This window comes from Bacillus rossius, chromosome 2 (assembly GCF_032445375.1).
Source record: "Bacillus rossius redtenbacheri isolate Brsri chromosome 2, Brsri_v3, whole genome shotgun sequence".
Lineage (NCBI taxonomy): Eukaryota > Metazoa > Arthropoda > Insecta > Phasmatodea > Bacillidae > Bacillus > Bacillus rossius.
The window spans coordinates 35,744,707-35,810,951 of NC_086331.1; the positions used below are offsets into that span (position 1 = coordinate 35,744,707).

The 66,245-nt window shown below is 34.9% G+C and overlaps 1 protein-coding gene across 3 annotated transcripts; it reads left to right on the forward strand.

The window, feature by feature from the left end:
* The first annotated feature begins 45,647 nt into the window (after positions 1-45,647).
* Positions 45,648-60,233, forward strand: LOC134529238 (uncharacterized). 3 transcript variants are annotated; one of them, XM_063363124.1, is made up of 7 exons: positions 45,648-46,311; positions 47,711-47,908; positions 48,735-49,074; positions 49,156-49,493; positions 51,775-51,909; positions 55,388-55,463; positions 58,493-60,233. In XM_063363124.1, exons 1-7 carry the CDS (start codon positions 45,925-45,927, stop codon positions 58,702-58,704), a joined length of 1,686 nt encoding a protein of 561 aa, XP_063219194.1. In that variant the 5' UTR covers positions 45,648-45,924; the 3' UTR covers positions 58,705-60,233. The 3 variants fall into 3 exon arrangements, with proteins under 3 accessions (XP_063219194.1, XP_063219195.1, XP_063219196.1); XM_063363125.1 differs by lacking the exon at positions 45,648-46,311 and having other exon boundaries at positions 47,532-47,908; XM_063363126.1 differs by lacking the exons at positions 45,648-46,311; positions 47,711-47,908 and having other exon boundaries at positions 48,525-49,074.
* The last annotated feature ends 6,012 nt before the right edge of the window (positions 60,234-66,245 follow it).

Below are 66,245 nucleotides of genomic sequence, written 5' to 3' on the forward strand. Positions count from 1 at the left end.
TAAATTTGTGGTTTTCTTGATTAGAGTGCACATGCCGCTATTAAAGAGGACACTGTGTTGAATATTTGTGTTCTCTGTTAAAATAAGCCTTAGAGTGGCACTGGTAAAGTTACTGCTGCCCAACAGAAATCATGGTGTGGTTTATTAAGAGCCACAGAGAGTTTGCAGCCAATTTTTCTTCAAATAATGAATGTGAAGCTTGCATGTATCTGTGGATTTAACTGGCAAAGAGGCTTAACAAACGTTTAGGGACATTAAAAACCATTGATCATTGGCAAAATATTAGTTTTCTAATTTTTTTTCTTTAGTGAATATAGCGTGACGTCGTCTGGCCGACGACCACCCCAGAGCCCGACCTGCACCCGCCAGTATACGCTCCCGCTAACGGAACACACCCCTGGCCATGGCCCACCCGAGTCAGGCGACCCGAACAGCAATCAAAGACAAAGCCGCGGAAACCTGAGTAGACAAGAGAAGAACCGTACCCATTCCTCCTAAAACATTAAATTAGGATTTTAGCGACAATAAAATCTCTTCCAGACACACCCGTTTGGAGTCTAGCGTAATGAGGTCACGCCTGGCGCGAGAGAGGCCGAGCCTCCCTCAGACGCCATGCCAGTTCGGCAGTTCAGCGCAGCTCATGGACCGGGGCGGACCTACGTCCCACGGAGAGGCAACATCCTTTGTCTACATTGAAAGTAACGTCCGGTAACTATAGCCACTAATTAACCAAACCCCTTTTATTACTTAACCTCTCCGTGAGTACCCGGTCCCTTTTTTCGGTCCCGGACCTAATCCGGCCGCATCAACTTAAGGACACCCCGCACCACACTTGGTCAACGGGGCTGCTCTTCAGCATACGGCACGGGCCGTCTCCCGCAACGTACAGAACTTTGTTTAAGGTCACGCGCACGGCGCTGACCACAAACCCGCAAGGGAACTTGGACAAACTTAATTGCGGTGCGTGTTTCACCACAGTGGGCACACCACCCGCGCCGAGACATTTGCATACGGGATTGGCCGTCTCCAATCGCCCGCCCCTTAATTCAGTGTATTTTTGTATCCCGTATTTTGTACTGCTAACTTACGTTACCCGAGTAACGAGTGCCACGTAACTTGTGCGCGCCCCCTTAATCCAGTGTATTTTTGTATCCCGTGTTTTGTATTGCTAACGTACGTTACCCGAATAACGAGTGCCACGTAACTTGTGCGCACCACCTTAATTCAGTGTATTTTTGTATCCCGTATTTTGTATTGCTAACTTACGTTACCCGAGTAACGAGTGCCACGTAACCTGTACGCGCCCCCTTAATTCAGTGTATTTTGTGTCCCGCCTTTGTGTTACGAAATTACGTTACCTACGTACCCAGTGAGACGTCTGAGACATAACAGCATCCGAGGCCACGTAACGCGGAACACAAACAATAAGGCGCCACGGAATAACAAGTAAAAACCCCCCGGGGACCTCTGTAGAGTGTTGTATCGTGTACGACTCGCTCCTCTGAATAAAAGGTACGACACCACCACCTCAACTCCACGTCTCTTATTTAAAATCATCTCACGCAACACCGCCGCCGGCCCTAGTGGGCCACGCAGGGGCACATACATCCACGACCCCAAATTCACGACTAGAAACGAGCTAGTCTGGCGCCCACCCGGACAACACAGATCAAGAACCGCCTTTTCCCACTAGGAGCCACACCGGGACTCGAGCCCGAGACCCCGGACGACGGCAAGCGTTACAATTTTTATGTAAGCAGCAGCCTTCAATTACAATGGAGAAGACATGGGCTACTTTTTGTATTTTCATTTTTTGAAGTCTGTTTTAAACTCTTCAGTGTGTTGGATTGCATATTGTAAGGATAAAATTAGGCCCATAATTTTCAATTTAAAAAGATTGACATTTTAAACAGTTATTATGGAACAGTTATTGAAAATTTTCAGTGTAAGAACAGTTTTTTTTTTTTATAATCTGAGGATATGAAAGTTCATTGCTATGTTTTTTTTAATTGCTGTTTAATTTAATCTCACCAATGACTTAAACAAGTAAAACTTAGTACTGAGTAATTAGAGTAAGTACTGAGTAAACAACTTTGTTTTCAAGATGGCATTCAAGTTGGTTAATGATCCAACATGTATGTAAATTATTAATATGATGCAATTATTTTAAAAACTGTCTTTAAATATTTAATAATTTTAATTCTCCCCCCCCCCCCCTTTTTTCCATTAAGATAAATTAATAGATTACTTTTTCTCAGCAAGTTTAGAAATTGATGGTTTAATATGTAAAATAATATTCAGTTTGAACAATTTCTCATGTACATGCATACCAATTATTTAATCCATTTTTTTAATTTCAGTAATGGATCAACATGATATATGCTGCAATAAAAAGAGCAGCTTAAGCAATAGCTGCTAAGATAACAGCTGGCAATATTATCCAAGTTATATTTCTGAGCAGCCTTGACCAGAGAATTATCCAAATCTTCGGTACAGCATCATCATTGGGAATGATGTAGATTCTAGAAAGTGGTTTTGTCCCTCAACCTCTGGTAGACATTATATTGTGGTAGTCATGCATTTTGTTTATCCTATACTTTTCCAAATATTTATTTGAAAATTAAATATATATATTTTTCAATACTGGTATGCTTCCAATTTTGTTCTTTGAGATTGGTGTAGTGGGTTTAAAATAAGAGTGGTGAAAATTAAGTAGTTAAGATACCTGAAAGTTGACAGAGAGAAATTGGAGGTGTGCTACATTTAAAATGAAACACAAAAAAATGACTTGCATGAACATGGAAGTGTTAATAGTTCATATTAAAAAAAATTAAATTTGTTCTACTCAGAAGTGTATGCAGAATTTTGTTATGAGGGAGGAAGGGGGATGGGGAGGAGGAAAGTGGTATAGAAGAACTTAGCCTGCTTTTGGCTTTTTTTTGGGGGGGGGGGGGGGGATATAGATTTTTCTTTTAGGATTTTGGGGGAGGAATATATTCCTCTTGCCCCTGCATATACCCCTGGTAGGTTCATTATTAAAACAAGACCTTACAATCCTTGTGTTTTCATAAGATATCCAAGAAACCTAAGAGTTTTTTATGCATATTTGTTATAATGGCCATCAGTCACAATCAGTTACATATTAATTTACTGTATTGAGTCTTTTTTTTTAAGTTAAATTTTACTTAATATAGTTAAATAAGCTGTTCAAAGGCTTCATCACATATTTTCAGAAACATTTGATTTGATCTCTAAATACTAGCTCAAAAATTGCTTCTGGTTAAACTTTTATAAAAATTGCTTATTTTAATATTCACACACATCTAAGCACAGATTTAATGGTTATTGGTTATTCTGATGATAAATAGAAAGATAAGAACAGTGAGTGATGATAATTCATAAGATGCAGAGTGTTGACTGGGGAGGTGCAAGGAATGGAGCTGTACCAAACTTTATCGCAAGATGAATCATACTAAGTCAATATTTGTTCCTGAATTATCTAGCTAAATGCAATGTGTGTCATTTAATTTGTTTGTAAATGTCTCAGTCTCAATAAACATACCTACATTGATTCTAAATTTACAATAATAAAAATTAGTTCAAAATATTTTTTTTTTATATTCGTCCACATGAAACAATGTCTATACTGTATACAAATGGGCTCACTGGCAACAACAAGCAGTTGTACCTGCTGGAACTTGCATTGATAGTCAGCTAGTCTAATGAAATTCTTCCATGTTATATCTTGTTTACACAAAAAAAGTAAAGAATGGTTATATACAAGCATTGTGAAATCTTTGACTGGAAAAACCTTGATAATACTTTTATTCAGCATACTTTATAGAATGTGTATTTTGTTATTAGCACCTCCTTTATTATAACTCTGCCTCTATGATACCTACTGTAACCTATACAATTCATACTGGTAATGATCAATAGTACAATTTAAAAATAAAAAAAAAATATTTGTTCAGTTGAACAACATTCAAGAAAGACAGCTGGCAGCTGATGAGAAGCATTGGGAATATGTGCTTCTGAAATGGTAACAAGCAATTTTATTAAAAATGCATCAAAGAACTTAAAGAAAAGTTAAAAGGCATGCTGGAGGCACGTGCTAAAATTGCCAATTATGAGAAAATATTGTGTTAAGAAATAATTTTTTTGTATACAAAATTCCTTACAGACATGTGCATTGATATTTTTTATTGGACAGGCTATTAATAGTTAATATTAATAATTGTTTAATTATAACCATCTATGGAAATAATTGAGATATTAAATAATACACTCTTTGTAAATATTTTTCGTTTAAAACCAAAACAAAGTCTGAAATTGCAAAATTTTAAAATAATAAACTTGTAAACATGAAGCAGCACACAAGCAATTTTCCATGTATGAGATTTACTTTAAATAACAACCTATCATTAAATGATTCATAGTATCTATTTTTTACACACAAAAAAAACAATGGTTCAAATAAGCCACTGCCAACTCTCTCAGGACAATGAGATCATCTGCTGAAACCAGAAAACAAAAAGTTAACATGTGTTTAATATAATATCCAAGTTATACTCAAAAGTAACATGGAAATGAGTGAACACTATTTTCATTTCACAATTTCTTTAATAAATGCAACAAACTTGATAACAAAGTATTTATTAAATTGCATAGCTTGTTTCTTCATATTTCTTCATTTTCTAAGGTTTTCCAACTGCTATGAGGGTGCAATCTGGCAGTTCGAAGGGATTTTGATGGTTTCTTAACAATCTTCTCTGCCTTCTCCTCCAGTTCGATATTGAGCAGAAAGGCAGCAAAGGCCATTGTGTAGAACCTGAAATATTTTCAAACATTAACTAAATTATTGTAATATAGTTTGGTAGGCTACTAATTGTTAACAAGAGGGCCTGATTAATAAAAATAATTTTTAAGATGGTATTATTGAGCTAATATTCCTCGATGTAACGCATAACTGCATTCATTTTTCTTTAATTTCTAAAAACAATTTTAACTTTTCGACTTCTTTTCCAACAATTCTCTATGAGTGTGTTGTAATTCTTCAAGCAGTTAAAATAGAAATATGCCATTTTAATAGCTTGTTAGGTTAGGTAAATCAAAAAATTTAATACATGAGAATGATTGGTTGGCTTAAGTAAGCTACATTAAAAATACTGTGTGATTTTGTGAACTGTTTCTTAAGTTATGTTACCAACAAAAATAATAGGTATAAACTGTAGTGTGGTTGGTTAGGTTAGAGTTAGCTGTGTTACAATATATAATTCTTAAAAACTGTTAAAATGAGTTCACAGTATATTTAATATAACTACCATAACCTAATAAACTGTCTACACTACTTTCAAGTATTTGTAGTTAACCTAATCAAACCAGCCATTCCCACCATTAAGTTTGCTAGATGAATTAAAAATAACAAAAAATAGTGTGGATCTGTGTGAATGGTTAGTTAAGTTAGGTTAGTTACATTAATTGTACTACAAAATATGTGTGGATGGTTGGTTAGGTGAGGTAAGCTTAATTTTCTATTAGTAAAACAATGTTACAGTATTGATAGCCTATGTTAATTATTGGAATTAATGTCTGAAAACTAATAAATAATTATGGACAAGTAGCTTTTCACCAGATTTACCTCATTATACAATATTTAAAATGTAGCTAACCTAACCAACTGTAGACATGAATAGGTTTGCAGTATTTGAAGTGTAGCTAACCACACATAACCAACAATTTAAACAGTAAACAACTTGAAATATCTCAACAGAAATAAGTATCAAGGTTAATAATAGGAACTCAAAATTACCGTTTTCATAAACTTATTTTTATAATAAAGCCTCGCCTCCCCTACATAAAAGCTCGAAATGTTATTTAATAGAATCATCCTGTTTAAGGAGGGGAATTACTAAATAAATTATTCATCAAGTTATTTGTTTTATGATCAGCCCCACTTGTTAACAATTACCAATGTTAACACACTTAGGTAATAGAGCCAATATGTAAATGAATCAGCACAAATTAAAAATGTCTTGCACAATTGAACACACGAGGCCGGAAATAGCTTTCTGAAACTAAATAGAGAAATATACAATTTACTGTCTGAAGTCTACATGCGCACAGATTAAACAAAAATGCATGTTGAGCAAATACCCAAACACAAAATATACATAAGCAGCCTATTTGAACTATTTATAGCTATGTTAAGTTCATAATGTGCGTGTAAATAATATCGCTCTTTAGGTTAGGATTAATTTGATAAGCTATGACACGGCATTTATTAATATTCTTCTTACCTACTTTGATCGTATTTAAACCACTTCATAATTATTCCACACAAACTATGAATTGAAAACAATGATTTCATGGTACAATTAATAAACAGAAATAGCATGTTAAAAATAATGTTCGCGTGTTAAATATACACACGCTAACCTAAAACAATTGTTTTCGTTTAACTTCATCGCTTTACATCGTACTCGACTATATTTAAAACAATAATGTGCGATTATAATGCCGTTTTTAGGACGGGAGGACATTATTTTTAAGAGTAAATATATCACTTACCTCACATTCGCTTCGTATCACCACTTGAAATGCTCGTGATATATAACGTAGCTCCGGTGCGATAAATATCACTTGAAAAGTGTGCTCGTAATCAAAGTTTGCGATATATACCGCCACAACGTCATCAATATTCGAAGTTTAACGAAAAAGGATGTGTTCGTAATCACGTTGCTGGTTCCAGCGATATTCTTCGCAAACCTTCGTTATTTATCGCAACTTATAACGCAAAGTATGTGCTCGTAATCAACCCGCGTGGAGTTCCCCCCCACCCGCCCCGCTCAAGCACAGCCGCGCGCCCAGGCGGTCAACAAGCCACAAACAACAACAACCACCACCGAGCTGACACGACCGGAGCGCAAATACTCGCAGGCCGTGAAAGAACAACGCACCACACACACTCCAGCGCAGAAAAGAATGAAGGGTAACACCGTCGGTGATCTGTTTGAGCTGGCAGAGATTCTGAAACTCTGCAATTTCTCACAGCTCATTGCTACATTCTCTCCACACTACGCCGCCATCCGAGCTGAAACAGACGTATCGAAGCGACAGATGATTTTACTATCCACAATCCTGAATCTCGCTACACCTTAAAATGGCACAGAACCCGGGGAAGTCTATACAGGTTCTAATATTTAATGCACATGGCCTCCAAAATAAAATCTATGAACTGGAACAGTTACTTTTTGTATACGGAATCGATGTCGCTTTCATCTCTGAAACTTTTCTAAAACCACACATGCGAGAGTACATATGCGGTTACACAATATACAGAACAGACCGCCCCGCACTCCGCGGCGGCACAGCCATACTAATTAAACACGGAATTCATCACCACCTGGTAACTATAAATGGACCGGAGCATATTGAGGCTACCAGCATAAACGTCAGTAATAATAATTCACATTTTTGCATGTCTGCGGTATACAAGACACCACAAGACCCTCTCACACCACAGGACCTCAATAAATTAATGGAAGTTGAGGATCAATTTTTTATTGCAGGAGACTTAAACAGCAAACACACTGACTGGGGCTGCACACAAACAAACGCAAACGGGAACATTTTACACGGCCACGCGGTAGCAGGAAACTACGCCATTCTTGCGCCTGACTCCCCGACAATTTATCCAACGAAAGGCGGCACTCCAGAAATTTTAGACATAGCCCTAACAAACATTCCAAACGCTCAGATACATTTAGAAACTCTGGATGAACTAAACTCCGATCACTTACCGGTGCTAGCACAAATAACATTCAATGCTACTTCCAACATACAGCTTTTTAATAATAACCTAAAAATCACAGATTGGGACGGGTTTAAGGAAGAACTTATATACACCCTAAATCAGCCCCCCGAAATAAATTCACCTGAGGAAATAAATCCACACGTAAAACTATTCACAGACACAGTAAAAAATTGCCATAAAAACACTCCCGATTTGAAACAAAAAGGCAGTTCACTAGAACACACTACCCCGATCTGGATTATCACATTTCTCTTAGGCGGCGAAACACTTAAAAAACTCCCTTTAGAGACACTTGAATATTTACTGGCGATATTCAACGCTATACTAACACATAAAACTTACCCCGACTCCTGGAAACTAGCAAAAATAATCACAATACCTAAAACAGGGAAAAACCCAGCCATTCCATAAAACAGGCGACCCATAAGCCGTTTAAACAGCATGAGTAAAATTTTCGAAAAAGCATTACTCTCGCGCCTTCAAGCACACGCAGAGGAACACAACGTGATTCCAGACATTCAGTTTGGTTTCAGGAAAGGACACTCAACGATCCACCCCTTAATTAAAATCGTAGAAGATGCTACCGACGGATTCAATAACCCACCTAAAGCCTACACAGTACATAATGATAATGGTCGACGCAGAAAAAGCTTACGACAAAGTCTGGATTTCAGGCCTTATACAAAAATTAATAAACTTCAATTTCCCAGACACATATATATACCTGGTGGCCCACTATTTATGGCGTCGTAATTTTTATGTTGCTCTGGACGGGGCTAAATCGACTACTCGCGAACTTACAGCTGGAGTGCCACAGGGCTCCCCACTCTCTCCTTTCTTCTATAATATTTACACAGCCGACATACCGCACGCAAACGCCTTCGTACAGATGTATGCGGACGATACAGCCATAATTAAACAATCTGGAAACTTAAAATATGCCATTATATGCGTCCAACGACAGCTGACAGCACTGGAGCAATTTTACACTCGGTGGCGAATAAAAATAAATGCAGCAAAATCAACCACGCTTGTAATTTCAAAACGTAGAGGCAGACCAGACAGGGAACTAGAAATTTGTCATCAACCTATTCCTAATGTTACAAAGGCAAAATATCTAGGACTCACGCTAGACAGAACACTTCTATGGGGAAAACACATCGCTCGAGCAACAAACATTGCAACAGGATCCTTAATAAGCCTGTACCCAATGTTAAAAGCGCCTAATTGACCACGCAGGAAAAAACTCCAACTTTACTCTCAAATCGTACGCCTGCAGTTGCTATATGAATGCGAGGTCTGGGGCTATGCTGCAAATCACCATATAAATCGGCTACAAGTTAAACAGAATAATTTCCTAAGGGCGATATTAGATTGCAATATATTTACGAACAACGAAACTATTTATAACGCACTTAAAGTTCTGTACATCCGCGAAATAATAACAAAAAATAACAATAAAATGTACCTAGATTTACCACAGCACGAAAACGCACTGATAAATTCAATAGCGATTTACGACCCGTCCGAGAAACGTAAACATAAAAAAACCTCGTTTATATTAAAACAATAAATATTAAAAACGAAAGCGACATAGATTCAGTTTTTAAAAAGTCTTTAATAGCTTTAAAATTACATAAAATAGCATCCCGAACACCTCGTGCGGCGGCCTGCGGGGGACCGACCAATCACGGGCCTTTGAGCGCGCTGATTGGTCGGGCCGCCGAGGGTCGCCAAACAAAACTATTTTTCCATCTGTCCCCAGTACGGCCCCCTCGGGTTCACTGCCTGTGTTGTTAGGGCTGACTCCCTATGTCTGAAGGGCGCGATCCGCCTGGCAGGCTTCACCTCCAGTGCCGGCCGCGTTTCGGAAGGGCATTGGATATTTAATCATAATAATAAAATTCACTCCTGCCTCACGGGGTGCTGTCACAACGTAGAAACACACAACTTAGAAACATGTAACCTAGAAACACACAAGATAGAATTTCTATGTTATGACAGTTCTAAGTTGTGTGTTTCTATGTTATGATGTTTCTAAGTTGCGTGGTTCGGCGTTGTGTGTTTCTACGTTACGTGTTTCTAAGTTATGACAGTTCTAAGTTGTGTGTTTCTAAGTTGTGATAGTTATAAGTTATGACTTTCTACGTTACGACATTTCTAAGTTATGTGGTTCGGCGTTACGTGTTTCTAAGTTACGTGTTTCTAAGTTATGACAGTTCTAAGTTGTGTGTTTCTAAGTTGTGATAGTTCTAGGTTATGACTTTCTACGTTATGACGTTTCTAAGCTGTGTGTTTCGGCGTTACGAGTTTCTAAGTTACGTGTTTCTAAGTTATGACAGTTCTAAGTTGTGTGGTTCGGTGTTGTGTGTTTCTACGTTACGTGTTTCTAAGTTATGACAGTTCTAAGTTGTGTGGTTCGGCGTTGCGTGTTTCTACGTTATGTGTTTCTAAGTTATGACAGTTCTAAGTTGTGTGTTTCTAAGTTGTGATAGTTCTAAGTTATGACTTTCTACGTTACGACGTTTCTAAGTTGTGTGGTTCGGCGTTGTGTGTTTCTAAGTTACGCGTTTCTAAGTTATGACAGTTCTAAGTTGTGTGTTTCTAAGTTGTGATCGTTCTAAGTTATGACTTTCTACGTTATGACGTTTCTAAGCTGTGTGGATTTAGAATGGTAACATGCGGTTTTGTATTGTGGCGAATGTTTTCATACGGTCTTTCATTCTGTCCCTACATAGTTCACGTCTTGACAGCTAGGAAGAGATGAGTAACTCTCTTCACCACTAGTGCTATCTATTGGTAACTTAAAATACTACATTTTAAAACCTTGATATTTTTTCAACTATGGCATTCCTGCACAGTATGTGCATTTTACGATGAACCTTTTTATGAAAAATACATTTTATCTTGTACATCAATTACACACATGAAAAAATTGAGCTTGTATCCAACCAAAAAAAAAGAACCTAAACGTTAACTAGTAAGCCTATTATTTGAAGGGAAATCCAATAAAAATAATATGCTCTGAATTAAAAAATGAATTTTTACATCTAAATATAAATGTGGAGGAAATACCGCTCATTTTACTAGCAAGTGACTTATTAAAATAGAATTGGTGAACTTTGAACAAAGAACATAAATATTTCAGCAACTCAAGCTTACTGATTATTTTCATTGCATGGTTTTTTAAACTGGAAAACATACTTATGAACCATCTTATGAACTGAATGATACTTTAACTATTAAAACTGCGTTATTCAAAGAAATATTTTAATGCTGTTTTTATTTCTTTTATTTGAGAATGTTTCGCTAATTTGGTCATTTTCGAAGGGAAATTATTGTACATAATTCATTGTTCAATAATATTTTTGTGCGCTGAAATAATACTCGCAATGAAATGAATTCATGACTATGGTTAGTTGCTACGTTATAGTAAATGCATAATTATTCCATAAAACATTGAAAGTTAGCCATTTATGTATGAATATGTTACGAGTTTATATTCTGACGAAAGTTTGAAAGCAACATGATTAATATGCCTTTAAATAAAAAATTATGTAACATTATCTACTGCAGGATTATATAATCATGCAAATTGAAATTTTTATATTTAATAGATTTTTAGTTTAACTATACAACACAACAAGACATTTCTTCAACAAATTGTTATTTGTAGGTATATTAATAAAAAATAGCATAATATTTTTGTTAAATTCGTAAGTGTTTTCGGATGGTATGTGATCGTGGCTTGGAATATTCAATAAAACATGCATATTTTATGATTAGAGTTTCGAAATTATATTTGACACTGTTGTAGCGACCAGGCATTGTCTTTATGACATTTTTACATAAGAGATTGTATTGTTTAAGAGGGTCAATAATTTAGAACTAATATTCCTAAGCTGACTTATACTATCCACAATTCATTAATGCTTCAGAATTTTATTTTAATAGTTAACCCTAGACTCGTTATTCTGTACTCACACATGAGACATTTGGTTTTCATTTTATATGAAAACTAGAATGTAATTAATTGTAAGAAGTTTTTGTTTACGCAACCATAGAAAATAATGATTTTTTTTTTAGTATTATATTACATTCAACGACTTAAATTGCATTAAACTAACTGTAGAATAATTTTGAGTATGTCTTGCAACCGTTGAACAATATACACGTGCAATATTATATACGGTTGAGGCCATTGTTAAAGGGTGTCAACCACTAAACATTCAATATAGAAAATTTATTTTCAAGGGCGTATTTATAAATAAAAATTTATTTTAAAATATTTGTTTTTTAATGACATTATGGCGCTTGGAACAATCGGTTTTAGAAAGTGCAGAATGAATTTTTTCCAAGGCCAAAATCAATTAGGCCAGATTATATTAACTGAATACATTTCTGTATAGACTGATTCATACGTGCTGCACTAAACAAAAATGTGCGTTTTTGTAGTAGGTTTTATGTGCCCTTATTATTAGTGTAACTTCTCTAGACACAAAAATTTTGTACCGGTTAATGTAACATAATTAATAAAAATAATGTAAAAATTCTAAGCCAAAAAAAGGCCTACGCATTTTAGGTAGAATTCGCAGAGCGAAGGTACCTATTGAGGAATCCCGCGAGTCACGACATACAGAAAATTTCACTATATTTTCTCCGATCTAGGTCCCCAAACCCCAAAAATACCCTCCGTTCAAATCTTGTCCGCAAACTTTCAGGCGTATTTATCAACGGATCAAAATGAAATTTGGCATATACACTCTTTGGGTCGAAGATGGGCCGGATAAGTTTTGTAGTTTAAAATTGGCGGAGTAGTGAATTTTTGGAAAAGTCGTAATTATCAACTATTCAAAATGAAATATGGTATACACACACTTTGGGTACATATCTCAGTCGTTTTCTAAAATGGGCCGGATCGAGTTTGGTGTTTAAAAAGAATACCGGTGGTGAATATTTCGAAAATATTTAACAATTTCTAATTGAGGTAAATATGAATGTCTAATGTATTGTTGGATTGGATTTATATCCCATACATATTGTTGAAGCCACAATTAATTAGCAATATAATGTTAGGTACATTGGATTTTCTAGAAATATTCATAAGAGTTTACATTGTTATAATTCTGGAATTTTTCAGAAAGTTTTTTTTTTTATATTGGTAGGCCATACTGCAAAATTTACCTTTCCGACTGGCTGCCATCGGGAATTTTTTTTATTCATACAAATGAATATTTTCAAAGTGACTTTTCTGCATGTATATTTGGATTCGTTAACAATAAACAAAAGTGAATACAATTAATTAGATTTAAAGGCGTAAATGCGCATCCCGTCCATTTCACACTTATCTTATTCGTCACATGGGCGCGCGAAAACTAAAGTTTACGCTTTTGTTTTACAAATACAGTAGTCTTGATTCTTTTTTTACCACCTGAAATTAAACCTGATTCATATGCAAAAATAATTTTCATTACGTCAGAAATAATTTTAACTGTCTTGTTCCCAGCCTCCGACTTTAAATAACTTCGCGGATGCATTTCGCTAAATATACCTAATGAGTCACTCTCTGCTTTTGTTTTCGTTTGGCGAATAGAATGATTTTAAATAACTACTTGCGGTAAAATTTTGTTCAGAAAAAATTTGTATATTTTTATTTACCTTGAAACGTATTGATTTTTAGTAACAAGCTACTACAATAATAGTTGATGAAATGGACTTCACGCTAGTAGCTTGCTATAAAGCTAGGCCCTTCTTAATAATTTATGTATTTTTAAGCTCCAATAAGTAATCAGTTTTTCACATTGTTATGTACACGCGTTTCTTTACATTTGCGAACACGTTATGCGTCACCCTCTAATGTACATATTGTTACGAACATGAGACACGGCCAGCCGGCCAGCCTTGGTAGACTTGAGAATTCGTCCCGGCCCTGGCTGCACCCCCCACCCCTCTTCCTCACCAACAGCCGCGTGCCAAGGGATGATGTGTGTCGTACGCGAGGATACCTGCGCTCCCCCTCCCTATTGTGCCGTGCCACTCCCCTCCCCCTGTTCCCAGCCATTGTGTGAGCTGGCGTTGCGCGAAGGTTCCCTGACCTCCGTGAAGCACCCCCAGGTGACAAAGGCACCGACGAGAAGCTTCACGCTACCGACAGCGCCGGAATTTTCGAGTTCGCAGCCGTGGGAGTATGCTCGGCGCGGCTGCCCCCCAGCAGTCTTTCGGAGGGCGACGGCCCCAACTGGCGATAAAGGCGATAACCGCGCGAGGTCGGCGCGGAGTCCAGGCGAAGGTGTGAGTGTTTCGGCAGTGAGTCGGGAATCTTGGCGGGCAGAGCCCCAACTGGCGATAAAGGCGATAGTCGCGTGGAGTCGGTGCGGAGTCCCGGCGAAGGAGTGAGTGTTCGGGTGACGGGTGACAGTGCGGAGTTCCGGCGTGAAGGCGGCGAGAGTGGACGGCGCCGGCGATAGTCCTGGCGGCAGTGCGGCGCGAGAGTCTGCGAGGGATCGGCGCGACACCGGAGCGGCGGCGCCTGGAGCCCCTGTGTTGCAGCGGCCGAAGCTTCGGTAAGGACAGCAACGTGCGGAAGGGCGAGCCACTGGGGAGTCAGACCCCAGTGTGCAGGAAGAAGTGACTCGGCAGAGACGTTCGGTTATTTTTAGTGGAATGCTATCAAGAGTTATTGTGTCGTGTTTTCATGTAAATAAGAGTGTAGATAGTAGTTCTAAATAAAGACAGTTGAAAATTAATTGGGCTATCCTTACGAACCCCTTCCCACAACAGGTGGTCGTAAGAATATTTATATATGTGTAGACGTTCTTTGATAACCAATTTTTACCATACGTCAATAAGTACATATGTACTGCAATGGTGGCTATACTAAGCTTGGAGGCTGTGATGTGATACATAAACCTATTATCACCAAATATATGGTTTATTGTGTTTAACTGAATTTTAATATACCTCGGAAACATTTATAGTGTGTAGAACCAAGAATGTGTTTTAATACAGAAATATAAGTATTCCAAATCTTCTCTATCACTGTGTTGTATTGTGTTGTAAATGAGAAATGGTATTTTATATAATCACGGGAAAATTCCTAACTAGGGAGTGGTTTTCAGTATCAATTATTCAAATTTAAAAAATTCACATTAATCACTAATAAAACCGTAAGGGCACCACTTCGTTAACATAAACGAAGGTATTATTCTGGAATAAGAAAATTATTTACCAAACTGGTTTCACCACGAGACCGTGAACAACACGTAATCTAACAATATTTCTCACAGGGTTACACAACAGAACATGTGCAATGAGATATTTTTAAATACGGCTAATTATCACAAGTGCCATTTGGAGTAGGACACAACTGAAGTAAGGAAAGGTACTCACGCATTATTTTAGGTAACAATAGAATATTTCTTGTTTTAGATCAACATTACTTTAAATCATTTTATTTAATTTCGGCTAGTTTATCAGGTTTTATTTACCATGGAAGACAATTCCCAGACCAATAGTTTCATACGAATGGAACTAATGTTACTCAACACTTAACGATCTAAAATATAACATGAAATATCGGTTTTGATTTTTAAAGTAATAGATGATTGTTCACTCATTCTTAATTGCAATAATTCATGTTCGTTGCGACATGTATTTGCCTGTAAGCCTTATGAGATTTGCCGGCTTACATTAGGAGCTGTACTTCACTTACAACTTAACACACCTCTGCTCAAATTGTCTTTAGATATCTCCCTATGTAACTATTTATAGGGCTTCCAGACCAACACTTTTCCATATTACGATGGTTGATGTGTAGCTAAATATATCACTATAGCTGGATAAAACTTAAGCGACACTATTTCCATTCAATATGGACGCTGCCTCAAAGGAAATTTTTTTTCATTCAATTCGAACATAGTTCAACTTTATTGACGCCAGTGATGTCATACCGTAGGTTAATTAAGATCTAACAATTTAAAAAAGTAGTAATTAACGACATTATTTTTGTACAATCGCAAAATTAAAGCAAGAGTTTCTGACACTGTTTCAATTCTTATAGAAAATTTATATTTAAATCAATGTAAACCGTCAACAGACTTGCTTATAAGTAAGTGACCATGCTCTGGGTTGCATGTACACAAAACAACCGTAACCCTTTCCAACGTTTTGTTTGACTCAAATACATAGGAATAAGTTTAATATATTTTGATAACAATACGAATGTAGCAGTTACGTCTTATTTTCATTTCGAACGCCTATTTACGGGCTACACCGTACAAAATAAGTTTTAATAGAAATATTTTATTCAATAAACGTTCACCTACTGAAATAAATTCAAATCTATATTCGCTAAACCGCACGAGTCATTCAGTGGTTTATGCTTTTTTTGCAACAAAAAGACGTCGAACGTGCCCTTGTGCGTAAAATCAGTTTGTTTGTCGGATATGCAAATAATGTAATAACTTAATATCCTAGCAGTAAAGTAAATAATTTTTTGCAAACAACATCGATATTGGACGTTGCGCTGGCCGCTTAATGACTCAATCTATATTAGCTTTTTTTGACAACGAAAGGTCCTTAATTATAAAGTATCTATATGTTCCGTGGGTGTCACCTATTTAATTTAATAACATTTCTTACTAACGAATCCTAAAACGTCGTATGAAACTGCAAAATAACCGTTATGAAAGTGGATAAAACTCTATTTTAAACTACACGCTATTTCGATTTATCCGCAGCATTGTCTCGCGAATATGATTTTTCTCTCCAATTTAAAAATTTTTACTAAACATTTTAAGAGAACTGATTTCTTAGTTTTAAGTGACGTAGTATCTGAAGAAAAGATATTTACATAATGGTGAATTTTAAGTCAAGAAAGTCGCTGTAGAGTTCAGAAAGGGTTAAAATTGATTTAAAATAGGATATTATGCATTTCATTTCGGTTCCTAAACCAGCATATAATTTCATGTTACAAAATATAAAATTAACTGTTTCTAAATCTACCAATATATACTTACGAAAAATACCTACGATAAGATCTTACGTGATTTTAAGCAGTACCTAGTGGTTTTCATGCTATTTATGCTAAATATGTAAAAACATATTGCTACGTGCAACGTGAAAAACTCAAGGACACCTCGCTCAAGGTCACGGCCCGGGCAGGGCGCCTGGACATGAGCCGACCTGACCTCCTCCTGGGTCCCTTACACTCATCGGCAGCTACTGTGGTCAGCATAGTTCGTGCTTCCCCCCTTCCCTCCTTCCTGCACTCTTCATCCTAGCCGGCTGTCCCCTTGTCGAAACACATTGTTTACACTCTAAGTTACTAGCATCCTCCATAACCGCTGAGTGTAACCGTGTTATTCACCGCCAGGTGACAGACGACGCCCATCGAGAAGGTTCAAGGTGCCGACACGCGGGGAACGTTCGAGTTCGCGGGCGCGAGACCTATTTAAGCTTGGCGCGGCCGCCTCCGAGTAGTCTTGGTGGGCGAGAGCCCTAGCTGGTGATAAAGGCGATAACCGCGCGGGGTCGGCGCGGAGTCCCGGCGAGCGAGTGGAGTGACGGGCGACAGTTCGGAGTTCTGGTGTGGAGGCGCCGACAGTGGGCGATACCGGCGATAATCCTGGCGGTAGTGCGGCGCGAGAGTCTGCGAGGGATCGGCGCAACACCGGAGCGGCGGCGCCTGGAGCCCCTGTGTTACAGCAGCCGAGGTTTCGGTAAGGACAGCGACGACTGGAAGGGCGAGCCACTGTGGAGCCAGATCCCAGTGTGCAGGAGGAAGTGACTTGGCAGAGAGAACTGGTTATTTTTCTTGGACTGTGATCAAAATCTAGTGTGTCGTGTTTTCATGTAAATGGGTGTGTAAATAGCAGGTTAAATAAAGACAGTGAAAATTAATTGGGCTATCCTTACGAACCCCTTCCCACAATAGGTGGTCGTACAATATAGTATGATACACAGATAGTGTTTTCCAGGTTTTTGCAATAATATATTTGCTTGATGAATATAAGCATTACCCAAAACGTCATAATTTATTCAAAGGAAGCGGGCTTATCTTACCTAAATTCATAATAAAAATAGCCTATATACTTTCTGATATTTTTGCCACTGATAGATCTAGTGAAAACCATAACCATTAAAACATTAAATCCGAACTCGGATTTTTGCAATTGGGAAAAGTGGCGGCCGTTTAACTCTGGTTTTCCCGCTTCGCTCCATTCCGCACCTCATACCACCTCATTCATGTGGAAGTGGTGACCCCACCATAATAATAGCCTATAAAATGCACCATCTCATCTATGCAGTACCCTGCCTCGGCGGTCGGCGTGATAGGTTACGTGTCCATTTTCATTATTCTCACCACAAGTTTCGTTTCGTTTACTCCATTTTACCAAATATAATGTACAATAACTTTTTGTGGGTTTATTATTTGAAACATATTATTATTAGCAGAGTCCCCCTCCCCCTTCCTACACAGCCATTCTGTTTGTTCATGTAGGTAATGAAATAATGCATCTACCTTCAACCAAAGTCTGGAAAAGCATTTTTGTAACACTTAGCATGTTTACTTCACGTCTTACCTACTGCATGAATCTGTTTGAGAAGACGTAATACTAGTGTAAATGTTATGCCACTTTTTTCCCTTTTTAACACGCTTTCATTAGCTTGGTATGTATCTATGTAACGGAATAATTGAACGTGATTTTCACCCACTTCAAAGCGTCTGATTAAATTGAAACTTCGCACACTTATCGAGGGCTGATGACAATACACTAATTTAAAACATTTGTCCGATTATTCTGATCAGGATCGTCAGGATTAACGATTTACCACGGAATCTTTTAACTTAATTTCCACCCACATCAAAATGTCAGATTAAGTTGAAATTTGCACATTTATCAAGGACCGATTACAATACCAGAATTTAATAAGTTTGAACAGGATCACCAGGATTATATTAAATTTATAATTAGGTAATTTTTTTTGTACTGCACACAAGGTAAATTGTTTATGTATTCTTTTTGCTTAATATGTACCTAAGACACATGTAGAACTTAGTCGCGTAAGGTCTCTGGATGGTATTCGTATTGAAGAACTTGATTGTTTAAAGTTGACAGGAAGACTCCAATGTAGGCCTAATGGTGATGCACTGTATTAAATGTTGAGATTACGAAATGAATCATAGAACTACATGATGACCTGTTTTCACATATGATGTATTAAAAGCCGCTTCTTCCTTACTATGAAATTATCGTGTTTAAAGATACATAAATACCAGTTTAAAACCACTCTTTTGTATCTAGCTGAACTAAAAGCTATAAACTAAATAATAATTTAAAAAACTCGAAAAGACGGCGGACCCACATTATAGCCTACATCATATATAGTTACTGCTTTCGTGAGCATCCAACGAGCAAAATATTAAAACTTTAAAAATATTCCAACTATCCGTTAATATTTTATGATATAATTAAAAGTAATGAAATAAAATATGACAACTTAATAAATATTATAAAATCCTGGTATTACAATTTTTAGTTCGCATTGAAATTTAGTGATAACGCAGTGAGAATCATACTGTAAATTCGCCAATAATTGTTAGCTTGTATATATTCGACGCCATGTTGAATGAAAGAATTTTGTGTTGAAATATTTACTGTTAAATCTCTAATATTTAATCAAATCAATAAGGTTAAGGGTTTTTTGTAGGAAGTATTACCCACCAGACAGGCTTCTGTCCTTTAGGCAAAAAAATGTATTTAAATCATTGATTTAGGGTTATAATGTGTTTGTTTTAAATGTTTTGGGCTAATATTTAATTTTTAAAAACTCTACATTAAATTCAGTGTCCAATATTTGTATTTTCAACATGAGAACACATGAATATGGTCGTTACCGAGGTAAGTTTTTTACACATTGCTGAAAGACTCACTCACATTTTATTTTTAAATATTACATGGTAATATTCTGTGTACATTTTAATGCTATCTATACCATCATAAACTTTATCTTTGTTATGTTAAAGTGTTTAGTTTCTAATTGATTATGCAATATTAGTTAATTTATATATGTTACAAAGTAAAAGAATACGTAACACCTAACTTTGACACCTATAAAGGCGTTAAACTAAACAGGCATTTTCTACAAGCTAACGTTAGACGATGTTTTGGACAGCAGTGAGGTAGGTGCCAGTCAGACCGGATTATCGCATGCTCGATGTCTTGTGTAAGAGGTTGAGCCGGATGCAGCATTTCACAGAAGACAGAAACCCCAGCAGATGCGACACACCTCGTTATTGCTACTACACTGCTGTGACAAGTCGACGCCTCACCTCCCAGCCCTCTCCCTTCCGGTCCTTCAACCTTTCTACTCATTCTCGCTATGTTTTTGACCTGCTTCGTTAGGGAGGGGGATCCCAAAATTCCTAAGAATGCAAAGCTCCTTGCGCCCAAAACTCCCCGCTGAAAGCTATTCGTCGAGTTTCTGAGAATGAAAAGATCAAGGTGGGTCGTAAAACCACCCAAAAATAAAAGATGTTTTTGGTTGGAAAGAGGGCGGAAACCCCCACCCCACCCCACCCCACCCCTTCCAAATTATGAATGTGGATTTCCCAGGGGGTTACCACCAGATATATAGTAGGATGCATTATGATTAAATAATGTGTTACGTCTCAAATGTGAAGTAAGCGGGCGATCCTCGGCAAACGTTTGTGTTCAAACAGAAGGGTTTATATAGATGCCCATGTGTTTGAATGTAACAGTTAATTCTTAAAAGATTTTATTTGTTAAAAAATTGTACATACATTTTTGGGGTTTTTATATCTACCACTCAAAAAAGCCATAGCATGTGTATTGTAAGAGCTGGGAAATTATGCATATGTTTATCTTGACTTTATGACGCAAAATTAGCCTGATGTAGTCCAAGATTATCGACGAACAAAAACTTTAGTAATTATCTAATAACATCGTTTAATAATACTTAAATTTTTTTAAAGGTTTTTTTAGGTCATGAAAGTACGAATAACACAATATTTTATCAAAACCTATAAATTTAATAAAGTACCCAGATCCTGAGGCCAAGGAAATCAATAAGTAATCTTGATTCTAATATTGCTCGGTAAAAAACTAAATGTCTTTGATTTTATACTGTGGGATTGGTAGTGTCAGAATCGTCTGTGCCCGTTTGCAGAGAAACTAATAAGGCATTATGATTAACCTGGCCGTGACATTTCTGTTAACTTTAATTCCTACGTATGACACGTTCCTTATGGTTTATAACATATGGAACGTTTGCCGCCGTATATCTTTGGCGTCATGCCAGTAACGTTGCGGATTGTTAAGTAAAAAGTCAAGTTTATCCCTGGCTAAGGTTCCACAACATTTTTTTTGGCTACCCAGTATGTTGTAATGATAATCACAATAATTCATTTTAACCCTCATGGTGTTTACTCATTTACCTAAATAAAACATCAACATAAGCTATGAAACAAATATAAACTCAATTTTGCAACTAAACTACGAAGTTGACGAACAGAGAGCCAACCAGGCAGCACAACCGATTGCTTCCAAAGGGACTTGAACCCGTGTTACTGAATCTCATTCTTTTGTTATCTACCGCATTGTCCTCGACATAATGTGGGTTCGGGTCCCCGCTGCAAAAATACCTAATCATTCGACTCAAACTCTCTTTAAAGTCATTTGACTCCCTTTAATTTATACCACAACCAAAAACTTATTTTTCATTATCTTAACGCAGGAAGTGAGGCGGCATTCTGCAGCCTGGAACTCTCATCCGGCCGGCGGCTCCATGCTCGATTCTACCATTTGGTTATGAGGCTTGCAACTGCTATAATTAACTACATTACAGTTGCAGATTACTCTGTAGCGATATAGCCTGATCAATCAACAAGTCTGAGCTAAGTCCTAGAAAACTGTTTTTTATTGTTTCATTAAAACAATCCTTAATGCATTTACACATATAGACTGTCGGAAAACGTACCTATTCGATACTACCATTTTAAAAATTACTTAAAAGAAAACACTGAAGATAAAATGTAAATTGAAATAATCAGGAAATACTTAGTTTATTTCATCTCAGGCACTTTTAATAATAGTTGTTTATGGAGAAAGCTGTTCTATTTCACTAATTTATAAAGCACAAATATACAATTACTTAACGGCCAACATAACTGGCATTAGGGTGTGATTCTAAATAATCTGTTAAATTGTATTAAACTTCAGATCTAAGACTTGTTTGATATTGTTGAATGAAATATAACCTTCTACCTTCTATTCTCACATACATATAAACTATCCACTACATTATATTGTCACTGCATGTTTGATTAAACTCTTTGCGTTATCTATATTTAATAGAAGTGTCAGCGGACCTGACATGTGATAAAAAAAAATGTTTTTCGAAATGTTAACCTCAATTCTTAACTGTTTCCTGAGCTACTGCAGAAAATGATGAATTGTGTTTACAAATGTTTTCAAAATATTTTTTTCTGCCCATTTATAGAGGTTTTATTTCAATTAAGTCTATCATACAATGATTTAAATATTTATTTCGAGTCAAGAGAGGTAAAAGTTTTGTTCCCTTATGTCAACATGAAATAAATCCACAATCAGAAGCATAAAAAAATTTTGAAAGACATTCAGTGTGCATTTAAATGTACCTCTCGAAATAATTTCATCATTTGCATTATAAGGTAGCATTTGACCTATTAAGCGAATATATATCCCTTCTTATTTATGATTCGCTCCGACCCATCAATGTTATATGCCGAGGTATAGTGGTTGTAGGGGCGAATACCTTTAAGGAAAAAACTGTAATTGAATGAGTGAACCCAATATTAAACAGGGTTTAATATACTAAATGTTCAATGTCCTATTTCGAGTCATAATGGAATTAGGTTCGAATAACTGAATTAATAAGAAAATGTATGTATAAAGGTCATTAAAATTATTGAAACCACTTAATATAATGTACTTCCTAAATTTCTCAACTTAAATAGGCTGGACTCAATACGCATTGTTGTTGCGCAAAAGAGATAGATTATAGTGAGCAAGCTGTATTTAATATTTAATGAAATAATGAATAGGCGAGAATCAATTTACTTTGATGCTACACATTATTGTTTTTTTACAAAAGATGAATATTAAAAATATCTGTATTTCAAAAATATATAAGGCAAACTGTTACAAAGTAAACAACAGCGCGAATGACAAGCAATATAAACAATGAAAATATTTTTTTATATTCCACAGATAAACTGGGTTATTTCTACTACGTGAAAAAAAATCCGTTTTCCATTCATATGAATAAAGCAGTCACAATGCGAATACATGTATTTGTGTTATTTAATCAAATACATTTATAATGCATATTATAAATGAATGTTATCTGTCTTTACTCCTTCTTGTGAACTTTAACTATGCGAAATTTCTCAATTCTCAGTGCTCACATACTGTTTAAAAAGGTGTAAAAAATTTTTCCTTCACGTATATTAATATAGTAAGATCAATTTAATTTGTTTGTTTGAAACTACTGATCCGATTCTGACAATTCTTTCAATATTAGGAATCTACATTATCCCTCAGTGCTATGGGCTATTTTTTATTCCGATAAAGACTTGTTTTTTAGTAATAAATCACAAAAACTGTAATTGAAGTAAGAAAAATTCATCTGGTAGAGTGATATTTCTTTATGACCAACAAGCCAATTCCTCTTTTTCATATCTATTGTCTCCATGGCAACAGGCTTTTGCATTGTATCCATTACTATTGTCAAGGCAGTGGCGCACCCATGAGGAGGGGCATGTATAATGAGAAGTGCAAGAGTGTTCTGCCTGTAAACATCAGCAGCGAAGCACGGATACTCCAGATGGCGCTGCGACCTATCAACTTATATACTGGTCAACCTATCACCATGAGGCGATGAGCGGGGTACTGCTTATTTAACAGAAATGTGATATTTTTAATGTATCTTCCTCTAAACTCAAGCTTATATCCAACGAAGCGAGCGGGTGAAGAGTTAGTATACAGATATATCACACTGTTATGGACACGATAACTGCCATAATTTTGCACAATATCACAAACATCATACATACTGATACATAAAATATAATAATGGAAATTCTTGGTTGAGTTCTGTAATGGGCAATGTACGACAATTTGTCTTAAAATGGGGAAGTATCTTTGAAAAACAGAAAAATTGCAATAATTTACATTACACGATTAATATCGCGGCCGTTTTAACCAATAGGACTTGCAGGAGGAATCCCTAAAAATGTTGTCTAAATAAATTTTTGATTAAACCAAACATTACTGTATAGGGGTAAAAAAACAAGGGTTGAGGAATAAAAAAATTCATAACTGTCTCGGTAGGCACGCTATAAAACCCGTTCAAAATTTATATAAATCTTATAACTGTTATAGAAAACTTTTGCCAGAAACAGTTTTTAATAAGACGAACTATTGCTGCAATAGGTTGAAAAACAAGAGTGTTACTTTAAACCAATTCTTGATCTACTGACTATGTACACTATTGAATCCTTTCGTACTTGTTTCAACCTGAAATCTTTTTACAAATTTTTTAAATTCAATTTTTTATATCACCTACCATTACTCCAATGGTAAAAAGTAAGGCTGAAGAACAAAAAAAAATTCATAACTGTCGATGTAGACACCCTAACAAATCCAAACAAATTGTTTTAAACCTCTTTGAAGGATACATAAAATCACATTTCCTTTATTATTTTCCAGAACGTTTTCGGAAGAAATAATTATTTCTAACCTTACCTTCACCTGTAGGCTGTGCCAAACAGTTTTTTTTAGCTTAACTTATGATTGATTTTAAAGTATTTAGTTTATTTATAAAGAAAGATATAATGGGGATACAAGAACGTACTAGCTTTACTTACTTCCTGACATGTTTGCAGACATTTCCTAAAGTGTGTTATGGTATTCCAATGGCTGATCAGTTATTTACTTTTTTAGCTAGTTGTTAGGTTAGCTGCTGTGTCATACGTATATAGAAAACATTAAATCTTAGAGAAAACCTGGAGATCCGACAAATATAAGATGAATACTCAAACACACACAAAGAAAATCAAGCCTGGCAGTATTTTGTTCCAATTCCTTGCATATAATTCGTTGTGCTGTCAGTGCATTCAACATTTGCTGATTTTGGCTTGGTTTTCTGTGTGATTGTTTGTTTAAGTATTCATCTTTAGTTTGTCGATTCATCAGACTTTCCCTGCAAACCACTTCCCCCCCCCCCCCCTCCTTGGCGACGCCATTGGGAGTGTGCAAGGGTTTCTTTCGTTATTTCTTAGTAGGATGCATTTAGAAATATGGGTACTGTCGATAATCACCAATGGTACGTCTGCTACAGTTTCCAGATTTCGCCAAAAAAATTATTAGGTATCCCACCAAATTTGTGTGGTGTTGCCAGTGGTTTTAGTCATGCGTGAAAAATACAACAGCTCTTTCTGGAGCCTCCATGACTGTTCTCCGTTGTGCCTGATGCCCGAGTTCTCACAGATTGCGGCACAAAGAGATTAAGTTTCACGGCCATCGTGGCTCTGTTTTGTATAAATACTTAAATTAAAATACAAATGTAAAAGTCTCAAAGTTTCTCATGAACTAAGCCCTAGCCTCACTTGTTACCAACTCCTACACATGCAATTTTTGGCTGTACCAACATTTGACACCTTTATATAATTCGGATTAAAAACTATGTAACTTTCAAGCAAGACCTAGATGATTTAAGAAATAATAAAAATGAAGGTAGCGAAAATAATTGAAACTTAAATCAAATTAATTTTTCATTTTCGGATCAACGCCCACTGTTCGCAGGCGGCCACAGATATCGCTACTGAAAAAAAGTGCCAAAGCTCAAGAACATTTTGAGGTAGTATAATCGATATAAGGTAAAAGTTGCTTGTGCAACCTTACTATTGGTGGCTGGCCAAATGTCGCGGAAAAAACGATGAATAAGGTTCACAAACGTCGTTTGTAGCTGGAACTTGCGAGCTAGGAATTTCTGAGAAAACTGTATGGTAGATAAATTTGACTCGTGTCACTTATAATTACTGAATGTTGTAACACCGAAAAGAAAAAAAAAAGTCTATTTGAATTTTGCGATAGCACGCAAGACGAATTGAAATGTTATGATTTCGCAAATAAACTGATATTCTCCGATGAAACAACTTTTTATTCATAAGGACGAGAATACTATATACTATGTAGGGTAATATAGTTCGCTATAAAACTGTGAAGTAAGAAAGATATTCAGGGATCATGAGTTTATTTGCATTGCCACTAAGAAAATAGTATGTACCAATATTTTTCCCAGCTAAAAAAACAACAAAACGTCGCAATTAGGTGAAAATGATGCAATTGTGGTTAGGTATTTCCAACTGAGTGAGGGTCGTATCAATACTGTGATTCAAAATGATGAGGACCCACCCATTGGGCTTTGGATTCGACATTGTGAACTGAAGTATGCCATTGCCTCTGTGAGGCACACGACATTCTCCGGCTGCCATATTATTATTATATTTTTCTTGACATCTACTGTTCTAAAAATCACTTCTTGTTATTCATTGTAATTTTGTTTAGTTGTATCAAGCTCTAGTTCATGAATCACATTGCTGAGAAACCACAATGAACTTAAAGAACGCATTAATGCAACATTACGAACAGTTACCAGTGGAACATTACAAAATAGGTGGAGCAAACTCGATCACAGATTACATAATTGTTTCGTTATGAAAGGTTCACAAATCGAACATCTGTAACTTTTAATAATCAATGGGGAATGGTTTTTTAACAGTCACTAAAAAAAACATGACCGGTTTTCCTTATTTTCCATATTTACTTATTATAGTATGTGTAATGGTAGTTACTGTTACTTATATTATATGTAATGGTTTTGAAAACATATTTTTTTTTTTAAATCTGGTCTTTCGGTTATGCTAACCATGCGTTGAGGCTTTATAAAAAAAATTTTTTTACTGATCAGGACCGACATTAAGTTATTTGTACGATACAAGTAGCCAATGCCGAAAAAATATAAAATATGACTACCGACTGCGGTAGAGTGCTTCGTAGGCGGCACTAGCATGTTACAGCTCACCAAAAAACGCAGTATGTGGATGTACTGATTATATAAATACTTAGTTAAGCCGAACCTAATGCAAAAACACTCGAGAGATAAATAATTTTGAAGTTATTTTGATTAACTTCTCTTTAACCATTTTACGATCGACTAATTTAAAAATAATCCCAGCTAAGTAGCAACTTATCTTAGAAAGTGAGGCCTTATAAATAGTTTTATTAATTTATAGACTTCATAACCGCGAGATTAGTTTATTTTCACTTCTTGGATATTATCAAATATATTTTTTCTCAATTTCAATGCTTATTTTTTTCATAGTGTAAAAAGCAGACAATCTTTAGTGTCTACTATATTGAGTTTGCATGCGTCTAGCAAATAACACTTCAATTATCGATAGTTATAATTATTACTACATTTTTTCTGGTGGTCCAGAGAATATTTTATTTCGAAACATAAGTAGATACAGAAGAAAACATAAAAATATTCTAATAATTAAATACTTTCCCATAAAGCATAATTAGAACATTAAGATAAGACTAGCGAGAACACACATTCTCATATTTCCAGTTGATGACATGCCATGAAAGTTTAAGAAATATGAAGTGAAAGATTATTTAATATTTATTAAGTTCCATGCTCTAGTTTTTCCGTTGAAAATGTTTTTAGGCTTAGGTCTGTGACGTTCCGATAGGTTTAAGTTTGAAAACTTCTAAAGATGTGTAATCATTATTTACTATTGCTGCTAATATGCACTACAGAATAAACTTGGATAGAAAAATTATCTTCAATTGAGCTATTTCTACCTCCCTTTCTTTACTCAACAAACAAAAAATTTTTGTCTCGCTGAACACTGTAAAAATTACTAAGAAGCAATAGTCGGCTAAAAATAATGAAATCATTAAGGTAGCCTATACTAAAAAAATATCAGAAATATACATATGTCTGGGGGATTCTCTTGTAAAAACAGCAACTGAATGATTTTTAATTTAAATGAAAAATTAAATGTAACTGGGTAATAATTTTATTATACAAATAGGAGTATTTTGCCAAGTACATGAGAATTGAGTATCCAGCATATGTATGTTTATTTTCTGCCGGAGCAAACATATTGGAAAAAATAAAATATACAAGTAAGAGTTGAAAGCTCGGCTCCTGAAATTCCACTCGAGAAGATTTCATTCGTGTACATGGTCATTCTCTGCCAGTTCAGGTAGCTGAACAAGCCTAATCCCCGAAGGGTGGGGGAGAGGGATTTTCCGAGCAGACAAGCGGTGTATATAAGGCCCTGGAAAACCATTGTCGAGACGTAACAGCGTTTACATGGAACAGCTATAATGTAGCAACGTTTCTAGATGTAGAGAAAGCTTTTGATAGAGTCTTCCACGCAGGCTTAATCTATAAACTATACCAAGCCGATTTCCCCGACTGCTATATAAAATTATTAGCCTCGTATTTAGCCAATCGCTCGTTCAGAGTCACTACAGAGGGGGCACTGTCAGACGAGAAACGAATCAGAGCAGGCGTTCCGCAAGGTAGCATACTGGGGCCCGTTTTATTTAACATTTACATACACGACATGCCTAAACCTGAGCATCGCCTAGTACAGTTCGGCCTATACGCCGACGATACAGTATTGTTTAGTAGGTCACGCAACTTAAATCTTGCAACAGAAAGGCTTCAAACTGCGTTAAACTCACTAGAAAATTGGTGCACGAAATGGCGAATTAAAGTTAATCCTACAAAGTCCGAAGCCATTGTTTTTACGCGGAAACATCTCCCGCCACTAGAAAATAGGCCGCAATTAACGCTATTCAATGCAGAAATACCGCACAAAAACGTAGTAAAATATTTAGGCGTACATATGGATCGTAAATTACTATGGCGCGACCATATAGAAGCAAAAAGAAAGGCGGCATTCACGAGATTAATGACACTCTATCCAGTCATGAGTCGACGACGAGGTAGCTCAGTTAAAAACGGATTAACCATATATAACGCGCTAATTAAACCCATTATTACCTATGCGGCACCAGTGTGGGCAACATCAGCAGAATCCCATCTGAAAAAGCTACAGAGAATACAGAACAAGAGCATTCGTATCGCGACTGAAGCACCTGTGTATTGTCCCGTCAGGGCCATGCATAGGGAGCTAAAACTCGAATTATTAAAGGACTACTATGTTAGGACTACTCAGAAATTCTATGATAAATGTAAATTAAGTGAAAATCCGTTTATTTCCTCCCTTGGCGACAAAGATCCGGATTTGCATCGGAAATATAAAATGCCGGTTTCAATCCTGGCTCACAGGCCCCCGTAGCTGCGCTGTGGTTGGCCGACTCGTCCGGCCAATGAAAATACTACTCGTGAATTAAAATGAAACTTCAAGTTAATTTATACTTAATTACAATAATAAATAGTTAGGCTACCAAACGTAGCGACAAAGAGTGTCGTACTGCATTAAACCTGCCCTCTGCCCTCGCATTCAGTGAAAGTAAACACCGATCGAGCTGGGGATGCCGATACGAGTGGCATGCTGCTTGCTGCCGGGCATGGTAGGCCTGTGGTGCGTCGCGACGATATAATTTTAAATTAGTGGTAGAAGTCGTGTCCTGTGATACGTGTTTGCCCGGATAGTTAGTGCAAATAAACACCGATCGAGCTGGGGTTGCCGATACGAGTGGCATGCTGCTTTCCGATGGGTACCACTGCTGCAGGGCATGACTACTTAAAATTTTGAATATTTAAAACAATACGAGTGCTCTGTTCCCATTCGCCTGTGACTTTATATGTTGGCAGTTCTACCACTATATTTAAGTGCGTAGATATTAAGATACTAAATAAAGTAATATAATATATTAGGCTAAGAGAGAAAAATTAAAAATAATAAAAACAAAAAAATCAAATAAAATACCAAAAATATAATAGTTTAATTCATATTAAGTTATTAGCTTTAAGATATCTTAAATAATGTAGCCTACGTTCCGCACTAGCAGAGCGTACACATAGTGAAATATGTTCTGTTTGTGTATGTTTAGTAAGTAAGGTGTTCTAATTTTCTTCTTTTAGTTTAGGTGCTACTGGAGGCGGAGTGGGTGGCCCGGTGTGGCCAGCCACCACCAGAGGCGCTCGCGTCCCTGGTCAGAAGATCCAGAACTGCAGAACAACAAACAATGCGGACATTTAAGTCCAAGCGCCCAAACCCCGCATGGTAGACTCTTTCTGCTCTGACCAACTCTTCTTCCTGAACCATCCTTCTTTCTCCCGTATTGAACCTGCCTGAAATTAATGCATGAAATTTGGCATCCCGCATGAAAGTGCCCAGGGTTTTCCCTGTGTCTATGCAGGTTTTACCTGGGCCCAACTTATCTAGTAGTTTAGTCTAGAGTTAAGAGTGAGGGGAGTTAGTCATGGCGCCAATCGCTGCCATGGCTGGCCAATCCCCTCCTAGCACACGATGCATGCGACCCTCTCCCTGCATGGCTAATCCCAGCATGACTAAGGCGTATAGGCTTCGGCCTGAGACGCACTTAGGTCCCTCCCTAACCCGGACCCCTCCCAAATACACTTAGTTTTAGTTAGGTTAGGAAAAAAAAAAAAAAAAATTGTCGAGACAAAATGGAAACACTGACAGGTCACCGGGCAGGTTGTGTGACATACGTCCACGAGAACTACGAATACGTCAAAGATAAAAATGTTAGGGACATTTCGTATTTGCGCTGCAAAGATAAAGGGTGTAAATCGCGAATTGTGTGGAATGGTTTTGAAATCATCTCTAACGTCAATACACATAATCACGATCCAGATTTGAAAGAAATAGAAGTGTTGCGGTTAAAGCAGGCTCTTCGAGAACGTGGAGCATCGATGACGTCACGCATTAGCTACAGAGAAGCATATGATGAAGAATGTTTTAGGTGAGTACTATTTCATTGTGTAATTTATTTGGCTGCTATATTTACAAAGAGTGACTGATTAGTTCATATTCCTGTACGTTTGAACATTTATAGCTACTCAATTTACTAGTCATACTATGTATGCAAAGGATATAATGCTTTTTATTCTTATTGAAACCATTTTACTGTGTATTTATGTTATTCATGTTAACTTAAAATAGCTCGCTTTATCTTAACTAGAACTTCCAGTTGGAATTACTTTATTCTATGAGCACGATGTAGGCCCTACCTACTTCGAGCCCATTATAGTATTTAATGAAAATGTTTCAAAGTGCACCTGCTAATCAATTTTAGATAGGAAACCTTCTATATTTAGTTGAATTGTATTTGTGATTTTGTTGTTAATATCATCACATTACCGTATTTCAATACATTCACTTATCGTACTTATTTCATCTACGAAACTCACTGAATTGTCGGAGTGATACGTAAACATATATAACGAAAGCGTATGGGTGTTATGGGCTAATGTTTAAATTAAACTTATGAAGTAAAAAAATTCCAAGCAGTTAGCCATTATAATGTACCTTAAAGAATCATTATAATTTCCATAAAAATCATAATTTCAAACTATATAGTTACGTATTTTACGTTTGAGATATTTGAAGTTATTTGTATTCAGTAAAGATATCACTTTATTCTAGCACTTTGCAGTATTATTGAGCATGTGTCACAATTAAATACTGAAAGCATGTAAATTGAAACCTTCTAAATTACAAATGAGAAAAAGGTATGTAATACTTTCCCACAAGCCATAGTCATGCAAGAGCATTTAACAGGTATTTTATTATTTTGTCAAGCAAATATCTCTAGCTTTGCAGATAATATTCATAGTTTAATATTTCCATCGCCAGTTTTACTGCCTTATTTGCCTATCGGCTACTATAAGCATTGCGTTAACAAGACGTTCTTAAATGTTGTTTATTGCTACGACTAAAACACAACTTGAAACAATGAATGTTGTATATGTGCTTTTATTGTATTCGTGTTTTTTGATAATAATTTTATAAATTAACTTATGTTACTTGCATAGAACTCAGTATTTAAGGCATAAACTATGTTTCCGAATCGTATTATTTCCAGAGAGTGTTAGATAGAAAATTACTGTCAGAGGTTTTTAACCCTCAGTAATAATTTTTTGTGTTTATGTTTTTATTGCTGAAAGCAGGAACTGCATTTTTAGGAAGACATAAAATTCTTAGTTTTATATTCAAAATGTTTGAATTTGTTAATAACACTCGATAATATAATGAGGCTTTATCTTTCACCAATGAAAAAGAAATAATTTTTTTAATGTACTGGTACTCTCAAACACGATTTCATCTATTTAGATTAAATTCACAAAAACTTTGTTATCGGTAGACGATAAATTAATCAACTTGGTTCTCAACTACCGGAAGAAATTTAAAATTAACATTTTTCTAAATAATAAAACGTAATTTCAGCAGTAAATGAATAGTGCACAATATTCGTCTATGAGTATCACGTGAGCTTAAGGGGATTGGTGCACCAGCATCGTATTAAAAAAAACAATATATTTGTTAATGATTCAGCTGCTAGAGAAGATTTGAACCATTCTGGTGTAAAATTTATTTTTTTAATTTTTATTTTAATTAAGTTATTGCTGATTTTCGGGAATTTTTTAAATTCAAGCTTTATTAATAAACTATAAAGAATTCAGTGGTAAAACTTTCTCAGATAAATTTTCAGACACGGGAGATATGACTGTGACCATTATTTTATCTGTAATCATTATTAATTTAACGTATTTACAATTTGAATAATAATAAATGAGCTGCTACGAAATTGCGTGATATTCATTTGCGAATTTAATAACATTCGCGTTTTCATTTATAATTCAAACGCCAACATATCTGTCGGCTGAATGATTGACTTTATTTTAGTCTTTAGCTTATTGCAGTCGGACCTAAAGTAAAAATGTAGCTGTAGAAGTTTGAGCAGCGTGCAAGCTCGGATACGAGAAATTATGGAGCGTGCTGGACAGTAGTGACACCTTACGACAGTTTCCCCAACTGTTTGCAGCCAGTGTTTTCTCTCGTTCCCACCCAGCCACAGCTGTCTCCTGTTTACGAAGGGGAGACGGGATTTCGCGCGAAACTGATATGAAGGTCAACGTATTTATTTTCAGTAGATAAGAGAACGTGTTTGGTCTAGCTCGGCGTATAATTGAATGGTTATTCTCTGTTATTATTTAGCACAGTGATTTAGCTAGCTGTTTTTTGTTGTAAACGTGAGATTTATTCAGGAATAAAATGCCGAAGAAACCTCCACCAAGCAGAGTACACAAAAGAACAAAACTATCGAAAGCCATTAGAGCGCTTAGAAAAAAGAATAAAGAAAGATAAGAGATTATTTTATTATAGCTTTTTTAACATACATTTATTTTTCAGAGTTGCGTATGTACAACGCGATGGACGCGATGCGACAACAAAAATATGTGTAAAATTGTAAACATGCTTTTTTTTTAGCAATGCGTGAACCATTCATAAACTATACTCAACATGTATCCGTATAATTACGTTTGAATTTTTTTAATGACAGGCATCAATATTAACAAGTTTATTAAGCCACAATAGACTTTTTTTCAGAAAAATAAGTGTAGCAGAAAACACTCAACATAGTCTCACACAAAATCAGTTTACATGAATGCAGTTTTAAGAAGTAAGCTACGTAAATAATAGTTAAACATTATTTAATATCTGCTGGTAACGTTTCCAAAGTATCAGCTTCGCCTTCATTCACGAACAATATTCGTGGCCTTATTTATTTATTTTGCTGGCGTTTCGTTGGTGACTGTTAGGACTGCAAAATTAGTAAACATTTTTCACCCTATCCTGAGTTAAATCTAAGTGTGCGCGGTTAGATGAGGACCTAGATGTGTCTCATGCTTACGCCTTTACACTCTACTCATGCGGGTATTAACCATGCGCGTAAGGGCACGTTGCCAATGACCTGTACGATAGTCTCAACAATCCTCTACGGACTCGAAAAATGTCACCTGCTCATTGGCTACTTGACTTGTGACAATTGTTTGTTGTAATGCCTGTGATTCATCGTTGATTTTGTTGAGGAGTTTTCAGTGATTCAGAGCCTCCCATTTAACTGTGGCCGAATTGAAGAAGCAGTACAAATGTTACATGCTTGAATTCATAGCGAATGGAAACCACAAATATTTACTGATGTAGTGGTTGGTAAAAAAAATATTATTCGTATCGCGTCCATCGCTTCGCGCCATGTTGGCTCCTATATTATTATGGATTTACAAAATATAACGATTCATTTACGACACTTAAGATAAGATGTTTAGGATTTTAAGAATTCACTTGAATTAATATTTAAGAACATATTTCAGGATAACTTGTGAAGACGCTCGTACAGACAGCACCGGTTGTGATGAGTAATTGTTACCAGAGCAGGTGTACACGAAGTGGCATGTGAAACCTCAACACAACTTGAAAATCAGTACCGTAAACCGGGGTAACTTTGTGACTGGGGGTGTAAATTTGGGACAGTGAGTAATTTCTGGCTTTAGGATTTCCTGTCAAGGCCATGTATTTAGAAGTGGTACGCAATCACCGCTTCTATATTCGCTGGTATGTGCTACTATCTCATGGCATTTATTTGAAGCTGTAGTTGCACTGGTGGGATAGAGGCAGTGGATTTGGTTTTAACCACATGTTGTTAATATTTTTGTTTTTGTGTAAACTTTTGTACGCACTTTAAAAACGGCAAATACTTCACGAAATACAGGTATGTATTTGAAGAAGTACAAGCCTTGACATCCATTTAATGTGATGCTAATGTTTTTGATACTTGCATTTTATTTTATAACCTCAAAATAGTAAATTTTCATCACTTGGTGGGGTAACTTTGGGACTGTCCCAAAGTTGCCCAAAAGTTGGCGTAATATGTTTTACTGCATTTTTTCTTCATATTTTTCAGAATTAAGCGACCAACCATGCCAATAAATCCCAAACATGTTCTTGGTACACGGCCATATAAAAATTACACAGAGGAAAACTTGAATGAAGCCTTGCAAGCTGTACGGAACAAAACATTGTCGATTCGCAAAGCTTCAACAAAATATGGTATTCCAAAAAACACTTTGCACCTAAAAAAACCAGGAAAATCAATTTAAAGCTGTCGACCGAGCTCCTGTTTTCACAAATGAAGAGTAGTTGCAATTTGTAAGTCACATTGTAGCCGTGTCTAACTATGGATTTCCTGTGGATATGTTTGACCTTAGATGTGTTGTCAAGTCCTACCTGGACCGCTGTGGAAGAAAGGAGCTACGATTTTAAAACAATTTACCAGGAAATGATTGGGCGGAAGGGTTCATGCGACGGCACAAAGCAATGTTAACTCAGAGAACAGCAAAAAAATTTCTTACTCTAGAGCAGCAACAGAAGAAAAGGCTGTGAATAAGTTTTTTGATAATTTGTAAAAGGAGCTGATAGGAATTCCAAAAGTGAATATTTGGAATTACGACGAAACAAATCTTTGTAGACAATTCTGGAACCAGAAAAATCATCACGAAGAGGGGAATTAAGTACCCTGAGAGCAGGGGTGCAACAATTAAATTTCCAAAGGAGGGGGCAATATAACTTTTTATAAAGAATCATCGATCCCCCGTATTGAAGCGGGGGGTCCGGGAAAATTTGTATTTCAAGGTGGAAAATGGTGCTATTTAAGCAGTTTTATTATCTAAAAATTGATTACACAGCACTTTCTTTGCCCCCGTTTGCCCCCACTTCAAGGTTTCAGGGGGGGGGGGGGGCAAAATACCCTTGCCTCCCCCTGTTGTTGCGCCCCTGCCTGAGAGGATAAAAAATTTGTCTAAAGCGTGCACATCTATAATTGTTTGTGGAAATGCAGCAGGGGATGTAGCACCACCTTATGTAAACTATAAGGCGGAGAAGATTTGGACAACTTGGACTGAAAACGGACCCTCGGGTACTCGATACAATAGAACTAAATCTGGTTGGTTTGATGGGCATGCTTTTGAAGACTGGTTTACATCTTTAATGTTGCCTGTTCTAAACCACCAGGAAGGACCAAAAGCTATCATCGGTGATAATTGTAGCTCCCACATCAATATGGAGGTTATAAGGCTGTGTGAAACAAACAACATAAAATTCATAGCACTTCCTCCAAATGCTACCCACCTCCTACAGCCACTGGACGTGGCTTACTTTCGACAAATGAAAGTTGCCTGGCGAAAGGTACTAAAAAATTGGAAGAAAACTGCAGCTGGAAGTCGGTGTACATCTGTACCGAAGGATCAATTTCCAACACTTTTGAAAAACCTCTTCGATGGCTTGGTTACAGGTCCAGAAAACATGATTTCCGGATTCCGCAAGTCAGGAATTTATCCTATTGACAGACAGGTGGTTCTAAAAAGATTGCATTCAGGGAGCCTAGATTCATCTATTTCTTCCCTTGTCTGGAAGAGCTTCCTAGAAAAAATTACAAAAAACAGGAAGAAACTACCAAAGTCCGCAAAATCCTGAGAAAGAAGAAGCTGAATGTTCTTCCAGGAAAAAGTGTTTCAGCAGAAGAACTTAAAGCTGTTTCGTTACCACCATCTGAACATCACCAATCTGCACCTGATCCCCAACCATCTACTTCCAAATGTGCAGAAGCACTACTGCATGTACCACACCAGAAAAAACGAAGAAGAGAGAGCAGCACTGAGAGCAGCAGTGATGATGGTTATGCTAAGTTTTCGCTAAGAGACTCTGAAGACAGCGTAACTTTCAGTGACTTGGAAGAGCAATGTGCTCCATTAATGCCAAGCCTACAACCTTAAAGTTTTCTTGAGAACCTGGCGGTGAGAGACTACATTTTGGTGAGGTACGAAGACGAACTGTACCCAGGGCGTATTGTCGAATTTAAAAATGATGATATACTTGTATCAGCTATTAAGAAGTCTGCCTTAAACTGGAAATGGCCAGCAAAGCCCGACAAAGTTTTCTATTCAAAGGATGAAATAGTCCAAAAAATTACCAACCTGTACACATAGGCCGACTGGAAATTTTTAAAGTCAAAGAACTTTCCTAATATGATATAAGAATATATTGTAAACTATTTGTTACGCTTATTTTTACTAATTATTTTGTAAATATTACTTTAATTTACAATTTAATGTGCTAAAACCTTTTGTAATATGATTTCAATACCAAGCTTCATGTCTGAAATAAGAAAATTAAGTGAAACAATGGGACAAAATTATTTTTACTAGTGTTTATAGGTAAGCGAAAAAGTGTATTGTCCCAATCTTACCCCAATTAATGGGGTAAGATTGGGACAACAATGTTGGCTGTTTATTAGAATATTTTTGGTCCTAGAATAAAATTATGACAATATTTTGTAAGAGGAAGGTTAAATACTTATAATATCATAGCTTCATCAATCTATATTAATGTCAGCTAACAGGAGTAGTAAAAAACTGGAAAAAGTGTCCCAAAGTTACCCCGGTTTACGGTATGTGTTACATTGAAATGTGTCCGCTACAAATGTTCAGGAATTATAATTTTGAAATCGAGTAGAAATATTCCTGCAATTAGCATTAGGTATATTTTAATAGACATTGAAAGAGAATCATTAAGTAGCTTCAAAATCCAAATACCAGAATACAGATAGTCTGTAACAATACAGACCTCACCGACTAGATATGGTCCAGATTGTTAATACTAACACATATGAAAAAATTGACTAGTTACTGAATATGTTGAAATTTTGTAAACCTGTTACTTTAGATGATTGGTGATGTAATAATGTCTCTTGGAAAGTACATAAGATTTTAACTGCTGTTATTTCTCCATAAATCGCAAATCACCATGGCGGCCATTTTACGATCACGATTTAGTTCTTAAATTTTAAATTAGTTTATTTGTTGAGAGCCTGGTACAATGTGTCTGACCACTAAAGCGATCCGAGCCGCGTAGTGTATACTACTGCGTGGTTGCCAAAGTAGGCTCGGGTCGGGACGAATTTCGCTGTGAAGAAACAAAGGTTTTTAATACATGGAAAATTATTCCAAAGCCGAAAATTTGTACAGTGCTAGAATGAACATTTCTTAGTAACACGCAAACCTTGTGCGTCACACCAAAAACGAGCAGTTAAATCCAAAATGACAATTTTTTGCAACGATCCACAATAATGGATATTGCAAATGCAGTTTATGGAGTAGACAGTCAGTATGGAACCCAAAATAATCTAGAAACATTGCCCTATCTGAGGATAGTGATTAAAAGCACAAAGTTTAAACATGTTTCTATAAAATAGACCATTTAAATCATTAAAGTTAACGAATTCACTTTCATTCAATTTTAAGGAAATATAAATACATCTTACATAAACTTAAAGAGCCCAACGTGGAAATCGCTTGAAGTAAACGTTGTTGCATATTTATTCATCTTTAAATTGGTATATTTTTTAAGTGTCTCATACAATTAGTCTGACCATTAAAGCGATCCGAACCGCGTAGTGTATACTACTGCGAGGTTGTGGAAGTAGGCTCGGGTTGGGACGAATTTCGCTGTTAAGAAACAAAAAAATTTAATACATGAAAAATTATCCCAAAGCAAAAATTTTGTACACTAGTAGAATGAACATTTCTTAGTAACACGTCATAAGTTTACCGATGAAACCTTGTGATCACACCAATAATGAGAAGTTGAGTCCTTAATGATAATTTCTACAATGATCCACAAAAATGTTTCGTAAATGTAATAACTTTAATACTTTTTTAAGTCGGTTCTCATTATGGTACCAAAGTAATATAAAATAATGTCTTACATGGTAATTGTGATAAACACCTCAAAGTTTAAACGTCCTATTATTAAATTGGTAATTTTAATCATAAAAGGTAAGAAAAAAATATTTTTTTATAGAAATTTCACTACATGTTACATAAATATGTTGAGCGTAGCGTCAAAATTACTTCATAAATATTGTCTGTTTTTTTTTTTTCAAGGTTTAAATGTGTATATTTTGAGTGTCTGGTACAATAGTCTGACCACTGATGTATTTCAAGCTGCGTAGTGTGTGTGCAGCAGTGTTAAAGTCGCTCGTGCTGGGACGTTTTTTGCTCCAGAAAACTAAGGTTTTTAATGTATGGTAATTCCAGACTGAATTTTACTCTGAAATAATAAAAGTTTCCTAACTACAAGTGATTTTTGCTGCAAACGTAGATAAAAATCTTCCATGATGCGATTTGCTTAGGTAAAAATGTTAGTATGATCAACTCTTTAATTTCTAAATTATAAATAAAAAACAACAATAGAACTTCCCAGAAAGTTGTGATAAAACTGACGATATTGCGCGAGTAGCAGACCCGTACGTGACTACAGAGAAAGGCTATTTTCCTTGACCGTTAAGATTTCTGGGACGAACACCCTCTCACAGCTAGGGTCATAAAATACGGTCAAACTCTTGCAAAAACATCCACCACCGCTCTTTGCCACTAGCAATTTAACGAAGTCAGCTAGGCGCAACACTCCAATAAATTAACTTAGAAAAAAATACTAAATATGTAATTCTATCAATACATTTTACAACACAACTTATGTTTTATTTATTTTCTGGAAAAAATAATATTATCATACGAATTATGTTATAAAAGTGACAAAACTCAATAAGTAAATTTACGGTGTATCGTTTTCTTCAATTGTTATGTAGTAAACTAATTTTATACAATTAAATATATATTTTTTATAATATAGGCTACATTAAAATTTTGCATAGTTCTGATCGAAAATAATATAATGTATTAAAAATAAAAAATAATTATATTTTTTGGTATTAAAATAATTTTTAATGATAAAATTTTTGTAACAAAATACGAACACACATATATGAAACTAGAGGTCCTCTAGAATTTTTATTTACAAGTTCCAAGCAGAAATTGTTTAGCTATTGTTAATTTTATTGTCTCAAAAATCATTCATATAAGAAAAAAGAATATGTATATCTCAATAGATGTAAAATGAATACACCCTATCATATGCTTTAAATATATTTTAAGTAATCCTTAAATAAGACAAAGTTTATTGAGTGTCGCAGTACGCAGCGTGTTTCAAAGCACGCCGGCCGTGAAAGATCTGTACGGCCGCAGTACACTGCAACGCTCGGGCAGCTTTAATGAGGCAGCTAATTATGCTAGACTCTTTATAAATATACTATCTTAAAGCTAAAAGTATAAATATAAACATTTATTTAGACATTTTATCGCATTGGGCTCTTCAAATCGGTGTAAATCGTATTTTTATCTGGGTGGCAAAGATTAAAAAAATATGTCGTGAATTAATTTTAAATATTAAAAATTTAATTTTTTCTTACATTAATGGGTGAATTACAGTTTCTCGATTATTTTGGTAAGTTTACGGACAGTCAAAATTAAAAACTGTATTAATGGGTAGCATTTTAATGTTTTTAATTTGCTGTCACCTAGGACTTAAATGCAAATTTTCGGTTATAACGCACAAGGTCTACAGCGGTAAACTTTCGGTATGTTATTAAGCACAGTCAACTCTACCAGAGTACAAAAATCTGGAGTAACACGAAAGTCTACACGGGGAAGGGCGGCTACCTGATCCGAGAATGAAGGATAGGGCGAGATGGGAAGCGAAGATAAGAGCTGGTTATCGCGGTTCGCTTTCCGTCCGTGTTGGAGAGAGAGGGAGAGAGAGAGAAAGGCGATATTGTGGAAGACCTTCGAAAGATTCCCGCTAGATGGCAGGCCTCAGAGCTGCAACCTTCGACAACCTCCCCTTACAGAAGCTCACTCGCCACTAACTTGCTAAATCTAACCCGCTAGCTTATATACGTGCTGGCTGGCCTTACAGTAGTAATAAACAAGCATTTATGAAACACTTAAGCTCATTTCCAACAAATTCTGACGAATGACTGTTTTTTGTCCTGCACCAATCCCCTTAAAGCGGCAGTCACAATTCCACGACAAACACGACACGAAAAATCAGATTAAGCGTCGAACCTACAGCGTTCCAGCACGGCAGTTACTATCATAGGGTCAGAATACTACGACAGCATTAGCACGATAAACTCTAATATGGTAATCGTAAAATATTTTGAAGTCACATGCGACCATAAAATTCAGCATAGATGCGCCTGAAACTGTGTAAACCCTATTATTTTCTAGCCTGAACTTTATCAATTAATAGTTATTCGCTTAAATAATCCTTTATTCAATTCGATTTTGAAGAAATTTTGCATAATAACATTGGTCATACACAACAATATTTCTTTATAAAGGCGCACTACAATAATTGTAATAATTGTGAAAAAGTACCTACACGTAAAATTAAATTTCAATTTTCTGCGTAAAGATTTACCAAGCAGGTAAATATTAGTGATTTTTACTTTTGTTTGAACATTTTTACTTTCCGTCATGCGGCAAGACACGACGAAATTAGAAAATGAATCTAATACTTGCGGGCCGTCGGGGCGCGAATTTTGAGTTTCATTGGCTACTGAGCGTGTCGGGCCTGTCGTGTCTTGTCCGTCGTGGCATTGTGGCTCCAACTTTACTGAATAAATGCAACAGTAAACAAATGTAACACCCTACAGATGTCAATATCATTAAAATTCAAAATTGAGTATATATTAACAATCATATAAATGATATTATTGCTTTATTATAAAACTTAACTTCTTCCGAGTTAAATCAGTTTCGTGAGCTATTGGGTTTTTTTAAGGGTGCTCCAATTTTCCTCTCTCATTCACTCCGCCAATGCTTTAATGTCATCTCATCTTATCTAATGACCCTGGCGTCAACTAACGAAGCCATAATTCATTTGATTTTCTTTGAAAAAAATATTAGAAAGTTTTATTACCACAAGAACTGCGAGTACCTTTAAATTTAGTTTACATATTGAATTATAAGGGCGTATATTGTTCGAAGAGAAACATATGTACGCACGTAGAGGCAACCCACGTGACCCAAATACAAACATCTGATTGCCGGTATGGAAACAAAAGGGAGTCTGATTGAAATAAGTAGGTGGTCTTTTCTTGTGACATGTTCTAGGGTGCTAAGAGGGTAGTTTATTAAAAATTAAATTTTTTCTTACACAATTAAGTATTTTTGCTTATTATTTTAAATAAATAACGTCATAATATAACTACCGTTTCTTGAAAAAAAATTTGTTAAAATTTCATTACGTATTAATTTAATAGTTATAAGAGACTTAAGGAACATTTTTACTGTCAATCCTTGCAAGAGTATGTAATCGTGCTAAAGTCTATACATTTAAATTAATCGCATTTTTTGTAGCCTTTGAAATGTTTTCCTTAATTTTTTGTATATAATTAATAAGTCAAGAGATATTTCGGTATGCCCAACCCTGAAAACCTCATGTTCGAAGGATTATAGGGGAAAATTATTTTTTTCATTGATAAATGATATACACATATTTATAAGTAATTAATTAAATAGACTACATACAAACTATTAAATTAAAACTATACATAACACGGTTAAGAACATACTTTTAGTTCATGCTTGTGTTTACATAAACATTGGCCTTAAAGTTTCATTAAACCATTAAGTAAATATTTATTATGTATAAGAATTTTATAAAAATAAACGATAGGCCTCCACATTGAAAAAACCATTACCCACGTATTTAAACAAGCATTTCAGAGTGTTGCATCGGCAATAGCATATTATTATGTGTGTCACGCCTAAGAAATTGTGAGCTTATGCGGGAATAATTTTCGTAAAAATTTTAAATGTGTTATTTATTACATCTCCAAAGGGTATGACTGCAGTGGTAGAGAACAGTTATAGCGTTATAGGCAATAGAGATTATAGAGTTACTTTATGGTACCGAATTCGTTTTCTCCGTCTGGACAACCAATAACAGGCAAACATACAAACAGACATTAGTTTTTATTATTGAAAATAACAAAAACATTATTGTGTGTGATTGGAATGAAATTGCGTTGGTAACTAGGTATTAGCCGTAGTGTAAATCCACCAATTTCGGATATCTTACCTGCGGAAATTGCTTAATATTTTCAGTATTATGAAAATAAATAATAAAACAAAAATTTTACATGCTACATACATATGTCGCTTATCTGGTCAGTATAATCTCATAATAATCGTAGGGATTTTAGATTTGTTTTAGTCCATATTTTTCGTATTTATGTCGTTATTTTAGGGCAAGGATACTTTACCAGTATTAAAAATTTTATTCACGGTTTCGGATGATAAGACTTTAATTTATATGTACACTTAAATGCCCAAATTTTCTTACTGTTTTATTGTAAAATACATGGTTCATGATAACTACTAAATACTGTTCATGGAATCAAGAAACAGATACACGTCGAGCAACGTATTGTAGTACTTATAAGACTTAAATTTAAATTACTTATTTACTAAATTTAAAAAAATTAAAACCTCAGATATTCACGTGTCTTTCCACTATATACAGATTACATTTTTTTACGCTTGATCGCAAATGCAAACTACCGATTAACCCAAAACTAACGTATATATCAGGCGTCTAACAGTCAGCACGCAGGAAATTAGCTGCCATGCAGATGTAGCTCGTATAATATTACGAAACGCGATGTGTGAAGAAAGGGCTGTTAAGAAATGACATAGAAGTCTAAGTTTGGTGCTGGACTAGCACGCAAAAAATAATACATTATAAACTATCAGAAATTAAATTCCACAATATATGCAGAAAATATTGAAATTTATTCATGTTAGTGGCTGGTTGGAACATGAAATTGCTCAGGAAAATAAACTTTCTTGAGCTTTTGCTGAAACACATCATTATTTTCGAAAACGTTTGAACCTTATCATAGTATTCCTTGAAACCAATTGAATTATCTCAAAAAAAAAATTCTTAGTTCTCTAAACGTTCTCATTTTTTGTTATAACTCTAAAAATCTCAAGGGTCATGTTAATAACCGTGTTTCTGATGAGAGAGGCTTTCGAAAAAACTAGGTACATTAAGAACAGATTAGGTTAATAAAAAACTACAATGCGCTTGGCGTCACGTGGAAAAAGGGCTCTCCCTGAGTAAGTTTTCACCGTTCTTCCGATTTATTAGTTGGGTATAAAAAGAGTCGCAGTTCACACATGCTAACAAATTAAATGCAGTACACTGAGTTTTGCAAACTACCCTGAGTTCACTTTAACTCAACACCTTTCTATACGTAGTTTGTTTTGACAAAATAAAAAACAAATCAGTAACTTCATCAAGGTTACATGTCAAGTAAAGAAATGAAAATCGCCATGTAGCTAGCTTCCCGCCCTGAGGCAGGGTCTACAAGAATGAGATGAGGCTGACACTCAGTGGAGCCGGCTGCCCTACCCGAGGGACAGACCTGTCGTTCCGGCCAGCCTACATGTCAAGTACCGATCCCCAATAAATGTTTCTTTATTTAGTTAGCATCCGTGAAACTTTCGCGCCCTCATAGTCATATTTTATTACTACAGTCACTATCATAATTCTGGGGGAATTACTCGCTATAATATAAAATGTTGTGGTCAAGTAGGCCTACTTGTGTGTTAAATGCCGAGTTGTATACCTGCGTGTGCATTATACTATAGACGCACAAAATATGGGCATAATATTGTAGGTACAACCGAATGAAGTAGCGCAATGGTTAAATTTTTTCAATTTTTTTGCTTCATTTAGCGCATTCAAGACGTGTACACGTTCTCTTTGCCATTACAATCCGATAAATACACAATACAAAAATTAAACAAAGAAACATAAAATTACATACAAGCAAGAACAATAAAAACTATTAAATTAATAATGAATGGCTAGTTAATGACATTTAAGTTTAATAATTTAAACCATATGAGCTCATCTATATTGCAAAAAAAAATTAATTTTTTTTGTAATATTTAAAATCACAAATTCTTACACACGTTTTTTCACTTCTGCGTTGGTTAAGTGGAAATTTATAACTGCGCAGGCAGTTTGGGTTGAGTATTCTAGTCGAGTTTGCACCAGAGAATTTAATGAATTTGACATAACATTGGTCACACACATGGTTAATTGAAGTTCATGATTTGATTTTGATCGAGGCCCACGACTGCGAATTGAGCTTCAAACATGTATATCTGATATAAATATTTAGAGAAGAACTTGTCTAAGTATTTGGTGTAGGTATAGCAATTAGTGTGCTTAGTTATCATGTATGGATTTAGTTGTAGCCAATTCAGTTTTCCATAGTTAGATTTGAGTAATAACGTAATTATAGAATATATGAAAAACGAATGCAAATATTTTGAACCTTGCAGCCTTTTTTCAGATGGTTTATGTCATTTAGACTACGTGACAATAATCGATCAAATGTATAGTGACTGCACAAGTGTGTAGCTTTCACGCACATGACAATAAATTCATTAATAATTATATAGTGAACAGAATTACACGATTTCATTACAAACATCAGTCACAAAAGCCCTCCAGAGATATGTTTCCATACATCATAATCTTACATCTTTTAACAGAGTTTAAGAATACAATATTCGCATCTTCTGAAGTGGCCTATCCATGATTACACGCTGTTATTATTTAGAGATGAAGAAGTTATTGAAATTAATTGCTTTTTATTGAATTCAAATACGATTTTATATGACATCGCACACTCTAACTGCTTCAAATTTTCTATTCAGTTTCTAAATTTCATGTACGATGCTGTATGTACTGGCGACAATGAGAATTTGTAAGCATAAAGTTGTTGGTTTGTATAAGTTATTAGAGGCTTGCGATGTAGTTGAAGGGCACGAAATGGAAAGGACCTGTGATAGACCCTTGAGAATCGATGGCTTCAATAGCGTTCCATGGTGATCGGCGTTTATCACGCGTGGCTATTTACTTTTACTGTGTATAGGGTTTAATAGCAAGTAATTTTCCGAAATAAAAATTTGACCAGCGTGAAATAGTTGTATAGTAATGAACCAATGCAGAATAATAAGTGAAAAGCTTATGTGTTTTGTTTTATTATATGTGTTATTTTATCAGATTTCCGCTGGCAAAAGAAGTAGTAGGATTCCCATCGGCAGAAGAGCTGATGAGGCGTGCACGTAAAAGAATTGTACCACCCCAACCACAATCACTACAAGAGTTTGACGAGATGATGACGCTTGATCAGTGGAAAATTTGGGGGAAGTCTCTAAGTGGTGAACGGTTTTTTCTTAAAACCATTGTTTCCACCGATGGTGGGGTGGCCGCTTTATTTGTCTCACCACATTTCAAGGATTTGCTAGGTACAGAAAATTCTAACGTTCAGGCTGATGGCACTTTCAAGTCTGTGCCTCTTCATCCTAGAAGCGAACAACTATTTACCCTGCACGTGGTAGATACTGAAAGGCATGGAGGACTTCAAAATCAGGTATACTTTCCAGCGTAAATATGCACCTACCTAATTTTTGTATTAATTAAAAGTAATTTAATAACCTTTACATGTACTAAATTTCAATCATCAATTCTGCACTTGTGAGTTGTACTTCATAGAAAGGCAAATTACCGCAGACAGAGAAAATCTGTTAAACAGGTAAACACAAGGTATTGAAAATGTGTTTTTAAACCTGGAAATGCAGAACAAATTATTATATCTTAGTTACAAAACAGTATCAGCGGTTCTTCTTTCTATTTAATATAATGTCTCTAAACTGGTATGCATTGTAATCAAATATGTGTGTAATTTAAATTAATCTCATCTAATTTTATTAACAATTAATAAACGTAAATGACAAACTATTGTCTTTTAATTTTAAGTAAAATCTTGGTTGCATTTAATTTTCTCCTGATCAAAATAAAGATGCATTGTCCCCAGTTTGATCAAATAAATGCATTCGTCTTATTTTAAAGTGGCACACTTGGTTATGTAATTTTAATGATAATGATAATTGTATAGGAAAATATTTAGTCATTTCTGTATGTTATGCATGTTAATGTAATTTTGTCTTAGTAACAATTTTATACTAATATTCCTGTTATCTTGATAGACAGTAGTTCGATGACGCAGGAAAAAATGTTAGGACAAGAAAAACACGGGAAACTCTGGGAAATTGACTAATGTAAGAGTGTGGGAATCCTGAAATAGAGAGAAATACCAACAGAAGCACGATATTTCCATCATTAGCAGTATTCCTAAAATTAGTAAAACTTTAATATTTTACAAATATTACGAAAGGCCTAAGGTAACATGGAATCCAATATAACGGATATAAATTTTGTTTTATTTTCAGTATTTTGAGAGTAAAATATGATCTTAGTATATACGTAACAGCTGGAATAAATTAATGTCCAAGTTTTAAACATTCGTGTAGGTGAGCTGAATATCTGTGCATTTAATAAACTTTTCCATAAATACATCAATGACGCAAACGACACAAAATTTCACATGAGACGATGCCAATTAAATTTTTGGTAAAGTCAAATAAATTCAGGCTTTATATAACCTCATTTAATCTAGGCAAAATTAATTGACAAGGAACGACAGTTGTTAATAAAAAGCAAACCGTGAGAATTGCCTTTTCGTCACATCAATCGACTTATAGATATTCGTATGCTCAGACATTACATTGACATTATATGTATAACTCTATTGAATAAATATGGAACTATTTTCTGCATCATAAATGTTATTCATGAAACAATGTAAAATATTTAAAACAACCGGTTTCCTGCTAAAGAATTTATATGTAGGGAAACAACTTTTATCTTGTTTTTATAAACGAGTTATCATTAAGGGAGTATTTGTTTACTAATTTGATTTATTACTTCAGATATACCCTGCAGCTTACGCACTTATGACGAGAAGGACAACTGAAGCGTACGAAGCCGTTTTACGAGGTTTAATCGAAGAAGTGCCAACATTTAAGCCAGCAACTTTAATGAGCGACTTCGAACCCGCATTGCGCTCTGCCTTTCGACGTGTTTTTCCAAATGTATCAGTGAAAGGATGTTGGTTTCACTACGCCCAGGTAAAATACCATTCAATTATTTTAAATTTTAATAGCTGTGCTGTTTATCGTCATAAATCAATTAATGCATTGATTATGCAATCAAGGATAAAACTGGTGCAGAGCACTTAATAGCTAAAGCAAATTGGGATCGAATACTTGGTGGCATGGTTACAATACAATACACCACACTTTATGCATGCAATTCTAAGAAGTAGAATGTTAGGGCCAATGCAGTATTATTATTATTAATAATGATTTAAGTTTTCAGAGGTGTCACATTTATGTAACATAGGATCTGAAATTTAACTCCAACTCACGACTAAATATAATAATAGTTCTTGACCACTCAGCCAGTAACAAAATATATTGGAGGTCCTATTGTTTAAAGCTGTTGTCACAGTCCTTTCATATGGCTGCTTGGAAAAAAAGGTGAGGTTCATTTTAGTTTTATTTTATGGATCAATTGTGTATAGTCTGTCATTGCAAATGCAAAGCATTTTTCTCTACAATACCTTTACTGTAAAAGTGAAGTCTTTTTAAAATTAAATAACAGGCATAAATATCCGTTATAAAAATATTAAATTGCAGCTGCTGCAGCTTCAGTAATCGTTTTAAGAAGCATAAATCTATTTACATGAAATTTAAAACTGACAGCACTTGAAATTGGTCTGCTTTCTAGCTTGGAAACTTTGAAGATACATTTAATTTTTTTTTGTCTCTGAAATTTAAGCTTTTATGTTTGTGTTGATGTGTGTAGGCTATAAGTGTGCATGTGTAATATTGTACTGAATGACTTTCTACCCTAAGAGCCAGATGGTTGGACACACATTCTGTATGTTCAAAGGCAATTTTTCGACGCGCGCAACAACTGGGAATGGCGAGAACCATCCGCTCTGAAACTGGAGAAACGGCTTTGAAGATGCTTATGGCCTTACCGTTACTACCCACAGACAAAATTATATCTGGAGTACAAACAGTGGAAGAATATTTGCTGCAGGAAAACATGATGGTTACGTTTCAAAGACTCACACAATACATAAGAGATTTTTGGATTGGTGTGGTGACGCCAAGTGTTTTGTCTGTAAATGGCCTCGAGTGGAGGACCAACAATGCCGTTGAGTCTTTTTACAGAAAGTTGCTTAAAGCTGTAGGTGGGCCCAGACCGGAATTTTGGCATTTCATCAGTAAGTAAATTTATTTTCATAGTAAATATGTTAAGAATGTTATAATATTTTCCTCGTTTGTTAATAACTATGTTTTTTCAGCCGCTCTTAGAAAACAAGACAGTTCGTTCCATACTACAAGGCGAAACGTAGAGAGGCAGGTGGCAGCCCAGAGAACGCGGCGTCGATCGTATGTGCGGCAGGACGAAAACATTCAGCAAATGCAGGGGGAGCTGTCTGAAGAATCAATTTCTATTAAACGATTCCTCCAACGAGCATCCTGGACTGTGAGTTCGTTAGCAGAACGACTTCTACGAACATCTTTGGTGGCAGCTGTAATGGACGATGAAGTTACAGCTGAAGACGAATTCCAAGATGACACACCACCAGAACATCTTCCTGACATACTGTTTGATGGAGAGGTTACCATCACAGATGAGGTGAGTTAATGAAACATTTAAATACATATTTAGAACAAAGATAAAACTTCATTATTAGAATACATAATTCCCTAGTTTACGCATTTTATAAGTGAAATGTTTTATTGGTAAACCGTATAACAAGATAAAGGAAAATCTGCGGAAAATTGTTACATCCGTATTACCAAATGTACTGAAATAATTTAAAATAGAGTCTTTTACTTTTTTAATAACACAATGGCAACTTAATTTCTTTTGTGATGAATCATGAAATAACTATAAATTTAGAAAAAAAGGGCTATATATAATATTTTGTAATGGAGTATTTCTCACCAGTTTGATTGAAACATAATTTTATTTGCGCGTTAATTTGAAGTCGGCAATTCCATGTATAAATATTTGCAATATTTAAATCAAACATTATATAACTTTAAATAACATTAGTTTATAAAAATATTAAAATAATTTAAGCAAACTTTAATGCCATGTTATTAATATCATGGCTTTACATTCATTGGTAGATTTTCAGGCATGCTAACACATTCCAATAATTCATAGTTTATTATATCTTAAGTTTATGTCGTCTCTAATGACGTTGTGGTCTGCTAGTTGTCTACTACAACTAAATTCTGAAAATTCTCACGTTCATAGTCGATTACCAAAATTCTTTGTATCACACTTCACAAAGATGTGACGTTGACCGGGGCTTTCCCCCAATGACCCTGACCGTCCTGACTCAGTTCCCCCCCCCCCCCCCCCCCCCCCCCCCCCGCGTTTGTAGAGCCGCAGTGCGTGGGCATGTGAGAGTTCAAACAGTGCGCCACGACCCCGGAAGACACCCGTTTGTGCAGTGCAATATTCCCAGTTCCAATTTAGTAGGAATTAAAATGAAATATATATTTTTCTTTTCATCAAGTGTATGTGGTTTCAGCAGACTGACTTGAAGTCCCCTGTTGTAATGTGATTTGAGTGAAATGTTTTCACTTGACAAAGCCGGAACCGGAAAAACGAGCGGATTCGAACTTGACCGAAGAAGGAATTATTTCAAACTTTACTTATTAATGAATCCTATTTTATAATCAGTAACGAAAGCTTTGGAGGACGTGCTTTATATATGTACGTGTCTGTGTTTTTATCAATAACGCATGGTATGAATTCGATAATCATAACGGTTTACTTATTCGGCGCAAAGACGCCTCGGTGAGAGCCCTCTGCCAGCTTAGTCTGACGTCATCACCGGCCGAGGTATGACGCACCGGAGACTTCATACGTTGCCGTCACTGAGCCAGTAGTTATGTATTTTATTTTAATTGTTCTAATTCACTTTCTTAATACCATAGAGTCCTACCTATGGCGGTATTCATTAATTAAGAAAACGAATCCTTGATTCTTGTGAGCTTTGATATAAAGTATTATAAATATTTTAGCTTGTGGCATTCAGATACCAATTATTTTTATTTATTTCATTTCATAAATTTTAATGTGCACTTAAACAAAATATAATCATATAGAATTCCTGACAGAGTGTCATTGCGCTGTTAGGCGAGGGTATAATCAGGGTATAAACAGAACAAGAATACGCCAGAAATTAAGGAGCCCGCCTCGTCAGGGCGTATATGTGTTGGTGAGGTGAGATGATAAGCGTGACTCTCGCTGGTGTTACTAGCGCGGTGTCGAAGCGATGACCATTACACTAAATGGCGACTAAATGTAGATAAAGGTGGAAGTGGAATGCAAGGCCGTTAAGTGGTCTCAACAATATTAACGGGCGTTTCATGACAAAAAACTACTCTGGAAACACGTATTTTAGCCGTTTTCACTCTCCTAAAAATACAGTTTAAAAACGAAATACAGAAACAGAACGACTTTTCCGCCCTCACCGCATTCTTATATGCTTTCCGTAAACAAAGACCACTCGGATATATTGAGTAGTTTTCAAATCGCGTTTGTTCTACTGAAGCTCTGCACACCGTATGTGTGCCTTGTGTGCCTCGGTAGGCGGCGCCCTTGATAGCCTCAACTGAAGTTAGATGCAGTGCCTTGAGTAAATACATTTGTATTCTATGTTTCATACCCAATTTTTTTTTTTTTTAGCTAGACCAGTATGAAATTCGTATTTTGCTCAATTTCTCTTTAATTAAACACTCTATGTATACAAATAATAAAAAAAACCAGCATTAATGTTTGTTGCCTGCCTTAAATACCCATGTTTTCATGTTTTGTATGCATCATATTCAAATTTATTTTTTATAATTGGTGTTAAAAAATTCAAAACATTTATTTGGTTATTGCATTGTTACAGACCACAAGCACATCCAGCTTGGTGGAAGAGAGGACACCAAATATTGGAAGAAGATATCGGCATCGTGAACCTCCATATCAGAGACCAAGAAACACGAATGAAGAAGCTGGAAGTTCGTTTGAATCAATTTTAGAGGTATACAGTCAAACAGTACTAACGAAATCATAATAGTGATTTCTAATAGTATAATATTAAATTGTTTCTGTATATTTTAATGCTTTGTATTCAATACTGGTAGATGTTTCTATTGTCCTCTGTGGATGATTTGATAGTGCACTACGAGTAGCATGATATGTCACAATTAAATTGGCTGGTCATAGCAGATAATTAAAATAAAAATCTGTTAATAAAAGGGTGAACTCACGAGCACGTAATTTTGCTAAGTTGGGTTTCAGGAGCGGATAATTATTTTAAGGATGAAAAATGTAAAATTAATAATGAATGTCATCCTTATTTTTAATGTTACATCAAAGTGAAACCACTGAATTCTACCGATGCGATGTGTAAAATTGTTTGTTAGCATGCGAATCATAGGACTGAAATATTTTTATAGCGTATAAGAAACAATTACAAATAAAATATTAAATGACTTTACTAACCTCCAACACAGAATGAGTTATAATTCGACTGATAAATTTTAGCTGTTAGTACAAAACTCATCCCTGCGTTGTAGTAAAATCATTTATTTTAAATATTTGAGCGTAACAACATTCTTATGTAGCCTACATAATTCTAACACAACCTATAACAAGGCGTTATGTTTATTTTTAAAAACAAATTCAAGATTATATCAAAATCTTTATTGAAATTTTTCTCTCTTAAAATTTTATTAACACGTACAGAAAACTACGTGTGATTAAATAACATGTGAAAAAAATTATGCCTACATACCGCAAATAACATTTCAATTATTTAGATCGTTACTCTTGAACAAAGTCTAATAACTGTTTTATGAAGTTTAGCTGTAACTTACTTCTGATTAAGCCACACAAATGACACGTCATCACAGTTGGAAAGTAAAGGCCTATTTCTGGTCTCAAATCAGCTTACAGAGCGAGGTGGCACAAATGTAACATATTGGATTAAAATTCTAAAGATCTCGGGATAAATTCCTGTTATGTCCATCCGATTTTGGTATCCCATGGTTTCAATAGATTAGATACTTGAGGCAGAATATGCAAAGTAATCTCATAATAGAATATGGCCAATTTTCTCCCCAGTTTCTATGGCCTGTATATTGTTTGTCCTAATAACATTGCCGAACGAGAAGTAAGAACATAATTAAAATTATTTTAGGATCATTATTTTGCATAAAACCAGGGTCAATTAACTATAAAAAATCAGATTTGTGGGAAAGTAGCTTTAATAAATTAATCTCAGCTGTCGATAGGGACGCTTTAGTTCATAGAGTTCTAACTGCAATATTTCGACAGCTTGACAGAAGAAGCTGTTGAATGTTCGATTTTAAAATAATTACTAAGTTGACATTTTCTGTATGAGAAAATTGTAGGAAATTCCTTATTTGCATATTAGAAAGTGAATAAAGTAATTCCGTATATGACATATATAGAAAATCAAAGATGTTTTATTGGGAAATCACAATAAAACCATTTTTGGTGAAATATAACTTTATTCCGTGCATCTTAAATTTCAAGAAATTAACTTGTTGGGTAGTACCTATTTTTGAGAGAATGCTATAAATTTAAAAACTATTGTTTTATTAATCCATTTTCAAGATCTGTTTAGATTACATTCACACAGGAAAGGAAATATTTAATGCAATAAACAGTTTAGAATCTCTTTCAAGCAATTTTCGTGTGCAATAAACAAATAAAAAGGTAATTAAATATTTTTCCCAAAAAGGTAAATTATTTTTGCATGTTAAAGAATGAATCACTGGTTGGTTACTTCAGCAAAGGAAGTGTGCAATTTGAAGAATTAAGAACACATTTTACACTCAGTAATACAATATACATCGGGAACATTACAACTATTCAGCTTTGAAATTGCTAAAAAATATAGTGTAACCCTTCATTACTATCCATCTTTAATTACCCTTTTAATTTTTTTTCGCCATTTGAATTTACTTTTGAATTGGCAGTATTTTGATACATATTTGATTTTTTTACTGTATTGTTATTATTGGTATAACACTGTATAGGGTAATCTTATTTTGATTGAAAGCACGGTTTACAATTTTTAATTTATAACCCTGGAAAAAATTAAACAAAAGTAATTGCACATAACTAAAAAAAATCATTTTTTGAAAATGTTACCACACAGTAATTAAAACATGAACGTGCTAATAAATTTACTATTCTGCAATCACCTTAGAAATAAATGTAATTGTATTCGCTGGCTGGGACGATATTTCATTATTTTTAAATTATGTCCTTTCTTTGGAAATTAATAACTATTAACTGATCTCTATGATGTTATTCAAACAGTATTAATTTATTTGTTGCTATATCATTGGGTTTTATGCAATAAAAATTTGGAGGATTTGAAGCAAATTAATCCAATTTAACAGATTATGACGGGAAATTCATGATGGTACTATCTATTTCAACTCAATTACCTGTGTTTGCTTGTTGCTTAATGCTCGTCGTATTAAAATATGCCATGGGTGATATAAAATCAAAGGGAGTTGAATGATTGAAAATAGAACTTACGCATAGAGTCGTACTAGATTAATTTTTTTTAATAATTGGTCTTATATTTTTTAACAAACCCAAATAATAAAATAAATGCATTGCTGCATATTTACCAAAAACCAACTTTATAATCTCGTAGGTAATTTTATTTTGTGAACTTTATAAATCCATGGTTGACATACTTAAAACTATTAATTGATAAATTGCTTGCTGCTTATTAAAAATTGTTGCTATAATGAAGTACAAAGAAAACTACAGCTGGAACGAGCAAGCATTATTTATGTATTTTATCCACAACTTAACGTTAAACTGACTGTCACTCATTGCGAAATCAGCCATAATTATTTTATTTTTTGCATTAGGTGACATGATTTATTTATTGAAGCTTAATTTTAAACCAATCACTACTTTAGATTAAAAACTTGTTTTTTCGGGATTAAATACTGAATTGTGGGGAGCTTTGAGCTATTAGGCTCTATTTGTAAATTAACCGTGTCTTATTGGTTACTCAGACTCTAGTGAATAAAGGACAACTAGATTACTTCTTTACAAATTGCCATTAATGTTTTGGAATACAAGATCTTGTAATTTATAAAATATGCAATGATCATGCGTACGCCACAATGGCTTTACAAGAAGCGTCATCCATTTCAATAAAAAAAAAGTGTTAACACCAAATACTTCTTATTTAATAGGCCATAGCATTAACGGATACAAAATTTTAAATCTACCTTGATTTATTCCGATTGAAATTATTGTAATTTTTTGTATTGTAAAAAATATTTCATAGTATCTTTCAATATACATGTCTGTCGTATCTTGACGTTTATTTAACTGCTTTCACTCAACGTGTAAGCACAGGGGGGAGTTTATATGGATTTTAAAAGGGTATATCTTGTGAGAAAAGTGCGGTCACTATCATTTAATGTTTAAAATGTATTGCTTTGTTCTCAATGAAGGTGTCTCTTCAAGAAAATGGAATGGATCAAGAAGTTTCAGAACGAGTTGAACAACCTTTATCTGAAGTAACTACAAGTTAGTACATTTGTATTTTCTATACAATGATATCAATTCAGTCACGTATGATTTTATGTAAGTAAACTGCAGTGTTAATTACTGCTAAATTCTTAAACTATGACAAAATGCATGAGTGTGAATCATGTTAGTAGGCTATAAGTCAGTGAGGTCCTCATCGAGTATTATAACGCACCCTATGATGAACTGCACCAACAATAATGATATCTTTTATACGGTTAATAAAAATTAAGCTTCCTAAAGGGATTAGATGGAACAATTATTTGGCCAGCGAGATAATTCGCAACGTCCGTGGATACCAACGATATATTGGTGGAGTATAAAACTTGCTTACTACCTAAAACATGTTCAGACATAATAAATTTATTTTTACAAGTGTTTGCATGGAGCTAAGGGGATGGCATTTTTCGCGAATAGATCTGAACACCTGTTAGACTGCAAGAAGGTATACCCGCGCAAGCTGTTTCTTCCTTGTGATTTGCGGTCGTCTGCAAGAGAAGACGTTGCTTTATTTGACCGGGCCACTCAAGACGCGTTTGCTTCCGTCACTGAATTACTGTCATTGATTGTATTGTAACAATCGACAAAATAAACTCATCCAATCACGACACACAGGCAATGCTATAGTGTTTTAACTTTCAACTAGTCTCTGAATTTTTCGCGAAATATGCATGCCCCTAAGCTTGGCTTATTGTGTACCTAAGTAAAACATGTGTAATTATTTACCCTTAAGATTGTGATGTTACAGATTTATGATAACAACTCTGTATGAAGTTAGGTTAACACAATTCAATCTTCTAAATCAGATATGTTGCCACACGTTTCTATTTACGTGTGCAGAGAATTTGATGTAGAGTATAACTTATCAAAGCTATTATAATTTATTTAAATTTTTGAGCAGAATTTATGGGATACAGAAGTTGTTTAGTTTAAAAAAAAATTTAAATACCTAAACCAGTTTATAATACACGTATCTGCTTGTTATGGTCATTAAAAGAAATTACTCACTCTGAGTAAGATGAACAGCAAGTTGCACGAAGGCACCTTTTAAGATCTCAAATGACCCATTGACGCACCAACATCCAAATATTGGCAAATAAACAATTTCATAAGATTGAACTCAACTAGTAGAATAAAACATTAGTACAAAATAAATTTACTGCCCGCTCGGTTGATATTTCTTTGCGAGTATTTAATATTACTTAGACAATTAATTATTTTCTTTATTTTCCAGTATATTTAAAATTTTGAGGTGATGTTTGAAGAAAGATTACATGAATTCATGACGATAGTGTGACTTTCGAAAAATTTTTTTCCAAATAAATTCGTTATATAGTCTCCATACCCAATACCATGCCAGGAATATATACATAAAATAAAGAGGTGATAAATCTCTGTCCATTTCGTTAATGGGTAAAATAGGACCAGTGAGGAAGAAAGCAACAATAACTTCTAAACTTTTAAGAAATTGGATTTCATTTTAAGTAATTATTCCTTCTTAATATAATACCAAAAAATTTAGTTTCTAAAGTTTTTTTTATAACACCAAACATTAGCTCTATAGGTGAAAAAATAGGGGTTGATGGACTGGAGAATTTATAACTTTTTAGGTCCATTTTCACATCTGTTAAGTTTTATTAACTTTCGTAAATTCATCTAAAAATAATATGAAACAGGTTTTATACAACCACCCCTTACTATAACGAGAGACTTAACTAAGATCGTAAAAACCAAACATGCATGGCTCTTATAAGAAACAATATTGAGGCCATAAAAAATGTTTTAGATATTGTTAAATATTACCATTATCTTTTTTCTGAGATATTTTTGATAGCAGCAACCTTAAGTGCAACATGATAATAAATTGTTTTAATACATAATTATGGAAGTAAATGCGTATTTTATTTTCACAGGAGTTTTCGCTAGCGGCGCAGCACAAAGTTTTCAGAATGCTCCAGATTTCCCTAGAATATTCTTCAAGATTCTATAAAGATCCGTGTAACGAAGTATGACATTTAAAATCTACCTGAGCGTGCAGCTGAGCCAGAAATAATTTTTAACCAGCAGGGCTAATATTTGCATGTATTGTTAAATAGGCGTATATACATTTCATAACTAGAGACCCGGAAAATTCGCGGGTTCAATGACCTCCAGGATAGAATCCAATGTTCTCTACACACTCGGGCAAATGCCAACTGTTCGTTGGCTGCTGACTTGTGAGTCGTCTCGACTGGGTGGCCTGTTAATCGACACTTCTATGAGTGAGGGTCTCTAATTGACCCTCAGTCCTCCAGATTAACAGTGAACCAATGACAGAAGCAGCACTAAGGTATATCTATTGGAATTTTAGCATAACACGAAATGAACCCGCGCATTTTCCGGGTCTCTATTCATAACATAATATTTCAATGTTTAAAATTTCTATATGTTTATGAATGTATGTGTAAAGAGTTTATAGTACATACAATTTTCTAAGACTAATATTTAAATATAATTTTATACTCGAACGAGTTTCAAAAACTCATAATAGTAGTCGATAATCATGAATATTAGTTATCAGCACCCACTATGCAAATCATGCATCTTCATTTTAATATAAGACACCGTATTTCGAAATAATTAGCTATAGGGAAGTACAATATTAAATTAAAATAATACTCATTTAATTTATTGCTATTGAGAAAAAAGTTGTGTTAATGAAGCGAAATGAATTGGAATGAATAATATAATTGTGTCACTACTCTAATATTTAGCCTAGGCTATATATATGCATATAAACTTTCTCCGCCTAATAAAACAGTGTTTTCTGGGAGTTAATGTTAATATCGCAGTAATAAAAACGCCTTAAAAGAGGTTTGGCCAACAGCCATATTGAGCAAATTTAAATTGTCTCTTTTCAAAAGCTAAAAAATACCTTCAAACGTCAATATGTATACTATAACAATTTAATTTGTTTTAGAATGTATTTTCATGAAATAGAACATGCAAAGTAACAACACACTGACACTAATGCATCAATATTTTTCCAGGGTTGTGCATGATTTGCAACATCGGCGAGCCAACTAACATCATTGTCCCTTGTCACCATCAAGGCTTGTGTGACGAGTGTGTGGCTGAGCTTAGGAGGAGAATGACTTTACCACCTGAAGAAGACGAACTGGGGGCATTGAATATAGAATATTCACTGTGCCCCTACTGCCGTACTCAAATACACGACTTTTTACGAATCCACATTGTGTGAAACTGTAAATAACGTAAATTTTTTTTTTTTTCGTTTAGATTTAACCACCATTCTGTACATCACTTACCCAAACATAGTATATTTCTTGTAAAGTTCTTAACTGCCGTAAGTGTGTCTTAGGCCAGTTTTTTGATTGATACAACGGTAAATAATTAATTTCAATGGTGTTAAATTATGAGATTATTAAACATTATACAACTTACAAGTTTTAGAATCATTAGAAACTTAGGTATTTGTTTATATGAGTTTCAGAAAACGGCACCTTAAGATAATATAAGCTTCTTCTTAAAATTTGATTTATTTATTGACTTCTACATTTTGCCGAGGAAGAAACCAAACCCAGAAATTAACAACAAATAAAAAGCCCATGGAAAAATCCCATCATTTGACAAGATTTATTTCGGAATTCAAAGGTACGTTACTCCAAATACGTTCAAATATGTTTCAATTTACCAACGTCACTTGACACGGTACTGTTCTTTTTATCCCTAGCTGAACGCAGTGAATGAATGCAAACCCGAATTCTGGCATAACATAACGATCTAGACTAATCGAAATTAGTCACTGGTGCGCTGAAAAGAAGCCAGTAGTTGAAGTAAGCATACATCAAAGATATAGTATGAATGGATTATCAATAAACAATTCTGATAGAAAAATCTTGGGTTTGTAATTATGTTTACTAGCCTTTTATTTTGTTAGGCGAATGTTGTTATATTGGAAAATTTTACATTTAAAAAAACCACTACCCAAAGATTTATGACTAATCGAGGTAACTGTTGCAAAAACAGCGTCTGTGGTAGGAATGTCACACACACACACATATATAATATTATTTCTCAGGTAATAATGTGCGAAGCTTGATCCATTATACCCCTATAATCAGCGAGACGCTGAGACACCTTGACCAGCATCCACAATAATATATTATAAGTTTAAAGTGTGAAGAACGACTTCGTTAAAAAACATCCTTTAGTCTTTTAGGTTAAAAGTGATACATGCAGTATATTTTTGTAATAAAATACTTTTTTATCATTTTGCAACATAAAAAGGTTAAACGAGAAAGGAATCCAACACAAAAATTTATTTTTTTATTAAAAAAAAATTTTTTCCGTTTCTTTTCACATGCAGTTTATTAACACTTTTTTAGTTAATTTAATATAAATGGCTGAATGGGCTGCAAACGAGTCGAATTTAAAGTTAAAAAATTTTCAGGGTTGTTCGCGGGCTCGTTACATTCCCGGGCTTCTGTTAGCACAGTTTTATGATTCTAAGTGTCTATCCCGTCTCGGTCAGGAGAGTTGTCACTCGATGGGGTGTATACGCTACTATTATTGCAAACTAACAATTTCCCCCCCCCTTGTTTTTTTTAACCAAAATACGTGTCATTCACATTCATAGCTGATTATTTTACTTGAAGAAAACTGTAATTTCACTTTCAATATCCAGCAAATTTTATTCATGTAACGTTTACTTAATGATAAACGTGCAAACCAAAAATTGTTACATAATCGAAATGGTGACAATTTAATCATTCAATTCAAGTTTGTCAAATATAGTCTGTCCTGTAATGTGGATTCTATTAATCGGGAGACCTCGGCAAATAGTTTTGTTCAAATACAAACATCTATGATGAAATTTGTCGTACAAGTGTGTATGAATGTATCAGTTGATTATTAAAGAAACTACTTAAAAAACATTTTCAGAAATATTTTGTACTTATAGACACCAATTTTTAAGAAGCCGTTTAAAATGCGTTATATATGATGAATATTTGAGTAAATATATCGCGATTATTAAAACCATTAGTGTCGAAAAACGAATATGTTAACATCCGCAACAAAAAATATGTTAACCCGACATTCTTAGTTTAACATTCGTAACAAACACCATATTTTAATTAAATGTGTAAGTTTATTACATACACTTTAAATGAGCGTATAAACATCTCTGTAACTTAAACTATAGTGGCTAATTTCTGGAACATAAGATGGGAATTTATGGGCTATGCTCCTTGATCAGGTACAAGTTCAGTTCCCGGCTGTTATGAATCAGGCTGAAGCCGTTCCTGGCCCTTTAAACATGAATATGCTTTGTGCGCAACTTTAATTTTACATTAGTTTTAAACCTTATTTTCCATATTCCTATTTGAACTAAATTGTTATTCCCTCTGTTTAAAGAAAAACCATTGCTGAAAAGGAAATTTAGTTAGGAATAGTAAATAACTTAGATAATTTCTGTGGAGTTTTTTTTTGCAACGGTTATGTATTTAAGATTTACGGTTTTCATGAACTAGCAAAAGAGTTCCTGGTCCATGCATCGGTAGCATTGATGTCGCAATTCCCACGTGTAATCGCATTTGTGCATGTATTAACGAATTTGGTTTTGCTTTAAAAATGTCAGTGTTTTTTACTATGGTTATATTTTGTTATGATGAAAAATCTTTTTAGAATAGTTACAACATTTTTATCAAAATGGAAGTGTTTTGTGTTAAAAATGTATATAAAGAATAATATTGGGTTTTTGCAGTCAATCGTGTGCATAGTGTGGTATACAAACATATTTCGTGGTTAAGGTTATTAAAAGAGTCCATCAAATGAAAAAAATCTTTTTTTTGTGAAAATTTGTTGTTTTGGTTCAATGGGTAGTTTCTGTTTGTGTTCATAGCTAATTACTGACTGATATTTTGTTTATTTGTGTTTAAATATTAATATTTTCTTCTATAATATAATTATATTCTATGCTAATGTGTGTATTTATTTTGTAATTTTTTTAAATATAAAAAGAAAAATTTACTTATATATGTTACTTTGTCTTGTTTTTTAAACTGTAGAATATATAAATATTTAAATAATTTGTTTTTTACTATACCAATTTTTTTTATTTAGGTTGTGTTTAAATGCATCATACAATAATTGTAATAAATCTATTTCAACACTAATGTTTTATGCTTAACTCTTTGACGCCAAACTGGTGATTTGTAAGTTACATCATAAGGTTTTTTTTAGAAAAACTTCAAATATTATGCGTTTTAATAAATAAAAATCTAAATTAAAAATGTATTTTGGAAAAAATTATTTAATCCCGCCCTTTGATTAATTTTTGTGACCAGCCGCTACGAGTGCTATTTGAGTGTTTTAAACACCGTAGTTGCAAATCCATAGATTAGTTTTGTCTTAAATTTCATATTACCACATTTTATAAATAAAAAAGTTTTTCTGATTGGTTATAAAAAAGAGGATCTATTATTTATATATAGCCTTTCTGTCAAGACGCATGGCTACGTTTCCCTATACGTTTAAATAGCTATCTGTTAATAATTATAGCTACTCTCGTAATCTTACGGAAAATGATGTAGGCCTATGATGTGAATAAGGTTGTTTCGAAATTAAATTTTAACAGTCATATTTGAATGTTAATTTGGTAAGCGTATTCACGTGGCCTCTGTTCTTGCAGTACCACTTCTTATTGAGTTCTGCTATGTGCGCCTTGTCCGGAACACTAACAGAAGGGATGGGGAATATTTAATTTTGTCTCATGTAGCGGTCGCGACTGTATCTGTAAGTCGCAAGGCCAGGCCACAACCCGCGATAGCGAAAATACCACGTCACGTCACGTCACTAGAGCAACACTAGAGCAACAGCATGTTGTGGGCCGCATGTACCCGCAGCAAGTCGTCGTCTGTGGAGCAGCAACTCGCGACACGCCCAGCGCTGCTTGTTCAGCGTCACACTAGTACTTCCTCAGCGCGACGCGCGACACGAGCGTGGCCAGTTACTTTTCGAAATAACATGTGAATTCAACCTAAATGATATCGCCTATCGCGAAATAACGAACAAAGCAAGAAATCACTATTTCATCGCACCGAAGTAGGGCACTGCCCAGTTTCTGTATGTTCAACATTACTATATAAATGTGCAAAATATATTTTTAAAGTTTCCATTAAAAATATATATTTTTAAAAAATGTCTGGAATATAAAGAAATTTTTCTTAATTTCAGAAAATAACTTCTATAAAATGAAGGCAATGAAATATAAGCTATTTTGGTTTCTCTGAGATTACATCAATTCAAAGTTTGTTTAAATTAATGTCATACTATAAATATTAATAAAACTTTAAAACGAGATTAAAATAACTTAATAAACTAGTATTTCATTAAAAACCAAACAAAATCATTGTTCTTCCAGTTCCATGTACGAAAACCCGTAAATAAATAATATTTGCGTTAAAAATATCACATCCTCATACATTACAGATTTGGTCATGCGACTTTGCCGCCACTAACTACCAGTGTACTTCGAATACATATTTCATTTTGCCCGTAATAACAATAAGCCTTCATAGTTGAACCGTCGCCCGGCGAAATGCAACTACCGATCCCTTATGATGCCTTATCTTTATGGCATTACGTCATTACGTAAGACGCCTTAATGCGGCCGTCATAAGTTAATACTGTTACGACTCGCTGTGGGACATAAAGGGTTCGTAAGGATAGCCCAATTAATTTTCCACTATCTTTATTTAAAAACTGCTCTTTACACTCTTATTTACATTCTTTTTTTGTGCTGGTATCGGGATGTAGACTGCTATCAAATTATGAAATGACAATATAATAAGGGACTCCGAAACATAAATTTCAATTTCAAGTACGTCGTAGGTTGTGTTAAAATCTTGGACCCCTCTCGACATAAATATGATGCGTTGCTAATTAAGGCCACAGACAATACAGAGTATTCTCAAGAAAACTATTAGTTAATTCATTGGCAAATAACCCCTTCTTCCACTCTCCAACTTGCTTTTGGCAATGAATCAGTCATTCAGTATTATCTGAAGTCGAATAAATGTTTGGGTGCAAGCACTATTACTTAAAATGGTTGTCCCAATCACATCATACAGTGGTTACTTTTAGAATGAAGTAAATAGAAAAAGCAAAACGTCCGTAGTAGGTAAGTTACAACATTTTTCCTATGGCAATGGTAACTTAAAAGTCTGTTGATAAAATACACTACAATCTTAGGTGATGGAAGAGAAATACCACGAGAGGTAGAGAGAAAGAGAGAGAGAGTTAAATGTGTGATTCAGACGTAACACTGACAGAGTGGATATCTGGACAGCCAACAGAGAGCCGCATTTTTGGCCGCACGAGTCACGCTGAAATTTGAACTCAGTTAAAACTTCTGTGTAGCGAAAGAGCAGAAAACACCATTTTGCCTAAATTTCTACAAATCCAAGCTAAAAATAAACACGTAAACGGGAAAACAGCCTTCCATAATTATATCAGCTATTTGTAAAAAGAGTAGGTAGTAAATTACTAACCAGTAACGCATCCAAAAATATGTAGGTATATTTTAAACGAAAATTGTTGGTTTTTTAATGTAGTTTGAGAATATGGAAATACGTTGTGCAAACCACAAATTAATTAAAGTTAAAAAGACAAAAAATATAAAAATACTGCACAAATTTAAACATAACAACTCAAACAATTACTTTATTATCACACTTCAACTAATGGGAATTATTCAGAAATGCACTAACTTACGCGTGACGTGTGACCTCTAACGAGGTAGAGTTGGTAGGACTCTGTTAAGGTTAGTTCTACTCGTAGTAGAATTAACCTTAACTCTGGTTCAAATTCATTTTATCAATCTTGATTTTTTTACCAAATTTTTTCCCCAAAGAACACAGCGCAATTGTCTAATGAACTCGCTGTCACGTTGTAACCGGCTGTCTGGCTAAACTTTTTCTGCATTCCCAATGAACAATGCTTGTGCAATATTATTCAGAAAATAAAAAGGAAAATTGCAGCTTAACTTGTACTTTTATGTAAAGGGAAAATTTAATTTCTTTGTTCCTGATCTAGCCCAAAAATGTGCAACGATTTTTAACAAATATGTTTACGAGATTTATTAACTATGAACCCATTTTCTGAACATTAACATTTCTATTTTCTCTATAAAAACTATATTCAACTCAAAGTTTTGACGTGTATTTTACATACATATTGTAGGTATATTCCCCAACACTATTGTTAGTTTAAAGAGAAGAAAGCCTTATTACGCAACAACAGCATTATATGAGAAATTAAAATTTTAAATCAATAACATTTTTATTATTTGGCTCAGAGTTCCGTAAACAGCGACGGCAATAGCAGTAACGGAAAAATTATATTTTAAAAACTCGTTTTAAATTTATATTTTTTAAAAGAAGTGTATTTAGTCCAATGTTAAATCATTTTATTTATTATAAATATACAAACAAAAAAATAATATTTTTATGGACACTTATATAACGTATTCATTAAAAACCTGAATAAACTCAATACATCGTTCTAATGTGGCTGGAAAACCATTTCCTGATGTCCATTCAGCGATATGTAGAACTGACAGCACTACCTATACTTTGAGATGTGAACTAAAAGAAAATGTTTATGTAGCCAAAAGAGTGCAGCACTGAATGCAGGCAGTGTAAACAAAATATTTCTCACTACAGACTTTTCAAAATATTTATGCCTTTTCATACAAAATTCTAAGTGACATGATTCGGTGTTGTGTGTTTCTACGTTACGTGTTTCTAAGTTATGACAGTTCTAAGTTGTGTGTTTCTAAGTTGTGATAGTTCTAAGTTATGACTTTCTACGTTACGACATTTCTAAGTTGTGTGGTTCGGCGTTACGTGTTTCTAAGTTACGTGTTTCTAGGTTATGACAGTTCTAAGTTGTGTGTTTCTAAGTTGTGATAGTTCTAGGTTATGACTTTCTACGTTATGAAGTTTCTAAGCTGTGTGGTTCGGCGTTACGAGTTTCTAAGTTACGTGTTTCTAAGTTATGATAGTTCTAAGTTGTGTGGTTCGGCGTTGTGTGTTTCTACGTTACGTGTTTCTAAGTTATGACAGTTCTAAGTTGCGTGGTTCGGCGTTGCGTGTTTCTACGTTACGTGTTTCTAAGTTATGACAGTTCTAAGTTGTGTGGTTCGGTGTTGTGTGTTTCTACGTTACGTGTTTCTAAGTTATGACAGTTCTAAGTTGTGTGGTTCGGCGTTGCGTGTTTCTACGTTATGTGTTTCTAAGTTATGACAGTTCTAAGTTGTGTGTTTCTAAGTTGTGATCGTTCTAAGTTATGACGTTTCTAAGCTGTGTGGTTCGGCGTTGTGTGTTTCTACGTTATGAGTTTCTAAGTTATGACAGTTCTAAGTTGTGTGTTTCTACATTACGTGGATTGTTACGAGTTTTCTTAGTTATACATGTTCTACGTTGTGACTTTCTACGTTATGTGTGGTTCCCCTGCCTCACCACTTAATAATAGCCAATTGATTTTCGTAAATTCTCTGCATCTCTCTCTCCTAGCTAATTCAAAATGGTCCGAAGCACGTAGGTGCAGTATCGGCTCCCGGGAGTTCTCTCCCTGTTGTGTTAGGGCTGACTCCCTGTGTCTGAAGGACGAGACCCGCCTGGCAGGCTTCACCTCCAGTGCCGGCCGCGTTTCGGAAGGCATGGGATTTTGAATTAACAAAGCTAGTTCCGTAAACTTATCATCACCTAATAAATA

Bases quoted from the DNA above. Each gene is read 5' to 3' on its own strand.
- LOC134529238 (XM_063363124.1), top strand. From the start codon at position 45,925: ATGTGTTATTTTATCAGATTTCCGCTGGCAAAAGAAGTAGTAGGATTC. The intron at 47,909-48,734 runs GTAAAATACCAT...GTATGTTCAAAG, and splicing joins GTTGGTTTCACTACGCCCAG to GCAATTTTTCGACGCGCGCA. The intron at 51,910-55,387 runs GTATACAGTCAA...TTCTCAATGAAG, and splicing joins CGTTTGAATCAATTTTAGAG to GTGTCTCTTCAAGAAAATGG.